Raw genomic sequence first — 72,089 nt, 5'->3', positions numbered from 1 at the left:
AAATATAGTAGTCCGAGCACTTTTGCGATAGTTAGATCGATTGTATGTCTTGTTTGTTTGATTGAAGTGAATTCTGTGCTTTTGCCTCATGTGCATATGGGTAGTGTTTTCTCTTTAGACCCCCTCTATTCTTATATCTCATCTTTTCTAAACCCTCAGATGCCTCCGAGACGTGACCCCGGATTTGCCTTTCCGCCGGAGCTCACCCAGTTGATCCAGCAGCAGAACACCTTGATGCAGTTGCTAGTTCAGAATCAGAATCAGGGGAACAACAACAACCCACCACCACCACCACCACCTGTTGACCACTTAGCCCATTTTCTTAGGCTGAATCCGCCGGTGTTTTCCAGTAGCATCGAGCCGATAGTAGCAGATGATTGGCTCCGCAAGATAACTAGGGAGTTGACCATAGCAGGATGCACAGATGTGGAGAAGGTTAAGTTTGCCGCACATCAGTTAGAAGGACCCACAACATCTTGGTGGGAAAATTTCACAGCCACCTTCCCAGTCGACACTGTCACATGGGACCAGTTTCAGCAGGCTTTTCGTACTGCCCATGTTTCAGCAGGAGCAATGGCCATGAAGAAGCGTGAGTTTTGTAACTTGCGCCAAGGAGGACGGACAGTTGGCCAGTATGTGGAGGAGTTTAGTAAGTTAGCACGTTATGCCCCAGATGACGTTGCTACAGATGCAGCTAAGCAGGAGAAATTCCTGGAAGGACTGAATGATGAGTTGAGTATGCAGTTGATGGTAGCCACCTTCAACAACTACCAGGAGTTGGTAGATCGTGCTCTTATGATTGAAGGGAAGCAGCAGCAAATTGAGAACCGCAAGAGGAAGTATGGACAAGGAAAGTATAATTCAGGAGCTCAGCAGAAGCCTCGTTTTACCCCTAGACCGGGAGGACATTTTCAGCATACCCATGGAGTAGGTAGCTCGCACAATCACAATGGCACCAAGAATGGTAATGGGAATGGAGGAAGCAATGGACAGAACCGTAGCACCCCATCAACCCCAGGCAAGAAGGATTTGAGCCATGTCACTTGCTATAAGTGTTCGAAGCCAGGACATTTTGCAAATGAATGTCCTGAAGGCCAAAACGGCAATGGAAGTTCTGGGAAGAAGCCGAACCCTTTCAACAGGGGACAGGTGAACCACGTTAGCGTGGAGGAGGTTGAAGCTCAGCCCGATGCAGTAATAGGTAAGTTTTTGGTTAAGTCATTTACTTCACTCGTTCTTTTTGATACTGGTGCATCGCATTCATACATCTCAAGGGGATTTGTGGATAAGTATAACCTACCAACCCAATCCCTTAGGTCACCGATGTTAGTAACCTCGCCAGGAGCAGAGTATGTGGCAAGTCTATGGTGTGATCGGTTACCATTAAGGATTGGTAACTATGTCTTTCCCTCAGACCTAATAGTATTGGAATCTCAAGGATTGGATGTGATATTAGGCATGAATTGGTTATCAAAGTATGAAGGGAATATTGAGTGTGCCAGTAAGTCAATTTTGCTTACCACACCAGAAGGGAGAAGGATCAAGTATGTATCCCGGCATGTGCCAAAGAGGACACAAGTGAATTGCCTAACAGGAGTTGTGCAGGAGGAAGTACCAGTGGTAAAGGATTTTCCTGATGTATTTCCCGAAGAGTTGCCAGGCATGCCACCGGATAGAGACATTGAGTTTTTGATTGAGCTATTGCCAGGCACTGGGCCAATATCAAAGAGACCATATAGGATGCCAGCAAAAGATTTGGTGGAAATTAAGAAGCAGATTAAGGAGTTACTGGATAAGGGATATATTCGCCCAAGTTCTTCGCCTTGGGGATCACCAGTACTTTTAGTGGAGAAGAAGGATGGATCGTTAAGGATGGTTGTTGATTATCGAGGATTGAACGAAGTAACGATCAAGAACAAGTACCCACTACCAATGATCAATGATCTGTTTGATCGGTTGCAAGGAGCTAAGTTATTTTCCAAGATCGATTTGCGATCAGGATACCACCAGTTGAAGATTCGAGAACAGGATATTCCTAAGACAGCTTTTACCACCAGGTATGGGCTGTATGAGTACACCGTTATGTCATTTGGACTGACTAACACACCTGCCTATTTTATGAACATGATGAACAAAGTGTTTATGGAGTTTTTGGATAAGTTCGTCATAGTGTTCATTGATGATATCCTGGTATATTCGAAGAATGAAGAGGAGCATAAGGAGCATTTGCGTTTGGTACTTGGAAAGCTCAGAGAACACCAGTTATATGCCAAATTCAGCAAATGTGAGTTTTGGTTGAAGGAAGTAGGATTCCTCGGACATGTTATATCTGAAGAAGGTATAGTAGTAGATCCCGCTAAAGTTGAAACCGTGACCAAGTGGGAAGCACCAACAACAGTTGGAAAGATCCGGAGTTTTCTTGGACTAGCAGGATACTACCGGAGATTTATTGAGAATTTCTCAAAGATTGCGAAACCTATGACGGAGTTGTTGAAGAAGGATACTAAGTTCAAATGGACCGAGGAGTGTGAGGCAAGTTTCCAGGAGTTGAAGAAACGTTTGGTTACCTCACCAGTGTTGATTTTGCCAGATCAAACCAAGGATTATGAGGTGTATTGCGATGCTTCACGTCGAGGACTTGGAGCAGTGCTTATGCAGGAAGGGAGAGTTGTTTCATATGCTTCACGACAACTGAAGCCCCACGAATTGAATTACGCTACACATGATTCGGAGTTAGCAGCCGTAGTGCATGCATTGAAGACATGGAGACATTTCCTCATTGGAAATCATTGTGAGGTGTACACGGATCACAAGAGTTTGAAGTACATTTTCACGCAAAAGGAGTTGAATCTCAGACAAAGGAGATGGTTGGAGCTTATCAAGGATTATGACATGAAATTGCATTATCATCCCGGGAAAGCTAATGTAGTAGCTGATGCATTAAGCCGCAAGAGCCATGTCAATACACTAATGACGGGAGAAATACCCAAGGAGTTAGCAGAAAATCTTCGTGAACTATGTGTGGAAATAGTTCCGAGAGGCTATGTAGCAGCACTAGAGATTCAGTCAACTTTGATGGATAGAATCAGAGAAGCTCAGAAATCGGACAAAGAGATTGCCGCTATAAAGGATAAACTGAGCAAAGGAAAAGCTAAAGGATTTCGGGAGGATGAGCACGACACCCTATGGTTTGAAGATCGTGTTTATGTGCCCAATAACCCGGAGATCAGAAAGTTGATTCTGCAAGAGGCACATGATTCACCGTATCCGATTCACCCAGGAAATACCAAGATGTATTTGGATTTGAAGGATATTTTCAGGTGGACCGGAATGAAAAAGGATATTGCGGAGTATGTAGAAGTTTGTGACGTATGTCAGAGAGTAAAGGCAGAGCATCAGAAGCCAGCAGGATTGTTGCAACCATTGCTGATACCCGAATGGAAGTGGGATAAGTTAGGCATGGATTTTATCACGGGATTACCAAGGACTCGTTCAGGCTATGACTCGATTTGGGTTGTAGTTGATCGATTCACGAAGGTAGCTCATTTCGTCCCAGTAAAGACCACTTACACCAGTGCTAAGTTGGCAAAGATATATATGACCAGGATCGTATGTTTGCATGGAGTTCCGAGGAGCATCGTATCAGATAGAGGAACCCAGTTTACCTCAAAGTTCTGGAAGCAGTTGCATGAGACTTTGGGTACTAGGCTGGAATTTAGTACAGTTTTTCATCCGCAGATAGATGGACAGACTGAGAGAGTCAATCAGATTTTGGAAGATATGCTAAGAGCTTGTGTGCTAGATTATGGATCTAGTTGGGACGATAATTTGCCATATGCAGAGTTCTCTTACAATAATAGCTATCAGACCAGTTTGAAGATGGCACCTTTCGAAGCTTTGTAGGTGCAGGACACCGTTGTCATGGGACGAAGTTGGAGACCGCCAGTTGTTTGGACCAGATTTGATTAAGGAGTCTGAACAGAAAGTGAAGTTGATTCGCGATAGGCTCAAGGTAGCCCAGTCCAGGCAGAAGAGCTATGCAGATTCTAAACGCAAGGAGCTAGTTTACGAAGTTGGAGACAGAGTTTATCTTCGAGTATCCCCACTTCGAGGGCTTAAGCGATTTGGAGTTAAGGGGAAGTTAGCGCCACGATTTATAGGGCCATATCGAGTTTTGGAGCGTATGGGAGAAGTGGCCTACAAGTTGGAATTGCTAGAAGGATTGGACGGAATGCATGATGTGTTTCACGTTTCTCAGTTGAAGAAGTGTCACGCGGAGATGACTGACATACCTTTGAGAGACACAGTGCCATTAGAAGCAATTCAGTTGGATAATAATTTGACCTATGAGGAGAAACCAGCCAAGATCCTCGAGTTTGCCAGTCGAGTTACTCGCAGTAAGGTTAGCAAGTTTTGCAAAGTTCAGTGGAGCCACCACACGGAGGATGAAGCCACCTGGGAGCGAGAGGAAGATTTGCTCAAAGACCACCCTCACCTATTTTCTAGCCAACCCGAATCTCGAGGGCGAGATACATCTTAAGGGGGGTAGGTTTGTAACATCCCAAATTTTCAATTTGGAATGTTATACATTAGGTCATCATGCATATCATATTTTATTTTGCTTTTGGTTTTGATCCTTAGAAAATCCTAAGCAACTCAAGGACCCACGGAGAGAGTTGGGGATTTCGTTATTTACATATTTGAGTTTTCTCAAATTATGTAAACAGGATCATTTGATTTTATTTATTTTATCATCAATTATTTCTATTACAAAAATATGAGAGAGGGAACAAAATGACTTTCCCAAAATATAGAAATATTGAGGATTTAATAAAAAAATCAAATAAGATTTAATTTGGAATTTTTCGGTATTTTTATTTGAATTTAGGAAAAATGCACATTTTTTTAAAGTTGTAGTTTGGGCCCAAATAAATGTTCACTTTATCGGGCTTGATTTTAGGAACCCGACAAAATTTATTTCGTGATTTTTGGGAGTCCGTTTAGTATTTCTTTTTATTTTTCTTCCGAGCGGATTAAAAAAAACGCGAACCGACTACGGGCCGTATTCGGCCTGGACTCCGCCGGCTAAGGCTATAAAAGCCGCCGCCCCGGGGCCCGAAAGCCCAGCCGCCGCCGCCACCTAAACCCTAACCCTAGCCCCTGTCCCGCCGCCGCCCGCCGCCGGAGCGCGCGACTTTCGAGGTTCGCCGCCGCCTCGTTTTCCATGCAGTTTTTTTTAAAAAAATTCTGTTCGTCGTTTTTCTTTTTCGTCGGATTTTCCGCGGTTATTTTCTGATCGCGATTTCTGATCCGATTTTCGTTTTAGTATAACTTTTCGCTCGTTTATCGGAATCAGGCGATTCAAGCGCCTGGAGTTTCGTCTCGAAACCCTCTTTCCGAATAATCAACTTAAACAAGTTTTGCTACTGTAAAATTTGCCCTAGATCCAGATTACTAGAACGAAGTTGTTTTCTTTCGCCGTTTGATTTCTTTTGCTTCGTTCGATTTGATTCTTTTTGCCAACCAGGGTTCTTAAGTTGAACTTTCTGTAGATCTTCTATTTGAGTTTTACCTGTGCATTAGATGAGTACTTATTGTATGCTTGTTGTTTGTCTACGATAGAATACCCGGAGTGCGCCGCCTGTTACTGAATCTCTAGGTTACGCGGATCATCAGCAAGGCAAGTAACACTTTGATCATACCTTTTCTACAACCCAGTTTTATTGCATTAGATCAATCCTCACACATTGCATGATTAGGATCTAATTAAATTGTGGGATGGGAAGTAGATGAGGTAGTACCTATTACCTGTTATTATCAAACCTTTGGGAGTTACTTCTACGTTTGCTTATTATGCCATGCTATGCTAGTAGACGTGGATTGGGTGAGTGATATCCATGACAGATGTGAGATTGTTTAATGGTTTATCTAAGGTGGCAACTTAAACACACATCTGGGTGGATTGAGGCACCTGGGGTATTCCAGGACTTGCCTGTTTCTTGGACCACCACCCAGGCTCAAAGGGATCATGAGATTATTCATACTAGAAACTTCCGTGTGCAGCCACAAGCCATTATGGGCTCTGGCATAGTTGACTAATTGTGCGAACTCTTACAGTGGTAGACTAGCAGATGTAGGGGATGTAGGTGGTACGGTCTACCCGATCGTAAGGTGCTAGCGCTTCTGAAAGACTATGTCTCGGTCATCCGTCTTCTCAAACACCATGTAGTGCGAGAAACCAAACGGAGGCGATCGAGTCTTGTGGGGAAAAGTGCGCAAACCTCTGCAGAGTGTAACAAACTAATCATGGTTAGCCGTGTCCCCGGTTATGGACAATCTTGAGTATCTAGTACCTGGATTATCATGTGAATCTCAACATGTTACTCTAAATTAATTTTGATGGGTTTTAATGATGTTACTTAATTGGGATTGAGAATGCTGTCAACCATTCTCAATGTTTCACAACCACCATGATAGTAATATTCTATTCCTTTGAAGTAGGGAAAAATTGGCTTTACGCAAAAACTGTAACCATAGAGCTTTCCACCAGCCAAATATGCATATAGTATAGCTGTTGCATTCCATTACTCTCTATGTGTTACCTTGCCAGCATATTCCATGTGCTGACCTGTTTTCGGGCTGCAACGTTAATGTTGCAGACTTTCCAGACGACGATTAAGGAGTTTTTAGGTCGTGGTTCTATACTCAGTGATGCCGTTGGAGTTGATGGACTCACTTATCTTCCAAGCCTTCCGCTGTTATCGTTATTAGATGGCCTTAAGCCATACTTATTGTAATAAGTTCTCTTTTGAGACACTCGATGTAATAAGTGTGTGATTGCTACTCTGCTATAAATCCTCCGAGTACTGTGTGGTGTCAGCATTACTGATCCAGGGATGACACCGGAGCACAGAGATCAGACTGTTTGAGGTCTGGTCGCTACAAGTCGCTTGAACTAAGATGTAGGTGATGAGGCCTTCAAGGTTGGCAAAAGGACCAATGACATTGGGATCAGCATCTCGTGTGCCATCTGCCCTTGGTGCTGAGGGACCAGGGTTGAAGTCTAACCCAAAAGTCTTCTTGTTGTGCTTCACTGAGTTCTGAGCAAACTGGAAGTTGCGCTTGAACAGATTGTCGTCACGACACCATAGCAGTGACGACGAGTGTGCATCAGCAGGCTGTGGTCCACGGACCATGCATGGATAGAAGCCTTGAGCAATGGCTTCATCTCTGGACCTGGGTAGAAGATTCTTGAATAGGATGTCTCCCCATGGTCTCTTGATGGCGTTTTTCTCAGCATACTCCTGGGTCACAAATCTGTATTTGAACCATTGTTCTGCCCAATATCTTCGAATCCATTGGATTCGGGTCTTGCGCTGACTGTAATCCTCTTCAGGATCTGTCTTGCACATTTCTGAGAGTTCATCTGGCAGATCTCTGGAGGTCTCACCACGACGCTTTCTGCCACCCTTCCTTGCTGCTTTCTCTGAAGCCATAAACTTTAACCTGAAAGGCTTCAAGACGTTCAAAGGCTTCAAAGGTTTTCGTTTGCTGGACCAACAGGAACTGGCTTCGGGAGAATTTATGTGATGCTGTAAGAATTCTGCAAATGAATGCATACTATGAGAACCAAAGGATTCTCCCACGGACATGTACCTGTGACAGCATTAAGGTGCGAGGGAAGGGGAAGAGGTCATATGCATTCTCAGAAGATTTTGAAGATAAATCTATTTAGAAGACATTGACCTCATCGTGCGAAGACATTCACTCATAGATAAGAAGTTGGTTCCAGATTTGTACGAATCCACAGATCAGTACAAGTGAGGAATCTAACTACTTTGTGAAGCACAAGTGAATATACTAGGCATGTTATGAGATGCAGTACGAGAGAGATCTAGCTTGTGTGAACAGAAACTGCTTGTGGTAGAAAGTGACAGATCAATAGGATCAACGGTGCTGTAAAAAGGGAGTTTTATTTACCACACTAAGAACTGCTAGACGGAGTGGGAGATGAGGCCGAGCAGTTCACTCTTCCATGCCCCAACTTGGCGACGGAGGACACCTACAGCAACGGCGGAGAGGACGATGTCCGCGGTCGGCGTGAAGACGGCGTCGGAGAGGTTGCGGCAGCGAAGCGCTTCGTCGCCGGCATCGTCGAGGGCTAGCGGTGGCACTAGGGTTCGTGCGAGGGTAGAGGAATAGATAATGACCGCTGTGAGTGTGTATTTATAGGCACAGGGGCGGCTCTGTGCTATTACATAGGTGCCCCTGGCGATTCGCATCTGAGGAACACGTGGCCATTATGCGGAATTTTGGGGTTTGTTCCACGTCCCATGCACGCCTGGATTGTCGGGTGGTCATTCCTACTTCTCCGGATTTCATGTGGAGGAATGAGCATTGAAAACGGACTTAATGGTTGTCTCTGTATCTTCTGCTGACAAGGACGCAGAGAAGACATTCGACAGTTTCAATAGAATGCATATGACTTGGAGAGATAGAGTTTGAGATAGAAAGCATAGAGAGGCTAGGGTCCGATCACATTCACTTACTTCAAAAGATTCAACACCAAGCCATAGCTATAAGTGAATGTTGTAGAGGACAGAACACTAGTATATATATATAATCAACATAGTGAAGATGATCATGAAAATATGTTGAGATCGAAGCCAAACCAAATGTGAAGACATTGCAAGGTAACGCCATGAGTGAAACACTTCAAAATAGAACGTTTGGTGGTGGCGTTACCCACCGTATAGGAAGTATTAGACCCAGACACGGCGCACAATTATCGTGGCGCTCCGAAGTCAAATTCCACATTAATATATTCACACTTAGAATGTATGTCTTCATTGATTGAAGATATACTTTACTTCGTGTGTTGCACATCAAGTCATCAATATGCATAAGGGTTAGGATGTGTGCCTGATCACAGGACATTTGAGGATTCCAGGATATTTAGCTCACACCGTAACTTGCAAAACCTCTTCTCATCCAAGGGCTTGGTGAAGATATCTGCCAATTGCTCTTTAGTGTTGATGTGTATGATATCAATGTCATCCTTCACAACATGATCTCTGAGAAAGTGATGATGAATTTGAATGTGCTTTGTCTTCGAGTGCTGAACTGGGTTGTTGGCAATCTTGATGGCGCTTTCGTTGTCGCAGTAAAGTGGCACTTGCTTCAGATGAATGCCATAGTCCTTGAGTGTTTGCTTCATCCATAGAAGCTGAGCGCAGCAAGATCCAGCAGCAATGTATTCAGATTCAGCAGTGGAGAGAGATACACAGTTCTGCTTCTTTGAAGACCAACATACAAGTGATCGTCCCAGAAAGTGACATGTGCCTGATGTAGACTTGCGATCAACTTTGTCACCAGCATAATCAGCATCCGAGAATCCAACCAGATCAAACTTTGAGCCCTTTGGATACCATAATCCTAGAGTTGGGGTGTGAGCCAAATATCGAAGAATTCGCTTCACAGCTAAGTGATGCGACTCCTTTGGTGCCACTTGAAATCGAGCACACATGCAAACACTAAGCATAATATCTGGCCTAGATGCACATAGATAAAGTAAAGAACCAATCATGGAGCGGTATACCTTTTGATCGAACTCTTTACCATTGTCGTCAGGACCCAGATGATGTTTGGCTGGCATTGGTGTTGTGAAGCCTTTGCAGTCTTGCATACCGAACTTCTTCAGGCAATCTTTGAGAGACTTCTCTTGAGATATGAAGATGCCATTGCGTTGTTGTCGTATTTGAAGACCGAGGAAGAACTTCAGCTCCCCCATCATGGACGTCTGATATTGCTCTTGCATCATATATCCAAACTCTTCACTGTACTTCTGATTGGTGCAGCCGAAGATAATGTCATCCACATATATTTGGCACACAAACAGTTCACCATCATATGTCTTTGTGAAAAGAGTGGGATCTAGGGAACCAGGTATGAAGCCTTTGCTCTTCAGGAAGTATTTGAGTGTGTCATACTAGGACCGAGGGGCTTGTTTGAGGCCATACAGTGCCTTGTTGAGCTTGTATACCATGTCAGGATGTTTTGGATTTTCAAAGCCAGGCGGTTGTGCAACATGCACTTCTTCTTCAATCTTGCCATTGAGAAAGGCACTATTCACATCCATTTGATATAGAAGTATGTTATGATGATTTGCATAGGCCAGCAGTATGCGTATGGCTTCAAGTCTAGCCACAGGAGCAAATGTTTCATCGAAGTCAATGCCTTCCACTTGAGTATATCCTTGAGCAACGAGACGAGCTTTGTTTCTGACAACTTGACCAAGCTCATCTTGCTTGTTGCGGTATATCCATTTGGTGCCTATTATATTGTGCTTCCGTGGATCAGGATTCTTAACCAGTTCCCATACATTATTCAGCTCAAACTGTTGAAGCTCTTCTTGCATAGCTTGAATCCATTTAGGTTCCATGAAGGCTTCTTCAACTTTCTTGGGTTCTGCTATTGAGACGAATGCGAAGTGCCCACAGAAATTTGATGCTATCAATTATTCTTTCAATCTACACTTCATTGGCAACGCGAGGATGTACAAGGCGAAGACTTTGCTCTTGCTGTTCATTGTCGTTGTTGGAAGGAATGTCTTTAGGCTGAGCATTGTCTTCATGTTGATCAGGTGCTGAAATGATAAGTTATTCTTCAGGATGAGCTTTAGAAGGTACAATTTCTCCAGTTCCCATTAGCTTGATTGATTCACTGGATGGAACTTCATCTAGCACATTTGGCAGCTGCTCTCTTTGTGAACCGTTGGTCTCATTGAACCGCACATCCACTGTTTCAACCACTTTGTAATGAAAGAGATTGAAGACTCTGTAGGAGTGCGAATCCTTTCCATATCCAAGCATAAAACCCTCATGTGCTTTTGGTGCAAATTTTGAGGTGTGATGTGGGTCCTTGATCCAACACCTTGCGCCAAATACTCTGAAGTAACTGACATTTGGCTTCTTGCCAGTAAGGAGCTCATAAGATGTCTTGTTTAGTAGCTTGTGAAGATAAACACGATTGATTGTATGGCATGCAGTATCAATGGCTTCGGGCCAGAATTTTCTTGGGGTCTTGTATTCATCTAGCATCGTTCTGGCCATCTCAATTAGTGTTCTGTTCTTGCGTTCGACGACGCCATTCTGCTGCGGCGTGTATGGGGCTGAGAATTCATGTGTGATGCCCAAGGTATCAAGATATGTATCAAGGCCAGTGTTCTTGAATTCAGTGCCATTGTCACTTCTGATGTGCTTTATCTTGGCGCCAAAATTGTTCATAGCTCGATTGGCGAAGCATCCAAAGACATCCTGCACTTCAGTCTTATAAAGGATTATATGCACCCAAGTATATCTAGAATAATCATCAACAATAACGAAGCCATAGAGGCAAACAGTAGTAGTTAGAGTTGAGTAATGAGTGGGACCGAAAAGATCCATGTGAAGCAGTTCGAAGGGTCGAGTAGTGGTCATGATTGTCTTCGAGGGATGTTTGGCCCTCGTCATCTTCCTTGCTTCACAGGCACCGCATAAGTGGTCTTTCTTGAACTTGACGCCCTCGATGCCTATGACATGCTTCTTCTTCGCAAGGGTGTGGAGGTTCCTCATGCCAGCATGTTCAAGCCTCCGATGCCAGAGCCAGCATTCTGAAGCCTTTGCTAGAAGACATACTGCAAGCTGTGGCCCTGCTGAGAAATCTACCACGTACAAATCATCTTTTCGATACCCTTCAAACACTAGAGACTTGTCAGATTCCATTAGTACAAGGCAACGATATTTTCCAAACATTACGATCATGTTCAAATCGCAAAGCATTGAGACAGACATTAAGTTGAAGCCAAGGGATTCAACAAGCATGACTTTATCCATGTATTGATCCCTTGAGATTGCAACTCTACCTAGACCCAATACCTTACTTTTACCAGTGTCAGCAAATGTGATGTGGCTCTTGTCAGATGGACGTAAGGTTGAGTCCATAAGAAGACTTCTTTTGCCAGTCATGTGATTTGTGCACCCACTGTCAATAATCCATTCTGAAGACGCTGGTGTCGTACCCTACAGTGCAGTTAGGGGGATAGGCTTCACCAAGAGCATTGTGAAGCAAAAACATTTGACGAACCAGTGGGTTATGAAAGCTTAGATCCAGGTTAGGACTAATAGGGAGAGTAGCAAGCGATTCAGGTACGAAGTACATAGTAAGACCATTTGGGCATTTGATCTTGCGCCCTACAAGATGTTTAAGGTCCCCAACAATAGCGTCAGATGATTTTGGTTTTTTGCTAGAGACCTTTCCCTGCAAAAGAGAGTTAAGCTTTCTTAGCCACCCACATCTTCACGGGTGGCTTAGAAGCAATAAGTCTAAGTGCAGCATCTGAGAATTTTGGCTTTGAAGCCCTAGCAAACAGTCTTGCAGGCGGACAATAGTACTCATAAGAATAAGCAGAATAGTTCTTGGTCTTATGAACATGGCGGTTTGATGAACCGCTCTCATATTCATATGCCTGAGTGTGGTTTCCCTGCAAAACGTTTGCGTTAGTGCGACTCAGGTGAGTCCTCTGTCTGTATGAAGCCTTTGGACCGTATGAAGCCTTTGGTTTGAGGTTTGTCTTCTTCACGTGAGGTGTCATGATGACATTCACAGGAAGACTCTCCAGACACCTTTTCGGAACCCAGATCTTCTTCATAGGCGGTCCATTCCTGTAGTTAGTACCAATGTACCTGGCAAATACTTCACCATTCTGATTCTTAAACAGTATATAGTTTGCATCAAAGGATTCATCAATGATAATGGGGTTAGCACAAGTGAAGCCAGTTAGATTGGATGGATCTGCTGAAGGTTCCTTTGCAGCAACCCACATGGTTTTGGGGTACTGCTCAGGTTTCCAGTAAGAGCCATCTGCATTCATTTTCCTTACGAACCCAACACCCTCTTTCCTAGGGTTTCGGTTCAGAATCTGCTTTTGAGGACATCACATAGTGTCTGATGCCCTTGAAGACTTTTGTACATCCCTGTTTCAAGCAATGTCTTCAACCTAGCATTCTCATCAGCAATAGCGGTGGTATCCTCAGCACAGGGGTTAGTTACCACATCAACAGTTGAAGATATTGCAATAGCAGTAGCAGTAGAACATTCAGCAACAGAAGTAGCATTATCACGCTCAATGCATTTAAGACATGGTGGTTCAAATCCTTCCTGAGCGGGACTGATCTGTTTGGTGCGAAGTGACTCGTTTTCCGTTTGAAGATCTTCATGAACCACTCTCAATTTCTCAAGATCCTGCTTCCTTTGAAGATAATCATAGGAAAGCTTTTCATGAGTTGTTGAGAGAGTTTCATGACGACTTTCAAGTTCCTGATACTTAACGTGAAGATTTTTTATGTCTTCAATTAAGGATTCAGATCGAGTCATTTCAGCACCTAACAGATCATTGCTTCTGTCTAACAGTTTTTGAATATGTTCCATAGCTTTCTGCTGTTCAGTTGTAATTTTAGCAAGTGTTTTGTAGCTAGGTTTTGAACCACAATCAGAGTCATCGTCACTAGATGTTTGATAGTGAGTAGTGCGTGTGTTTACCTTGGCACCGCGTGCCATGAAGCAGTAGGTAGAAGCGGAGTAGTCCTTGTCATTTGCATTGGTGTTGGTGATGAAGTCATTGTCTTCAGTGTTGAAGATGGACTTGGCAACGTATGCTGTAGCCAGACTTGCGACGCCTGAGTCGGATTCCTCCTCAGACTCCACCTCCGCCTCCTCAGAAGCAGACTCCTCCTCTGAATCCATTTCCTTGCCAACAAACGCACGTGCCTTGCTAGATGAGCTCTTCTTGTGTGATGAAGACTTTGAGGAAGACTTGGAAGAAGACTTTGAGTATTTCTTCTTCTTCTTCTTCTTCTTCTTGTCGTCAGAGTCATATTCCTTGCTCTTCTTCTTCTTTTTGTTCTCATTATCCTACTGTGGACACTCAGAGATGAAGTGGCCAAGTTTCTTGCACTTGTGACATGTTTTCTTCTTGTAGTCATGAGCAGGAGCTTCATCATTCCTTGAACTTGATCGGGAAGACTTTCTGAAGCCTTTCTTCTTGGTGAATTTTTGGAACTTCTTGACAAGCATAGCAAGTTCCCTTCCAATGTCTTCAGGATCATCAGAACTGCTGTCAGATTCTTCTTCAGATGAGGAGACAGCTTTTGCCTTCAAGGCACGAGTTCGCCCATAGTTTGGACCGTAGATATCTCTTTTCTCCGAAAGCTGAAACTCATGTGTGTTGAGCCTCTCAAGTATGTCAGACAGATCAAGTGTCTTGAAATTAGGACATTCTTGAATCATCAGGGCCAGGATGTCAAACGAACTATCAAGTGATCTCAGCAGCGTCTTGACGACTTTGTGTTTGGTAATCTCAGTGGCGCCGAGGGCTTGAAGCTCATTTGTGATGTCAGTGAGTTGGTGAAATGTGTGCTGGACATTCTCATTGTCATTTCGCTTGAAGCGGTTGAGGAGGTTGCGAAGGACACTGATTCTCTGATCTCTCTGGGTTGAGATGCCTTCATTGACCTTTGAGAGCCAGTCCCAGACCATCTTGGATGTCTTCAAAGCACTCACACGGCCATACTGTCCTTTGGTCAGATGACCACAGATGATATTCTTGGCAGTAGAGTCCAGTTGAACGAATTTCTTGACATCAGCAACAGTGACACCTTCTCCAGCCTTGGGAACGCCGTTCTCGACGACATACCATAGGTCGACGTCAATGGCTTCAAGATGCATGCGCATCTTATTCTTCCAGTAGGGATAGTCAGTTCTATCAAAGACGGGGCACGTAGCGGAGACTTTAATTATCCCTGCAGTCGACATAGCTAAAACTCCAGGTGGTTAAACCGAATCACACAGAACAAGGGAGCACCTTGCTCTGATACCAATTGAAAGTGCGTTATATCGACTAGAGGGGGGTGAATAGGCGATTTTTATGAAAGTCTTCAGAACATGGGAGTTTTGAAGACAAACGATAAAATTAAACCTATTACCATGCAGCGGAAGGTAGACTACACTAGTCAAACCATAGTCAAGTATTCAATGAAGTGAAAGCACAAAGACTAATAGCAGCTAGGTAGTAAGGATCAGGTAGGAAGATATTGTGAAGCCAAACAGAACACGCAGTCACTCAGTGAAGACAAATGATAGAGCAAACATACAATGACTTCACAAGGAGTAACAGTAAGTAAAGTGAAGTGAAGATGAAACCAGTGACTCGTTGAAGACAATGATTTGTTGGACCAATTCCAGTTGCTGTGACAACTGTACGTCTGGTTGGAGCGGCTAGGTATTTAAACCTTAGGACACACAGTCCCGGACACCCAGTCCTGAACACGCAGCTCAGGACACCCAGTACTCACCATATTCTCCTTGAGCTAAGGTCACATAGACCTCGCCCAATCACTCTAGTAAGTCTTCAAGGTAGACTCCCAAACCTTCACAGACTTCGTTCACCGACAATCCACAATGTCTCTTGGATGCTCATAACGCGACGCCTAACCGGCTGGAGGATGCACAGTCCTCAAGTGTAATAAGTCTTCAGATCACACAGACAAGAAGACTTAAGTGATGCCCAATTCTCTCTGGCTCTGGTGGTTAGGGCTTTTATCCTCGCAAGGAATTCTCTCTCAAAGGCTTCGAGGTGGGTTGCTCTCAAACAACAAAAGCCGTACTTTCAATCTGAGCAGCCAACCGTTTATGGTTGTAGGGGGTGGGCTATTTATAGCCACTTGGCAACCCGACCTGATTTGTCCGAAATGACCCTGGGTCACTAAGGAACTGACACATGTTCCAACGGTCAGATTTCAAACTCACACGGCAACTTTACTTGGGCTACAAGCAAAGCTGACTTGTCCGACCTTGGACAAGATTCGCTCTCATAGTCTTCACTCGAAGACATAGGTTTTTGGTTTAGGCATCACTTCAGTCATTCTGACTGGTTCTCTTGGACCCCACTTAACAGTACGGTGGTTCCTATGACTCAACACAAAAAGAAAGAGAACTACGAAAGATCTAAGTCTTCGAGCTCCATAGGCTTCATATAGTGTCTTCTCTTGTCATAGTCTTCAATGTGAATATCTTCATATACCACCTTTGACTTCAATGTCTTCATACATTTTTAGGGGTCATCTCTGTTAGTAAAACCGAATCAATGAGGGACTTCTACCTGTGTTATCCTGCAATTCTCACAAACACATTAGTCCCTCAACTAGGTTTGTCATCAATACTCCAAAACCAACTAGGGGTGGCACTAGATGCACTTACAGTAACTTAAAAAGAAACGCCCATATAGAAAGACCCGCTTGAAGACTAACTCAAAATTCTCCCCCTTTGTCATCAAATGACCAAAAGGATCAAATATGAGGAGTAACGCCCCTGAAGAATATCAAGTTGATGAAGGAGCGCCAGCGTTGTTGGGGTCGTTTGTCGTAGTAGGGCCTGCCGCAGTGTCGTCCAAGTCTTCGTTCTCATCAGTGTCGCGTGATGAAGAATATGAGCTGGCCACCAAGGAAGGAACCTTGACCTTCTTGAATTTCTTCGGTGGAGGTGCAGACCAGTTAAAATCTTCCTTGAGACCCATTTCTTCAGATCTTCTTCACCATACAGATGTGATAGTATTGCCCAGGTGCGACCGAAGACTTCATGGAGGTAGTAATGATTTTTCTTCACTGCATTGCGTGTAGCAGTCATGTTGTGAAGAAATGAACCAAACTGACGCTTAACCCATTTATGATTTCGATCCACCTTCTGGTGAAGACTAAGCAGAAGCTCACGGTCAGTCATCACACGAGGAGCAGTGGCTTGAGGAGTAGACTTGGGTGCATTGGCAGAGTCATGTGTGGCAGACTCATCATTGGTGGAATAAGAGGCAGTTTTGTGAAACTGTCCATCCAATGGACGAATGCCTTCATCTATAACAGCTGGTGCCTTGTCCTTTTCATCAACTGAGGAATAGCTCACTTGAGGACTTCAATTGGGGGCAAGTAGCTGAGGTGATTCTAAAAATCAGCTTTGTAGTTGAGTGAAGATCTTGTCCCGAGGAATCTCATAATCCAAGGTGCATAAGGCTTCAGCTCAAACGGAGACAGTGCAACATTTTCCAGAGTCCTCATGAAGAAATCGTGATAATTGACAGGAATGCCATGAACGATATTGAATACAAGATTCTTCATGATGCCAACAATTTCCTCATCAGATGAGTCGTGGCCTTTGATAGGACTCATTGTCCTCGTAAGAATACGATAGACAGTTCTGGGCACATAAAGTAATTCCTTCACGAGGAATTTGGTTCGTGGGGCCTGACCTGGCTTCAAAGGTTTCATCAGAACTTGCATGTAGTGATTTGTAAGCTCAGGTTCACTATAGATGCAACAAGCTTCTTCAAGGGGAGGACTGAGTGATAAGGAATGAAGCAATTCAGTAGCTGGTGCTGTGTAGTGAGTGTTCTCAGACATCCAGTCTAGCACCCATGAATTCACATCTTCAGAATCTCCTGTGATGTGCAGTGTCACATAAAATTGAAGAATCAGTTCTTCATTCCAATCACAAATGTCAGAGCAAAAGTTTAACAGTTCAGCGTCATGAAGAACACTGAGGACCAGCACGAAGCACGGCAGAGATTCCATATACACGTGAGGAATGTGCTCGTGGTAGTAGATTTTCTCTTTGTTGAACAACACTTAGGAATAGAAATTTGCTTGACTAGCAGTCCAGAAACGCCTCTTCCTTATACGAGCAGAATCATATGGGTTGTAGTCTTCGAAGAATACGTGCTTGGCAAAGAAATCATCAGCCTTGAACTTTTTCTTGTGTGAGAATGGATCCTTTGGCTTGGGCAGAGGAGTGTCAGTGAGTTGCATCACGACCTCAGGAATCGCAATCTTAGGTTCTTCAGGTTGAGGAATTTCTGGTTCCTCTTCAGTGGCAGTCTGTGTCTTCAGATGTTCAGCAGCAGCAGTTTCTTCAGCGCTAGTGGCTGGAATTTCCTCATGTACAGATGAAGTGGGGTGAGTTTCTTCAGAGCCCATTTAAACAGTTTGTGCAGGGGTCTGAGGTATTTGCTGCAACGGTGTGAACATTGGAGAGTTTGGATGCTGACTTTCCCAGAATTCATCACTCATCACTGGTGTGGAGCAGCCAACGTCCACATCTTCATCTTCCATTTCTTCAACACCAGCCTCTTCAGCTGTGAACTGAGGCATAGGCGAGGAGATAACAGGTGTTGAAGGGATCGTATCCACTTCAATTTCTTCATCAATCTACTCTGATGAAGCAGCAGAATGATTTTCTTCATCAGATCCGCTAGGGATATCATATTCTTCACCAAAAGGAACAAGGTCCTTTGATGGCATGGTTGAGATTGGAACAACATCAATGGGATTAGCAAATGAACTGGTCAAAGGCTTCATCTTCTTCGGAGCTGAAGAATCTGAAGTAGCTGATGCTTTCCTTTTCTTCACTGCTGCACGCTCTGCAGCCTTGGTCTTCTTCACATCTGATGCAGATGGAAGGATCGGAGTTGGTGTTGGCACAGGAGGAGCAGAGGAATCTGGTTGATTTTCTTCAGGCACAACTAATGCAGTTGCCCTGATTTCTTCAGTTTCTTCAGGCGCACCACTAGAGGATGCCCTGGCAATTTCTTCAGCGGCTGGAATGCAGTCATCAGCCCTGGAACTCACATTTTCTTCAGTAGCCTGATTTTCATCAGCGGTGCTGGCAGGTTCTTTAGTCAGCTGAGTAGATGCTTCAGCCTGAGGAATTTCCTGTTGCGTTGGGGCAGCAACATTGGAAGTGAAGTTATCAGCAAGTCTTACAAAACGAACCTTGGCTCCAAGCCAATCAGCGCGGTATGCGTCGAATTCATCACCGAGTTTCTTGATCTCAGTTTGAATAGCGACAAGTTCTTCAGTTGTCATAGAGACAATGTTTTTCTTCAGATAATGCACCTTCTTGTACTGTGCTTTCTTGATCTGCCTAGCCTTCTCAAATTTCCATTTTCTTCTTGAATGAAGTGGGTCAACATGTGACTTTGGCCAGGAGTCAGCTTGAAATCAGGCATGGGAGTGTTGGGGTTCTTGTGCCAAACATCAATGTATTCGAGGATCAACTTGGGATCCAAAAGAAGTGGCACATTTGTTCCCTTGGCTCTAGCGGCCCTGACTTGCTTATCTTTGATGATTTCAGCAAGTTCATCATCATCAGCTTCGTCTTCTTCAGACGGCACTTGGAAGGCGACCTGCTTCTTCTGAGGACTAGGGCAAGGACCTCGTCCAGCAGTGGCCTTTGTCTTCAGTAGAGAGGGTCCCGTTAAAGAATTTCATTCAGCTGAGGAACTAGATGAAGCTCCTGAGGCAATGGAGATGCCTGTAGTCCTTTGGCACGAGGCAAGATGCACAGGTGCAGAGGACTTTGTCGGAGCGGCCGAAGACTTTGGCGGAGGAGCTGAGGACTTTTGAGGAGCAGGATCAGCATGAGGAATTGGTCGTGAGGGCTTTGAGGATTCTGGCCGTGAGGCAATTGCTGAGGAACTTGGCCTTAAGAGCACTGTTGGTGAAGCACTTGGCTTGCACGCAGGCTTCTTTGACATAGCCTTCTTCTTCGGCTTGACAGTAGAGGCCTCAGCAGAGGCAGCAACTGCAGCAGAGTCTTCATTGAATTTCCTCACTGCTTCTCTGGCTTGCTTAGCCAACTTGGCTTGGCGCTTGGCCCATTCATCAGGATAGTCCTCACCGCGCTTGAGGCTGGTGGGATCAGCTATTTGGCCAGGTGCCAATGGAGGTCTTGGGCATGGAGGATTGAGTGCGAATTTCTTCATGTATTTGGGAGTGACATACCTATACTCCCTCCACTCTCTTGCCCATCTCCTCTCTATCTGCTGAATGCGCACCTTGCGCTGATTTTTGTCTTCCTCAAGAGGTGTGCAGTACCCAACATATATATCATCAGGGATCTCAAACGCTCTATTGGCCTCAGCCCGCTTTCCTTCTTTCCGTGGCTTCTTACCATCAGCCATTTTCTTCAGTTGAGGAATTTGAACAATTGAATTCTCTGAAGAAGTATGCAACTTTTCTTCGAGGAATGTTGCAAATGAGTTAAGTTGATGAGAACCTAGTGATTCAGCTGCTGACATGAGTACCTGTGAACAGAGTATAGTTGCGAGGAATTTGGAGAGGTCATATGCATTCTCAGAAGGTTTTTTAGAAAGAACAAGTTTGAGGAATTTGACTAGATGAGTCTTGAAGAATTTCACTAAGCGTTCTTTGTCTTAGGTTCCAGGGATGTGTAGATAAAAAATCCACATATTTGAGGAATCTTGAAGAAAAACATAGCTTAGAGAAACGAATCAAGAACAGATGATATTTGATGTTATTTAGTGTGTGAAGATATGAAGAAAAACCCCTTTGATGATTTTGTAGATAATCATTCGAATCAACGATGGCAGTAAAAGTAACTTTTAATTACCCTGAACGAAGAACACGATGAACAGTGAGGTGGAGAAGTGATGTTCAAATGTGTAGATCTTCCACGCCCTAACTCGGCAGAGGAAGACGGCTACGGCGGTGGCGGAGTGAAGATTTCCACGGCCGGCGCGAGTACGGCGGCGACGAGGTCGAGGTAGTGAAGCTCTTCCTCACCGGCGACAATGAAGTAGCGGCGGCGCTAGGGTTTGAGAAGCTCGAGCTGGAGAGAGGTCGAGCGGAGTAAAAGAAGTGAGGAAGGGGAAGAGGGGTATTTATAGCCATGGTGAAAACCTGTTCGCCCGAAGAAATTGGACGAACGTGCCCCTGACCCTTCTCATTCGCTTGACATGTGTCATCCATGTACTGAGAGGTGGAGATCGTGTGCGATCGTGGGTGAAAGGATAAGTGTATCATGGGATGCGGAATGGTTTGAGAGGCAAAGCCAAAAATTTAGATAAGATTGGTTTTAAAGTTCCATTCACAATTTCTTCAGCTGACAAGGACACCGTGAAGATTTTGAACGAGTTTCAAATAGAACACACATGAAGAATTTGTGAACAGATTTGGTTGAGTATAGCATAGAGGGGGAAAGGGTCCGATCACATTCACTTAGCAGAAAAAAAACCAACTTCAAGAATTAGCAATAAGTGAATGTTGTAGAGGACATAAACTCATATATGAATAACGAAGGAAACGACAGAAAAACTCTCAAGGACTACGGCGTCAACATGAATGATGATTTCAGACACCGCATACAATTATCGTAGGGTTCTGAGAATCAATTCTTCGTTAATTTCTTCAAACTTAGAGTGTTATTCTTCATTGATTGAAGAAAAACGTTTCTTCATGTGTTGCACATCTAAGTCATCAATTTTTCATAAGTGTTAGGATGAGTGTCATTTTCAAAGAACATTCGAAGATTCTAAGATATTTATCTCACACCGCAACTTGCTAAATCTCTTCTCATCCAAGGGCTTTGTGAATATATCGGCTAGCTGTTCTTCAGTCTTCACATGCTCAATAGAAATGTCGCCCTTCAACACATGATCACGAAGAAAATGATGAAGAATCTGAATGTGCTTAGTCTTCGAGTGCTGGACTGGGTTGTGAGCAATCTTGATGGCACTCTCATTGTCACAGAAGAGAGGCACATTCTTCATGTTGACGCCGTAGTCCTTGAGAGTTTGCTTCATCCATAGCAATTGAGCACAGCAAGAACCAGCGGCAATGTACTCAGCTTCAGCAGTAGATAGTGATACGCAGTTCTGTTTCTTCGAGGACCAACAGACCAAAGATCGTCCAAGGAAATGACATGTACCAGATGTTGACTTGCGGTCCACACGATCACCAGCATAGTCAGAGTTAGAATATCCAATGAGATCAAAAGCCGAGCCCTTGGGGTACCATAATCCAAGTGTTGGTGTATGAGCTAGATATCGAAGAATATGCTTCACAGCCTTATGGTGTGATTCCTTCGGTGTAGCTTGAAATCGGGCACACATCCAAACACTAAGAATTATGTCTGGCCTAGATGCACATAAGTACAATAAAGAGCCAATCATGGAGTGGTATACCTTATGATCGAAGTCGATACCACTTTCATCATTGCACAGATGGCCATTTGTGGGCATTGGAATTTTGACGCCTTTGCAATCTTGCATGCCGAATTTCCTCAGTACATCCTTGAGGTATTTCTCCTGAGATATGAATATGCCATTGCATTGTTGACGAATTTGAAGACCTAAGAAGAATTTCAACTCTCCCATCATAGACATTTTATATTCTTCACTCATCATATAGGCAAATTCATCAATATAACGTTGGTCAGTACAGCCAAAGATAATATCATCAACATATACTTGGCACACAAACAATTCACCATCATAAGATTTAGTGAAAAGAGTAGGGTCGAGTGAACCGGGTTTGAAGCCTTTCTTCATGAAGAATTCCTTCAAGGTATCATACCACGCCCGTGGGGCCTACTTGAGGCCATAGAGGGCCTTGTTGAGTTTGAAGACTTTTTCAGGATTCTTCGGATCTTCAAAACCTGGGGGTTGAGCAACATATACTTCTTCCTCAAGCTTAACATTGAGGAATGCACTTTTCACATCCATTTGATATAAAGTTATATCATGATGGTTAGCATAAGCAAGTAACATGCGAATAGCCTCAAGTCTAGCAACAGGTGCAAAAGTTTCATCGAAGTCAATTCCTTCAACCGGTGTGTAGCCTTGAGCTACGAGCCGTGCCTTATTCCTCACCACAAGGCCATTTTCATCTTGCTTGTTGTGGTAGATCCACTTTCTGCCAATGATATTGTGCTTGCGAGGATCTGGACGTTTGACCAGTTCCCAGACATTGTTGAGCTCGAACTGATGTAATTCTTCTTGCATAGCCTGAATCCACTCAGGCTCCAGAAATGCTTCATCTACCTTAGTGGGCTCTGTTATAGAGACAAAGGCATAGTGCCCACAAAATTTAGATAAATGTGAAGCTTTTGAGCATGTGAGAGGACCTGGCGCTTTGATGTCATTGATGATCTTTTCAACTTGCACTTCTTTTGCAATGCGAGGATGAGCTAGTTGTCGTTGAGGAATTTGATCAGCATTCTCTTCAGCACCATTTTCTTTAGTATTTTCTTCAGGTGCATTAGCTCGATGTTCTTCTTGTTCTGGAATGAATTCTTCAGCAGATTCTTAAGTAGGAATGACATCCTCAGTAGCCTTGAACTTGATAGTTTCCTCAGGTGCTGCTTCATCTATCACAGTAGGTAGGTGCTCTCTTTGTGAGCCATTAGTTTCATCGAACCGCACATCTACAGTTTCAACAACCTTGTGAAGAACGTTGTTGAAGACTCTGTAGGTGTGCGAGTCCTTTCCGTAACCAAGCATAAAACCTTCATGTGCTTTCGGTGCAAATTTTGAGTTGTGATGAGGATCTGTAATCCAACATTTAGCACCGAAGACTTTGAAATAACTCACATTGGGTTTCTTATCAGTGATGAGTTCATAGGCAGTCTTCTTGAAGAATTTGTGAAGATACACTCTGTTGATGATGTGGCACGCAGTATCAATAGCCTCAATCCAGAACCGACGAGGCGTTTTGTATTCATCAAGCATAGTGCGAGCCATCTCAGCAAGAGTCCTGTTCTTGCGCTCCACGACGCCGTTCTGCTGAGGAGTGTAAGGAGCAGATAACTCATGAGTAATACCAAGTTCATCAAGATAGTCATCTAGACCAGAATTCTTGAACTCAGTTCCATTGTCACTTCTGATGTGCTTGATCTTCACACCAAAGTTAGTTGAAGCCCTCGAGGAAAATCGTTTGAAAACTTCCTGCACTTCATGTTTGTAAGTAACAATGTGTGCCCATGTGTATCGAGAGTAATCATCAACAATAACAAAGCCATATTGAGATGCATCATTTGAAAGCAGAATAATGGTTAGGACCAAAGAGATCCACGTGAAGCAATTCAAATGGACGAGTAGTGGTCATGATAGTCTTTGCTGGATGCTTGGCCTTTGTCATCTTCCCAGCTTCACAGGCTCTGCATAGGTGATCCTTGAGGAAGTTGACATTCTCGATGCCAATGACATGCTTCTTCTTCGCAAGCGTGTGCAGATTCCTCATGCCTGCATGACCAAGTCGTCGATGCCAGAGCCAGCCTTCTGAAGCTTTTGCAAGTAGGCACACGGCTGGTTGTGGTCCTGTAGAGAAATCAACAATATGCAAGTCTCCTATCCTAAAGCCTTCGAAGAGTTTGGAATTGTCAGCTTCCATAACCACAACACAACGGTACTTGCCAAGACAACAAGCATATCAAGATCACAAACCTAGACCCAATACCTGACTTTTGCCTTTGTCGGCAAAGATGATATGCTTCAGATGCGACGGAGATAATGGAGCATCCATCAATAGAATCTTGTCACTAGTCATGTGATTTGTACATCCACTATCGAGGACCCACTTAGTGGCTTTGGGTTGATCATCCTGCAGATGAATTAGTGCAGCTTACAAAATCATATACTTCATCAGTGAAGAATATGACATCAATTCATCAGATCAATTTCATCAAGTAAAAGAATAGATAAAGCAGTATGAGGACGTGAGAAATGAAAGTTCATTTCTTCATGATTAGCCTGTGTCCTTTCAGGCATGCTCAGGTCTCCAGCAAATTCTTCAGACGATTATGTACGTCTAGAGACCTGACCCTGCAGAAGAGATTAGTTCTGCTTCTTCACCACCCACATCTGAAGGGGTGGCAAAGAGTTCATCATTCTGCGAGCTCCATATGAGAAAGGTGGCATAGATGCCAATCCATTTCGTTTCACATAAGAGGGGTTAGAGTAAGCATCAGAGTAAGCAGAGAAATTCTTCGAGGACTTATGGACATAATGATTTGAAGAATAATGCACATATCCATGATCCTTAGATCTTCCCTGCAAAACAAACATGTTAGCTTGATGATGTTCATATGAGGACTTTGATCCTTTTGAGGAATATGATCCATGTGAGGAGTTTGGTCTGTATGAGGACTTGGATCCATATGAAGAATTTGGTCCATATGACGAATTTGATATGGGTTCCTATTCTTCACAGGTGGCGTCATGATGACATTCACCTGAAGATTTTCAAGGCATCTTTTGGGAACCCAGATTTTCTTCATAGGAGGACCGTTCCTGCAGTTAGTGCCAACATATCTAGCAAATACTTTACCATTCTGATTTTTGAACAGTTTATAGTTGGAGTCAAAAGATTCATCATCAGAATGAGGAGATTCACATGCAAATCCAGATAAGTTAGATGGATCAACTGGAGGTCCCTTTGCAGCAACCCATGTAGTTTTGGGGTACTGCTCAGGCTTCCAATATGTACCATCAGCATTGAGTTTCCTCTCAAAGGCAATACCCTCTTTCCTAGGGTTCCTGTTGAGGATCTGCTTTTTAAGCACATCACAAAGAGTCTGATGCCCTTTGAGGCTTTTGTACATGCCTGTCATGTACAATTCCTCCAGCCCTGCATCATTAGTGATACTAGCAGTGTCCTCAGATGAGGAATTAATGATAGCAGAGGCATGTGAAGAATTTGAATCATTAGCAGCATTTGAACATTCAGGTGAAGAATTAGCAGATTCACGTTCAATGCATTTCAAACAAGGAGGAACAAATTCTTCCCGAGAAGCGCTGATTTGTTGAGCAAGTAATGAATCGCGCTCCTTCTGAAGATCTTCATAACTCACTCTTAGCTTCTCAAGGTCTTGCTTTCTTTGAAGAAATTCATAAGAAAGCTTCTCATGATTAGATAAGAGAGTGTTATCATGACCTTGAAGATTGTCAAACCTAGTCTGAAGTCTCTGAAGATTTTCAGTGAAGGCTTCAGTGCGATCCATTTCTTCACCCAACATATCATCACTTTTGTCTAGCATGTTTTGAACCTTTTCAAAAGCCCTTTGTTGTTTTACAGCAATCTTAGCAAGTTTAGAATAGCTGGGCTTAAGGTTCTCATCAGATTCATTCTAACTTCATTCAGAGGAGCTATATTTGAATACCTTGGCACCCTTTGCCATGAAGCAATAGGTGGGAGCGTAGTCATCATCGCCTTCATCAGCCTTGTTGGTGAGGTCATTTTCTTCAGTGTTGAAGATAGACTTGCTGACGAATGCAGTAGCGAGAGCTAGGCTCGCCACTTCGGATTCGGACTCCTCAGATGTCTCCTCTTCCTCATTTTCTTCAGATTCAGCCTTAGAGTCCATTTCTTGCCAATGAATGACCTAGCCTTCTTGGAGCTGCTCTTCTTGTGATATGAAGACTTTGAGGATTTTGATGATGAAGATTTTGTGGATTTCTTCTTTTTCTTCGCATCATCAGAACTGTAATCCTTGTATTTCTTCTTCTTTGATTCCTTTTCCCACTGAGGACAATCTTGAATGTAATGTATAGGTTTCTTGCAATTGTGATAGAGCCTCCTCTTGTAGTCACTGGATGAGGAATCATTGCTCCTTGAGGGTCTTCCAAGGCGACCACGTCTTGAGAACTTTTGGAACTTCTTCACGAGCAGAGCTAGATCATGGCTTAGTTCTTCAGGATCACCAAGGCTGCTACCAGAGTCTTCATCTTCGGACTCATATACTGCCTTGGCCTTCAGTGCACGTGATCTGCCATAGCTCGAACCATAGAGATCTCTTTTTTCAGCAAGTTGGAACTCATGAGTATTTAGCCTCTCGAGAATATCAGCGGGATCAAGTGACTTGTAATCAGCACGTTCTTGTATCATCAATGCCAGAGTGTCAAATGAGGAATCAAGCGATCTCAGCAATTTCTTCACCACCTCATGGTCGGTGATGTCAGTGGCACCAAGTGCTTGAAGCTCATTTGAGATGTCAGTGAGGCGATCGAAGGTTTGTTGGACATTTTCATTGTCGAGTCTTTTGAAGCGGTTGAAGAGATTGCGAAGAACATCAACTCGAGAGTCACACTGAGTTGAGACTCCTTCATTCACCTTGGACAGTCTATCCCAGATAAGCTTAGCAGTTTCCAAAGCACTCACTCTTCCATACCGTCCTTTGCTCAGATGGCCACATATGATATTCTTCGCTTGAGAATCGAGTTGCTTGAATCTCTTCACATCAGCAACATTCAGAGAAGGTGTGACTGAGGGAACACTATTTTCCACAACATACCAGAGATTGTTATCAATTGCCTCAAGATGCATTCGCATCTTATTCTTCCAGTAGGGGTAGTCCATCCCATCGAAGGTAGGACACCCAGCAGAGACCTTGATCATACCTGCGGTTGACATATCTAAACTCCAGGCGTTTAAACCAAAATCACACAGAACAAGGGAGTACCTTGCTCTGATACCAATTGAAAGTGCATTATATCGACTAGAGGGGGGGTGAATAGGCGATTTTTATGAAATTCTTCACTGAGGAATTTGCCGGTGAGGAAATTACTTAGCGAAGAACTAGTAGCAGCGGAATAAGTACTCAAAAGTAAACATAACAGAATACAAGCGTAGTCATCATGATGAAATGAAGACAGGCACAGAGTACAGGAAGCGTAAGCACAGGATAACACATGATGAAGACAAATAGACTGAAGAAATTGAACTGAGGAAATTGAGAAAGTCTTCAGTGAAAGTCTTCAAACACAGATATGAACAAACACACAACACAGTTATGAGGAAATGAAAGAGTTGAGGGAATAGAACCAGTAAGCTTGGTGAAGACAATGATTTGGTAGACCAGTTCCAACTGCTATCTCAGTTGTACGTATGGTTGGAGCGGCTGAGTATTTAAACATGAGGACACACAGTCCCGGACACCCAGTCCTGAACACGCAGCTCAGGACACCAAGTCCTCACCATATTCTCCTTGAACTAAGGTCACACAGACCTCATCCAATCACTCGTGGTAAGTCTTCAGGTGACTTTCGAACCTTCACAAACTTGGTCACTCGGTGATCCAGAATTCCTCTTGGATGCTCTAGACCATGACGCCCGACCGTCCGGAAGAAGCACAGTCTTCAAAGGTAACAAGCGTCGGATCCACGCAGGATCAATCTCTTCAGTGATGCTCAATCACTTGCGGTTTGTAGGTGTTTGGGTTTGGGTTTTTCCTCACTTGATGATTTTTGCTCAAAGTCCTCGGAGGATGGGTTGCTCTCAAATGACAAGTGTCAGTTTCTCTCGGAGCAGCCAACAAGCTAGTGGTTGTAGGGGCGGCTATTTATAGCCTAGGGAGCCGCCCGGCATGATAAGACATAAATGCCCTTCAATGATATGACCGTTAGGTGGATAGATACTTTGGGATAGCTGGCGCATAGCACAATAACGGTCGGAATTTTGAGTAGCAAAATCCTCAGGGCTATCATGTTCCTCACTGTGTAGGCAATCCGCACTGGCAAATTCCTAACTCCTCAGTCAGAACAAATTCCTTAGAGACCAAAAGAACTTCGTCTCTGTCACTGAAGAATATGACTGGACTGAATGAGATTTCCAAAGGCTTCACTCGAAGGGATTGGTAGGTGTAGGATTTTGACTTGAGCACCACACGGAAATTTTTCTTTAGTATTTCCTCGACCCCCTTTAACAGTATGGTGTTTCCTATGACTCAAGAAAGATAAAATGAAACTACGAAATCAAAAGTCTTCACGCTTCATGTTCCACGAATGAATACCAAGTCTTCAAGGTCACACCAATTTCTTCACTTTCAAAGTCTTCAGAAAGTCTTCAGAAATCCAAAGTCTTCAGTCGAAGAACTTCATTTTTAGGGGTCGACTTTCTTTGTAAATATCAAACTCCTCATAGACTTATAGACCTGTGTACACTCACAAACGCATTAGTCCCTTAACCTATAAGTCTTCAATACACCAAAATCACTAAGGGGCACTATATGCACTTACAGAAGACGGCGCCCTGTCGGCGCTGAATCGAGATGCCTCCAAGTTCCAAGCTAGGGCCATTGGTACACTCGTTCTGGCAGTTCAGATAAAAATATTCTCTAAAGAGTTCCACAGTCGGTTCTTCTTGAAGATACACTTCACAGAGAACTTGGAAATTGCAGATATTGGATATGGAATTAGGCCCAAGATCTTGAGGGTGAAGTTTGAAAAAATGAAGGACGTCTCTGAAGAATTTTGAGCCGGGGGGGGGGGGTGAAAAACCACGATTCATGTGGTCAGAGAAGACAATGACTCCACCATCTTTGGGATTGGGCCGTTCCTCGTCCGGGTTAGGTGCACGGTAAGACATAACATTCTTCCCTCGCAAAAATCCTATGGTGAAGAATTCCTTCAAGTTATCCTCAGTTACTGTGGAAGGGACCCAGTTGCAGACAGTCGGTGCTTTTGACGGCATGATGATCAAAACACGAACTGAAAAGTAAGTAACATGTTGATTCAATTCAATGGTGATGGTGAAGTTAAATGATGATGGTACAAATAAGTAATGGCGGCTTACGTAAGGGCTAATGTCATATAAAGGAAAAGGTAAGCCAGCGCCATAAGCCGCCATGACTACAGATATTTGAGGAATACCAGCAACAGAATTGGCTAAGTGCTGAGACAAACAAGTTTCATAATTTCTTGATATTATTCTGGATCAAATGGCCATTCAAAATGGAAAATATTCTATACCTAAAAATATAGCACAGATGAGTTCGTGAGTTCTAATGAGGATTTTTGTACCAAGCGAAGGAATCTACTGGTATCAAGGATGGGCACAAAACAACTACCGCACGAGTATATGTTCTTTTTGGATCAAGAAGAAGCGGCAGTGGAAGAACTACGAAGAAACTGAGATGAACTGAGAAGAACACGCAAAAAACCTAGGAACCCTAATGCGGATCTGAAGAAAAGGAAGGCAAACACTTACAGCCAGAAATCTTCCGCGGAGAGTCGCCGTCGTTCTCTGGACTGATTCCGGTTGATGCAGCGGCCAAGGTCAATGGAGACGAGGTGCTCTGCGATGGAGGCGGAGCTCGAGCAGCGGTGGAGTTTCAAGAGGAAGAAGAAGAAGAGAGGGAAGAATGAGAAGGACTGGGGCATGCCTATTTATAAGGGGATATGCAAACAGGCGGGAGCAAAAATCGAGGAAGACCCAAATAATGACTATCTAACTAAACGGACGCCTCGATTCTCAGAATACATTAAAAGAAAAAGATCCATTGAGGATGACATCATAACAGTTTTTTGTGTTTTCAGAAGATGACGTCACGGTGAGTTACAGAATTTTACAAAGAGAGGAAGATGGATTTGATCTAAGTATTGAAGATTGACAAAGAACAAAGTTCAAAGTCAACCTGGGGCCTAATGTTGTGAATATAGCTACCAGGTAAGACCCGCCCAGGAGGGGCCGGGTCAGCCCCAATGGCGGGTTACAAAAGTAGCCCAGTAACATTCATGGTGATAGTTTATTAAGACTTATAGAAGGCCTAAGCCCAGAGGCGGCTTAAGGCCTAATATTGTAAACTGCAGTATGTAAGGAAAGACTTGTAAAGAAAGGCATGTAAAAGAAGTCACCGAGCCGGACACGTTTTATGAGCCGACCAGGACTCTGTAGGCCGCCAGGCATCAACCCGTGTATATAAGGGGATGACCCGGTGGCGGCTTAGGGAGAGAGACAACAACTCGAAGCTAGGAGATGCATATTCGCTCCCTGGTCTTCGAAACCCCGGCAATTCCAAACACAACTAGACGTAGGCTTTTACCTTCATCGTAAGGGGCCGAACTAGTATAAAACCTCTCGTGTCCTTTGTCCCGATTAACCCTTTTAAGCTTCCTAGTTGCAATGGCCCTACGACTAAGTCCTTTCGCTAGGACATCTGCCGTGACAATTCCACAACACAAGGTGTCATGGGTTGAAAGCTATCCGAGTAACTTGCATGTCAGGGGATACATTCTCCCCGTATATGTGGAAAGGTACGTAGCTGAACACTTGATTTCTGAAGAAGGTCTATGCCTTGACTGATTTATGCTTCTGACAAAAATGTTGTGGATCTGATTCTTGAACTACCCTGCCATATACTGCCAACTCATAGTATAATCTCTGAAGATGGTGCATAGTGTGGTACTGACGTAGGCTGAGTGACATACGAGAGAAGCCATCCGAGTAGCTTGCTGAGGAAGACTCGTTAGCTTCTACTCGAAGCTTTGGTCTGGGTAGCATGCAGAAGAATTCTCGGTAGCTTACTCACAAAGCTTGAACTGAGTATTGTGCTGGAGAAGCCTGGGTTCCGTACTTGAGAAGCTTCTCCTCTGATTGCTTACTGATAAAGATTCATTTCTTTATGGTAGAATTTTTTTCCCGAGATGTTTTGCTGGGGAAGACTGAGTATCTGGGACCGGAATCTGTCCATATATTGTAATGAGGAAAAATTGAGGAGTCTTGCACCCCAAGATTATTTCGATAATGGGTGGAAGAAGACAGAGTTTCTCATATCCAAGGCTTCATACTTGTGATATGCAGACTGAATACCATACACACACCCATAATATTTGCGGCTGGTTACTTGCATGAGAAAAATTGTTTGACTGTCTTCCTTGATCATATCACATTCTGGCCTTATTTTGGATGATAACATATTTCAAGCATCATTCATTGCTGAATCAAACTTTGTATATGACCCATACCTTTGACTGAAAATATATTCCGTTGGTCTTGAAACTGACTTGTCTTTCTGCTGGCTGGATCATGACTGCTGTGAGGATTAAGTACTGATGTAGACTTGAGGTGTTTAGCTGAGCTTCTTTCAAATATTATAAATCCTTATGCTTCTTCGAGTCCGGTGTCATATGATGAGAAACTTCCATAAGGGGAAATAAGGTAACACCGAGGGCCCAAAAAGCAAGAAGCAAAAGAAAACTCAACTAAATAAAAGCAAACACAACAATCAATCACTTCACATACAAACAAAGTCACATATTACTGCTAGTCACATAATATGAATGCCTACTTAAGCACACAAATCTCGTAGGATCTCTGGTACTACGATCTAGCATGCTGTGACGGTGTGCACGAGGACGAATCAATGTGTGGAAGAGTTGGTGTAAAAAAGGCTACATCAAGTGCTAGCTAGCAAGGTAACATCCTTGACTAATTGGGAGGTGAGGACGTACTTGGTAACCATGTAGCGGGACACAAATGTCGCAACCACATTATTATCAGGCGGACGGAAGGGATCCGTACTCGTCCAAGGAATCGGATAGCGGGGAAAAACTGAGGCTGCTGGCATTGCCCTTTTTTGATGACTAAGATCATTAAGGGTTGTCAACACGACAAGATAAAAGGACGATCCAGGATAGAAGCATATCTACCATCGAAACGATAGGTGAGACTGGAAGAAAGATGTCAATGTGATACCTGAGCACCATTCCCGAAAATAGTGTCGGTATCACTTCGGCATCGCTCTGCTGGGACAGAAATGATGCCAAACACCGAAGGACGAGCAAGAAAATAAACTGGTAAAATGCAGGGGCTGAGCTATAGTGGATCTGTACCGATGCCAGCTACACTCACATGATAAACCGTTAGCAACAAATAATAAGGCTATATGCATGCTATGCATCAAACAAATGCAGCAACCAAATGCAACAAACAAGCGAGACTCTATACTACCAATTTCTACCGCTCGCGCTGACTAGGGCGTCCTACAGCCAGACCTGCTCTGATACCAAGCTTGTGGCACCTCGGCTCAGAGAGACCGAAACGTCCCGTATTCCAGCTCAAAGATCGAGGAGAAGTCTCTTGAATACGACACCACTTGACATAGAACAAATCAGCTCTCATTCCAAAGGATAATAAATACACGGGTCTGATGTTACAATGAATCACATCAGCACGACGACACCACGCCTGCGGTACTACACTTGCTCTATGCTAGCAGCGGAACAACTCGTAGCAGCGGAACAACGATGAAGGTAGTGAACTCCACTCCGCAGGGACTCTGACTGGGACATGATCTTGCTCGCAGGAACGGAAACCTCGACAAGCAATCAATCAAACATGGCATCATCTGCAATCTGGCATGACACGCTAGGTAAGTACATTGAATGTACTTGCAAGCTCACAACAACCAAAAGCATCAAGGCAAGACGACAACATAACATTAAATAGGTTTATTAATTAACAACTACTATGATACGAAAGCAACTACTAAGCATGATATGAAACTACTACAATACTGATGAACCAACATCCTAGATCTCACTAACCATCTCACTTGTGGCTATCCGGCCAACTAATATACCATCTCGATCATCTCGTGATCCACCTGATCACCATGTGATCAAAACATCCACATGATCACCTCATGATCAAACATCCACATGATCACCTCGTGACCACATCCACATGATCACCTCGTGACCACAACATCCACATGATCACCTTGTGACCACATCACAAACTTAATGATCATCCCTGAGATCATCCCAATATCATCATCAACATCCTGCCAACTGTTACTTCACAATACATCAACATATAAATCACCCATGAGTCATTATGTCATGTGAGTGTTGATTGAGCAGTGTGACCTAGTACGAAATTGTGCCCGTGACCGAGGACGCGGCTATCGATAGATTAAACACACACACACACACTATAGAGGTTAGCGCACTTCACCCACACCACGGAACCCATGGCCTCACACTCCCATTCAGGTGGACCAACGGCGTTCCAATAAAACCAACCCATTGCCATGACACTCTCATGGCCACTCTTCCCAACTCCCCTCTGGGCTAAGTCATGGGTGGCCCTGATGTCTACCAAATACATCCAACGGCCACCGTCATGGCAAAACCAAAAACGGTCCCAAACAGGGACAAGAGCTCTCAATACCAACCATGAGCACACAAGGTTATGTCTGCTTACCGGGCCAGGGTACCGCACACCCATAACCTTCCCTCGTTGGAGGCACCAGCGAGTGGCATGTTAATAGATCGCATTAGGGCCTTCCCATAAAAGGAAAATGTGGTTGCACTGGAAAAGCCCGGTTCGGTGGCACTTGACCAACCTAATTACGAAATCTATCCCCAAAATATAGCAGTGATAACTGATACTCCGATATCATCTATCAACCTGTAATTCAAGTCATAGCAATATCCAACAACTAATCCAAAGCATAATATCATCACACCAAAATACTCCGAGGATAGCATAACACTACTATCATGATGAATCCAATAACGATAATACTAATACTCCAATAGCAAGAACAAACTATCCATCTTAGATCCACATGCAAGCATCATCTTCGAAATCATACTCGAAAACATAATATCAACTATCATCATGAAAATAATACTAGACACTAATAATCCAAAGGCAACATGACATCCAAAGTAATACTCCAAAATAAAATATCAGATACCAAGATGAAAATAATCATAATTAAATCCACTAATAATCCAAAGGCAACATGTCATCCTCATAAACTGCAAAATATTAATCCTAGAACTTCAAACAATATCATGGAAATACCAAGATCAAAATAATACTCTGAGAAATGCCATGAACAAAATCACATGTAACTAAAGCAAATTTTAAACAAGTTCAAATAATTAAAACCATATCACTGCATTGCAATCATGCAAATGGAGAGTGTGTCTTACCTGGGAGGGATGGATTCATCGGGAAGAAGTGCGAGAAGCTCGCGGAAAGAATCGCGGGAAAATGTTGTCTCTCGGAGGGGGCTGATTATAAGCAAGGACAAAATGGTCATTTTCACAATGGGGCCACCGAGTGAAAATGTTACCAACAGAAAGATCTCGACGAGACAAAGAAGTGAGCGTTGGTTTCACCTCAATCGGAGTTATGGTTGCAGAGCTATGAGGTGCTGAAGATCAGCGACTAATCTGTGAAACATTTATCACCAACGGGCCCCTGGGAGGAAAAACAGAACGCGCACTTAGAGGAATACGCTTTCAGAAAAGACAAAACATACTTTTAGTTGTAGTAGAACCATGGTACACTTACGGACAAGGGAAGACGTATTCCCTGAAAACCGTCTCCACTTATCCATGTGGACACTAGGAAGAGAGGCTTATAGGGGGGTCCCACACGGCAGGGGGCGGGGGCGACTGGATTGTCTTCTTCCTCCCCGTGATGTTCCTCGCGTGAGGTAGAGGAGGGGAGCAGGGGAGCGAAGCGGCAAGGGGCCGGCCGGCTCCGGCGATCCCCGGCTAGGCCGAGGACACCGGTGGGACCATGGGGCCATGCCGCACCCATTCAGGGGCGAAGGAAGCTCCAAGGAGGAGGGGAGGATGCGGGGGCAGAGGGGGACCGAGAGGCGGCTGAGGCGGCCAGTGATGGTGGTTGCCGGTGATGCAGGGCTCTCTGGCACGGCAAGCGGGGTGGGGTGGCTCAGTAGGTGTCAGGACCCCGATTCTAAGTCACACCGATCTAGCCTGTAACACCTCATATCACTTTGTGGCCTCACGCACGGTATCCCCATGGGTGTCGCCTTACCATGGCCTGGGACCATTTGCGCCTTTTGGCTCACGTATATGACAGTGTTGCTAGCATCCATATGACAGAGAACCCGGGCCGACATGACTAGTCGTGAACCCAAAGTGGCACTAACTTACGGGGACGGGCATACATGAATCAACATCGAGCATGTCGGTCAGCAGCGTGTGAATCCGGGCTGTAGCAACTGGGCTAACAGGACTCCGGGAACCCGGGCTATAGCAGGCTAGCAGGACTCAGGATTTCACCGCGTGATATTTCCCCGAAGGGACAGACATAGGAACGAAGTGAATCACATGTCGACCAGTCTAAGTGGTCCGGAGCAGTAGTGCTGGGCTAGCAGGACTCCGGTGAACCGGGCTGTAACGGACTACTATGGCTCATGGAAGCACAAGACTACATTTCCCCATAAGAGAGGCTACCAAGGATGAACAACTAGTTTGTCGAATCCCACACATACTAAGCATTTCAATCATACACACAATATGCTCGATATGTGTAAATACAACATGGCATCACAACATAACTCTACGACTCAAGTATTTATTCATTAGGCTCCAAAGAGCCAGATAATACAAACATGGGTCTCATGACCCAACATTCAGAGCATACAAGTCAAAGCACATGCGGAAGCTTAACATGTCTGAGTACAAACAACTACAATTGAAAAAGGCTAAGAAGCCTGACTATCTACAAGACCCTCCCAAGAATACAAGATCGTAGCTGAGGTATCAAGCTAAACATCGAAGTCCACGTGGAACTACTAGCGAGACTGAAGTCTCTCTGCAAAACATAAATTAAGCAAACGTGAGTACAAATGTACCCAGCAAGACTTAAATCAGAACTAACTACATATGCATTGGTAGCAACAAAGGGGGTGGTGGAGTTTAACTGCAGCAAGCCAGCTTTGACTCAGTGGCTAACCTGAACTACTACTGCAAATAACTCTTTGAGGTGGCGCACATGAGCCCACATATTCACCATATCAATACACCACTATGGATCCTCTCCCATCTCCCTATGAGAACGCCATCCATAGCACTCACGCTTTTCTTGCGCATTTTAGAGTATCCACTTTCACTTGTCTATGAACGATGCAAGGGGTCCAAGTTTGCATATCCGAGCAATCCAGCTATTTGAATAGATAATGATAACCCTGCAGGGGTGTACTTCTTCACACACGCTCTCGCCACTTACCACCATGTACATGTCGTGTATCTCGGCAACCTTCAAATGGAAACCTGGTGAGGGAGTCGGCCACGACCTGACTAATCACACAAGTCTCTCGTCCAGGTTTATCGCCTATTCGGGTTCCATCCGCAAGGAGATCCGGCCGGGGTGTCGCTCACGACCCCAAACGATGTGAGCAGGGTTCCCAAGCCCACAATCCGGGCGCCACTTGGTACACCGGGCCACTGTGCCTAGTTTGTCCCAAGCCCACCTGTACCGGGTGCCACCTGGTAGACTACTAACACTACCTACAAACACCAAAAACTAGTTGCAACTCCTGGACAGAGATCAGGTTGATTAATAAGTCGAGAGAGCTTGGAGCGCCCGGAGCCCAATGTGTGGTAGTAACTGTTCATGGACCACAAACACATAACTCAGTTCCTGAGGACAGCTGCAAGGAGACAACCCACCATGTACTCCCACATGGCCTCTCACCACTACCTTGACCAAATCGTGTTCACACACTTAGCTCTCAACAGTAGGACATGTTCACCACATTCCAATTCATCCCCGATGAATCGGACCTGACTCAACTCTAAGCAGTAGCAGGCATGACAAACAAGCATGAATGAGTAGGCACATCAGGGCTCAAACAACTCCTACTCATGCTAGTGGGTTTCATCTATTTACTGTGGCAATGACAGGTCATGCAGAGGAAAGGGGTTCAGCTACCACAGTATGTAACAGTTGAAACATTGTTGTCCTAATGCAGTAAAAGAGAGCAGGAGCGAGAGAGTGGGATTGTATCGGAATGAACAAGGGGGTTTTGCTTGCCTGGCACTTCTGAAGATAGCATTGAGTCTTCATCAGTGTCAACGATCACAACGTCGGAACAACGTCTACCGAGGGGGAACAACACCGGCAAACAGAGTAGAAACACGATCAATGAAATGCACAATATGATGCATGATCATTACATGGCAATATGATGTGATTTGGACTAATGCAACAGGAAGTCATTTTGGTTGAAGTGGAATTCAAAGCAAGATCAAATTCCAACTCCAAATCTATTATCAAATTTGTCCTAATCATGTTTCATCCTAAACAGTGGGGTTAACTTGCTCATACATGCATAAAAAGAGTGCAGACGGATAGATTGGATTTTTCTGATCATTTTTCATATATAGTTTATCTTATTTGGAGTTATAGATAATTTTCTATGATTTTTAGAAGTTTTGGGCATTTTCTGGAATTTCCTGGATTATTTTTAATCCAGCAAATGATTAACTGCGTCAGCATGATCTCAGTGTGACGTAAGCAAGTCAGCAGGGGCCGGTCCAGGTCGAACCTAACATCGTAGCCCACATGTCAGTGAGATAGAGAGTTAATAGGGGGTTATTTAACTTAACCCGTGTTTTAAACAGCAGTGGTCCCACATGTCATAAACTAGGGGTTAATTAACCAAGTGATTAGCACCTAACCTAATGCTCCACGTCAGCTCTAATCGGTGTTTAGCCACCGGCGTAAACAGGGCATGGCGAGGTCGCTCGTCCGGCCAACTCCGGCGACGGGAGGTCGCGCGGCCGGGTGCGTTGGAGCACCCGCAGCAGGGCGCGTGCGATGGTGGTGGTGGCTGGAGCTGATGCGGGCTGTAGCGGCGCCGGCGATGAGCTTTGCGGCAGAGATGCTCGGGCTTGGCCGGGGCGCGGGGCTGCAGCTTGCTAGCGAGCAGGTTGAGCCGCGCAGGAGCACCACGGGAGCTCCTGGAGCACTACCGCGTGCTCGGATGTGAGCAGATCGAGCTCAGGCCACGGTGGCGATGAGACACGACGGCGGAAGGTCTCGGCGATGGCGGGAATCGAGCTAGCGGAACAAATCCACCACGGGGTATGATGGGAAAGGGAGAGGGGCTCACACGGAGTCGTATGGAGGTCTCGTCAGGCTCGGGGACGAACTACAGACAACGAATCGGGCGGTGGCATCCGGGGGAGCAGAGCTCGAAGACGGCGATGGTGGTGTCGATGTGGGGCCTTCGGGCTCGCGTCCTTCGGTGGAGAGGTTAATCGGGGCTTGGCGAAGCTTTTGGAAAGCTGGCGGAGGCGAGACGACGACAGTGGCCAGCGCTGATATTTGGACGGCGATGACGGGCGCGTTCGGTCCGGGCGAGAGAGAGGGAGCAGAGGAGAGGAGGGCCATGGGGGAGAGTGAGAGGGGTCGGAGGGGTGTGTTTCGCGATGTTACAGGAGGCCAGGGGAAGCAGGCAACCAGGAGGTGGCGCGGCGCGTACGCGCGGGTGGTGGCACACGCCCTCGGGCCCTCTGACACGAGGTTGAGGACGACTGGCATATCCAGGTAGGCTGGGCCGGCTAGAGGAGTTGGGCTAGGTAAGTGGGATGCCAGGTATACTCTCTCTCTCTCTATTCTGTTTGTTTCTGTTTTCTATTTTGTTTGAAGTTTGTTTTGAGTTTGGTTTTCAAACCAAACTGATTTTTATGCTTCTGAAAATTATTATGTGGACTTAGGAAACTAGTTCAGAGCAACATGCAAACTTCCAAAATTATTGGGCTTATATCTATTTTATAGTAAATATAAACCCAATTCAAATAGCTAGTGAATTAATTCAAAGGCCCAAGAATAATTATTTCTGTGATTCCAAAAATATTGGTTTGAGTTTTAGCTCTTGCCAATATTTTCAGAGATTACCAGGAACATTTTGTTGGGCTCATTTGAAAATATTTTAATGTTGATCATTTTTAAAAGATTTCTATGGCTTGAGAATTCCCTCAATTCAATTTCCTTGAATTTAAGATGATGCATGGATGCATATTCAAAGACAAGCAAAGGCCAAAGCTTGGGCTGTGACAACTCAGCCCCACTAAACAAGAGTCTCGTCCCGAGATTCAAGACGTGAGGTAAGATGATAGAGGGGACACAAAGCTAATAACACGATCTTCATGATCCAACTGCCCTTCTCGGAGATGTTGATCCGCTACATCATATTGATTATGACATCCTTTCCTTCGAGAACTTCATCCAACATGGCGACAAGAGATCAAGACAACCTCACAAGAATGGATCATCGATCTTAATGAACACAAGATCAACTCACGGAATGAGACGTAGAAACATCCCTTGAGCTGAGACGCAAAACACACATCAGAGATGATGGATGTGAAACATATGACAAAGGTTCAAATTGGTAGGCAACAATTCGGCGCTTAAATAGATGGTGAGGGGGGTTTCAAAGTAGCGAGGAGTTAAATTGCCCATGATACCATAACGGGACACCTCGGGGAAGGTGACTCGTAGAATTATTCCCTTAAGTGGCAAAAAGAACTACTTTTGATACAGAGATTATTGAAACTCTCTATACCAGCCTAAGGAAAATCACAATTGATCATTCGGATGAATTCGAAAGAATGGCATACTCAGTTTGGAGAGGAAACTAGAGTTATAGGACAACTCGGCAACGGAAGGCACATTCCAATTGATATCGAGGATATAACCCAATGACCGAGTGTGCTCTCAAGAACTTGAGCATTTTCGTATTCATCAAGGTTTTACCAACATCCGTGCCAAGGATCCTGGCAACACATCGTACTACCATGTTAACGGTGATGGAGGATGCAGATGCAAAGGAGGACATCACTTTCTCAGATTTTTCCTTAGCAATGCCAAAGAAGCAAATCTGGATGATCGACCGAGAGACATTTAGCACTCCGCTTCTAATGTTCTCCTTGATGTACTAGGTACCACGGTCATGCTTTAAAGCATCAACATAGCCATCAAGTAATGGTCGGAATTCGGAATACAAAGGATCCATAAGGAACAACTTCTGGAGTAAATCCTACGAAATCCTTATGGGGAGGTGGCCAACTTCCTCAATCAATATACTACAATAATAGGTCTTCCGGCTGGGTGTGTTGGCCACGACATCCACTTTACCGGTTACAGAGAGACCAATATTATAGTTCTTGGAGTGTGTTCCAACCATCATATCTGCCTGAGATTTAGATCTGGTTGGTAACAGAATATTTTAGACAACATGTCTGAAAAGGAAAGGTTGCAACACAAATTGACGAGACGACGTTGCAAGATTCTCGGGAAATGAACTACGATAGTAAGCTCCAAAACATGAGCTGTTTCTGCTACACAAATGTGAATACATTGTCCCATACAAGCTTGACCACATAGTAGTCTTATAATAAAACACCACCGAGTTCTAACTGGGAACCATCATTGAGGGTAACGAAGTCTTGTGCATGGCCTAGGATTAGCAGTTAACTTCTTTTCCTAGAACAAATCAATCAGTGGCTTGGTGTGCTAGGGAATACATATGGAGTGGAGGTAATTAATCTACCAAACCATAGAATACTTCCCACGTATGCATGACTGATTTGGGATGATTCCAAAGGAAACAAAACAAACTTTTCTCAAATTCATGGCGGCAACTTACAACTAATGCACGTGAACTTAGAGAAAGTCACTTCTTTCACCAAAACATATACCTCATGAGCGGAACACGAAGGCAATGCTTACAAAGTTTCCAACACTAGCTCAATGTTCAACATGAATCATGGAGTAGACAAGATGATGCTGATGGGCTCAACAACAACTCATCAGAATTTCCATATCACTAGAATTCCACCATTATGTGATCAATGTGATAGTATTGGTCAGACCAAAGGATGTAATGGTGTATGCCTGAGGGATCAACCACGAGTAAGACAACATTACGAACGTCGTTGGTTCTGATTTGATTTGATGATAGCCCATACCCAAATCAAAGACTGGATAAGATAATGGATCCAACAATTGATCCTGAGGACCAGTCGATGAAGATATCATCTTTCTTCAACACACACACACACACAAAAGGATATCCCTTTGAAAATGAACTAGGTGGGACAAGCTTTCATCTTCCAACTCCCCAAGTTATTGTTTAGCTTAACCAACTAGCTCAGGGGTATCCAACACAGATTCTTGGAGAAGGGGTGGTTTACAAGAAACCAACTTGATCACGAACTCAACATAGCGGTCAGGTGACAACCTGGGGATACCTCCGAGAAGATATTCAGAAAATCACGAACCACCGATATGTTACTAAGCTCGAGAAAAATCTTGCTTTTCAGGGCAAGACGATTTGACCAAGAGAGTGATGGATTGACACAATCCTAACTCATTGATCGAAGAGTGCACAAGGAAATATGGACTAGGTAGCAAGATCAATCTTAGAATGGTAGTTCAATAACCATCACGCTAAGAATGAGAATATTGTCCATTTACTACCACGCAACGAGTTGCTCGGAGTATTGATTTCACACATCACAATTCACTTGTCGGCATTCCGGTTACAACAACACGAATGGATAATGATGGCGAGAAGTATCACTTCGTCAAGAATTCATAAGAGGTGGTGCAATTCTCATGGCAATCCTGACATAAAGGGGGTAATACTACAAGGTAGAGTAGAACAAAAGCTGGATTGGCATTTTGATCTGCGAATACAACTACTTTGACCAATCCAAGAAATGGATGAGGTGCTGGAGTTTGTTTCTCCTAGTCATTCCAGAATAGAATGGCTTGACGGACCACAAGAATAATAGGCATCGATGAACACGAATGCACAACTATTCCTGACTATCAATTGATAGACTAGGGTCGGAATACAGCTGAGGAGGGTCAACTCAAGGAACATATAACTTTCTGAGTTGTGGATGCATAGATTAGTATGTCGAACCAAGTTCAACATGTTTCTTCCAGATAACCCATGTAGAGAGGTGGGACCGGAAGAGTCAAAATTATGAATGGAGAACTCCTCAAGAGTACTCTGATTGTGATCTTTCGGTTCAAATAACTTCTGCCATATTGGCTCATGGTATTGCAAGAACAATATACCATAGACCTCGAGGACTATCACAAGGTTACTAATATCTTAAGGGAACCAGCAAATACTAACAACATGAAGTAAGGTGTATCTCGGGTTCAAAACCCAGGAGTAGAATACCTACTAACTAAATAACATCACAAGATGCTTTTGAGAATGATGGCCAGAATCATCACACTGGGAACACCAAACATGGCTAGATTACTAACTGTAAGATCCCCTAGTGTCATAATAACAACTCCAACATATATGTCAAGGCAATAGAGTACCTGAACTCACCGATTAGTGTGCTTAATCTGGCCCAAAAGGACATCAGGAGCGGGAGGAAGGGATTTGCAGATGCATCAGACTGTTTAGAAACCTGCGATGACTCGGACAGCATAACGGCTGTAAATGCTCAAAATGATTTGAGACATCCTGCAAAATGGTGGCATAACCACTCAACATCACAATATCAAGGTTCTGATGCCAGCTATGAACATATGGAAGTAGTAGGAACTGAACTGAGGCTTGAACTCAACAATCCTAGGAAACTACGGTTTAGTAACACGTCATCCTGAGAGATAGAAGAGAAGCCTAGTTCTTAACCCCGTAGAAAAGATAAGATGACTCAGATCAAAAGGTCATGAGGATAAGGAGTAAAAAGAGCCTTATGTTCCCATCCACAATCAATTCCCTTATATAACTAAAGCATTTCTAGACACGACTTCGACCAGCTTGGCTTGGTAATCCTACAGGCAGTCAGGCTCTGATACCAAAGCTGTCGGGACCCCTATTCTAAGTCACACCGATATAGCCTGTAACACCTCATATCACTTTGTGGCCTCATGCATGGTATCCCCACGGGTGTCGCCTTACCATGGCCCGGGACTGTTTGCGCCTTTTGGCTCACGTATATGACAGTGACGCTAGCATCCATATGACAGAGAACCCGGGCCGACATGACTAGTCGTGAACCCAAAGTGGCACTAACTTACGGGGACAGGCATACATGAATCAACATCAAGCATGTCGGTCAGCAGCGTGTGAATCTGGGCTGTAGCAACTGGGCTAACAGGACTCTGAGAACCCGGGCTGTAGCAGGCTAGCAGGACTCCGGATGTCACCGCGTGACATTTCCCTGAAGGGCAGACATAGGAACGAAGTGAATCACATGCCGCCAGTCTAAGTGTTCCGTAACAGTACTGCTGGGCTAGCAGGACTCCGGTGAACCGGGCTGTAACGGACTACTATGGCTCATGGAAGCACAAGACTACATTTCCCCATAAGAGAGGCTACAAAGGATGAACAACTAGGTTGTCGGATCCCACACATACCAAGCATTTCCATCGTACACACAATATGCTCGATATGTGTAAATACAACATGGCATCACAACATAACTCTACGACTGAAGTATTTATTCATTAGGCTCCGAAGAGCCAGATAATACAAACATGGGTCTCATGACCCAACATTCAGAGCATACAAGTCAAAGCACATGCAGAAGCTTAACATGTCTGAGTACAAACAACTACAAATGAAAAAGGCTAAGAAGCCTGACTATCTACAAGAACCTCCCAAGGATACAAGATCGTAGCTGAGGTATCAAGCTAAACGTCGAAGTCCACGTGGAACTAATAGTGAGACTGAAGTCTCTCTGCAAAACATAAATTAAGCAAACGTGAGTACAAATGTACCCAGCAAGACTTACATCAGAACTAACTACATATGCATTGGTAGCAACAAAGGGGGTGGTGGAGTTTAACTGCAGCAAGCCAGCTTTGACTCAGTGGCTAACCTGAACTACTACTGCAAATAACTCTTTGAGGTGGCGCACACGAGTCCACATATTCACCATATCAATACACCACTATGGATCCACTCCCATCTCCCTACGAGAACGCCATCCATAGCACTCACGCTTATCTTGCGCATTTTAGAGTATCCACTTTCACTTGTCTATGAATGATGCAAGGGGTCCAAGTTTCCATATCCGAGGAATCCGTCTATTCGAATAGATAATGATAACCCTGCAGGAGTGTACTTCTTCACACACGCTCTCGCCACTTACCACCATGTACACATCGTGTATCTCGGCAACCTTCAAACAGAAACCTGGTGAGGGAGTCGGCCACGACCTGACTAATCACACAAGTCTCTCGTCCAGGTTTATCGCCTATTCGGGTTCCATCCGCAAGGAGATCCGGCCGGGGTGTCGCTCACGGCCCCAAACGATGTGAGCAGGGTTCCCAAGCCCACAATCCGGGCGCCACTTGGTACACCGGGCCACTGTGCCTAGTTTGTCCCAAGCCCACCTGTACCGGGTGCCACCTGGTAGACTACTAACACTACCTACAAACACCAAAAACTAGTTGCAACTCCTGGACAGAGATCAGGTTGATTAATAAGTCGAGAGAGCTTGGAGCGCCCGGAGCCCAATGTGTGGTAGTAACTGTTCATGGATCACAAACACATAACTCAGTTCCTGAGGACGGCTGCAAGGAGACAACCCACCATGTACTCCCACATGGCCTCTCACCAATACCTTGACCAAATCGTGTTCACACACTTAGCTCTCAACAGTAGGACATGTTCACCACATTCCAATTCATCCCCGATGAATCGGACCTGACTCAACTCTAAGCAGTAGCAGGCATGACAAACAAGCATGAATGAGTAGGCACATCAGGGCTCAAACAACTCCTACTCATGCTAGTGGGTTTCATCTATTTACTGTGGCAATGACAGGTCATGCAGAGGAAAGGGTTCAGCTACCGCAGTATGTAACAGTTGAAACGTTGTTGTCCTAATGCAGTAAAAGAGAGCAGGGGTGAGAGAGTGGGATTGTATTGGAATGAACAAGGGGGTTCTGCTTGCCTGGCACTTCTGAAGATAGCATTGAGTCTTCATTAGTGTCAACGATCACAACATCGGAACAACGTCTACCGAGGGGGAACAACACCGGCAAACAGAGAAGAAACACGATCAATGCAATGCACAATATGATGCATGATCATTACATGGCAGTATGATGTGATTTGGACTAATGCAACAGGAAGTCATTTTGGTTGAAGTGGAATTCAAAGCAAGATCAAATTCGAACTTCAAATCTATTAGCAAATTTGTCCTAATCATGTTTCATCCTAAACAGTGAGGTTAACTTGCTTAAATATGCATGAAAACAGTATAGATGGATAGATTTGATTTTTCTGATCATTTTTCATATATAGTTTATCTTATTTGGAGTTATAGATAATTTTCTATGATTTTTAGAAGTTTTGGGCATTTTCTGGAATTTCCTGGATTATTTTTAATCCAGCAAATGATTAACTGCGTCAACATGACCTCAGTGTGACGTAAGCAAGTCAACATGGGCCGATCTAGGTCAAACCTGACACCGTGGCCCACATGTCAGTGAGATAGAGAGTTAAGAGGGGGTCATTTAACTTAACCCGTGTTTTAAACAGCAGTGGTCCCACATGTCATACACTAGGGGTAATTAACCGAGTGATTTGCACCTAACCTAATGCTCCATGTCAGCTCTAATCGGCGTTTAGCCACCGGCATAAACAGAGCACGACGAGGTCGCTCGTCCGGCCAACTCCGGCGACGGGAGGTCGCGCGGCCTGGTGCGTTGGAACACCCGCAGCAGGGCGCATACGATGGTGGTGGTGGCTCGAGCTAATGCGGGCTGTAGCGGTGCTGGCGATGAGCTTTGCGACGGAGATGCTCGGGCTTGGCCGGGGCGCGGGCCTGTAGATTGCTAGCTAGTAGGTTGAGCGGTGTAGGAGCACCAAGGGAGCTCCTAGAGCACTACCGCGTGCTCGAACATGAGCAGATCGAGCTCAGGCCACGACAGCGATGAGACACGACGGCGGAAGCTCTCGGCGATGGCGGGAATCGATCTAGTGGACCAAATCCACCACGGGGTATGAGGGGAATGGGAGAGGGGCTCACGGGGAGTCGTATGGAGGTCTCGTCAGGCTCGGGGACGAACTACAGACGACGAATCGGGCGGTGGCATCCGGCAGAGCAGAGCTCGGAGACGGTGATGGTGGCATCGATGCGGGGCCTTCGGGCTCACGTCCTTCGGTGGAGAGGTTAATCGGGGCTTGGCGAAGCTTTTGGAAAGCTGATGGAGGCGAGACGACGACGGTGGCCAGCGCTGATATTTGGACGGCGGCGACGGGCGCGTTCGGTCCGGGGGAGAGAGAGGGAGCAGAGGAGAGGAGGGCCATGGGGGAGAGTGAGAGGGGTCGGAGGGGTGTGTGTGGCGACGTTACAGGAGGCCAGGGAAGCAGGAAACCAGGAGGTGGCGCGGCGCGTACGCGCGGGCGGTGGCACACGCCCTCGTGCCCTCTGGCACGAGGTTGAGGACGACTGGCATATCCAGGTAGGCTGGGCCGGCTAGAGGAGGTGGGCCAGGTAAGTGGGCTGCCAGGTAAACTCTCTCTCTCTCTATTCTGTTTGTTTCTGTTCTATTTTGTTTGAAGTTTGTTTTGAGTTTGGTTTTCAAACCAAACTGATTTTTATGCTTCTAAAATAGGTAAATATATTTTATAGTAAAATTATTGGGCTGCCAGGTAAGTGGACTTAGGAAACTAGTTCAGAGCCACATGCAAACTTTCAAAATTATTGGGCTTATATCTATTTTATAGTAAATATAAACCCAATTCAAATAGCTAGTGAATTAATTCAAAGGCCTAAGAATAATTATTTCTTTGATTCCAAAAATATTGGTCTGAGTTTTATCTCTTGCCAATATTTTCAGAGATTAGCAGGAACATTTTGTTGGGCTCATTTGAAAATATTTTAATGTTGATCATTTTTAAAAGATTTATGAGGCTTGAGAATTCCCTCAATTCAATTTCCTTGAATTTAAGATGATGCATCGATGCATATGCAAAGACAAGCAAAGGCCAAAGCTAGGGCTGTGACAGTAGGACAATTGGAACACGGTGGAGGTGGTAGGAGGAGGAGAGGAGGCCCGAGGTGGTCGGAACCATGCCGAGGCCGAGGCGGCCATGGAGGACAGAGGTGATGCGAGGCGAGGTGTGGTGACTCCGGTGGTCGAGGAGGAACTAGGAGAGGCTTGGGAGCTGAGGGGGAGGTCGGGGCACTCTTATATTGGCCAGGGCAGGGCTCTAGTGCATCTCGGGCGAGCTCGTGCCAAGCTTTAATGGAGGAAAGTAGCTGGGCGCGGCACGGGCATAGAGTTTGCGACGCATTTATAGCGAAACAGGAGGTGGACCAAGCATGGAGTGCGGAAGCCTAGCACGGGGAAGCTCCTGGACAAGGTTTGAGGTTGAGACGAGGAGGGAGCGGACGAGAACATCGCCGAGGTCTTGCCAAAGCGCAAGTTTTGGCCTGTCTGACCCGTGGTCACCGCGTGAGCTGGCGCAAGAAGTGCACCCTGGCCAGGCCGACCATGCCTAGTAGATAGATCGTAGTGCCCTCAGTATATATGAAGAAAGAATTCGTTCCATGGGCAAAGAAGAGATTGCCAGGAGGCTCCAAACCATTGCAACAACAAGGTGTTTGTGCTGAGGTGAGGAATATACAAGAGGGGATAGATTTGGGGCTTTGGCATGGTGTGATCACACACTAAGGTGATCACCTCTGCGAATTTTCAGCTCATTAGGATGAAGATATATGGTACTTGCTGTAGAAACCACCATGATGGCCAGAATTAGAGATTTGGATGATGCACTCACATGAAGATGCAAGTTGAGTTGAAATTGGGCATGGCCCAATTATTTGAACATATGGATATTGAGGCAGTCCCGGATTAGGGGGTCTCCGGACAGCCGGACTATATCCTTTGGCCGGACTATTGGACTATGAAGATACAAGATTGAAGACTTCGTCCCGTGTCCGGATGGGACTCTCCTAGGCGTGGAAGGCAAGCTAGGCAATACGGATATGTAGATCTCCTCCCTTGTAACCGACCTTATGTAACCCTAGCCCCCTCAGGTGTCTATATAAACCAGATGGTTTAGTCCGTAGGACAACATACAATCATACCATAGGCTAGCTTCTAGGGTTTAGCCTCTACGATCTCGTGGTATATCAACTCTTGTAATACTCACATCATCAAGAACAATCAAGTAGGACGTAGGGTATTACCTCCATCAAGAGGGCCCGAACCTGGGTAAACATCATGTCCCCTGCCTCCTGTTACCATCCGCCTTAGACACACAGTTCGGGACCCCCTACCCGAGATCCGCCTGTTTTGACACCGACATTGGTGCTTTCATTGAGAGTTCCACTGTGTCGTCACCGTAAGGCTTGATGGCTCCTTCAATCATCAATAGCGATGCGGTCCAGGGGGAGGGTTTCCTCCCTGGACAGATCTTTGTATTCGGCGGCTTCGCACTGCGGGCCAATTCGCTTGGCCATCTGGAGCAGATCGAGAGCTATGCCCCTGGCCATCAGGTCCGATTCGGAAACATTAACTACATGGCCGACATCCGCGGAGACTTGATCTTCGACGGATTTGAGCCCATGTCAGGTGTGCCGCACAGTTGCAACGAGCATGACGTAACTCTGCCGTCGGACAATGTTCGGGAGATCGCATCTACAACTACTCCGGCCATCAATCCGGAGCAAAACGCGCCATCCGAGAGCGGAGGGATAGACCCCGCCACGGAGGCCACGCTCTCAGCGGCGATAGAGCCGGATGCTGACTTTACCCCTTACGAGAGCCGTGTCGCCGAACCACTGGATTCATCTCCGGCCACGGACTCCGAGCCGCCTACATTCGTGCCCGTCGAACCCGACTGGGCGCCGATCATGGAGTTCACCTCCGCGGATATCTTTCAGCACTCGCCTTTTGGCGATGTGCTAAATTCATTAAGGTCTCTCTCCCTATCAGGAGAACCTTGGCCGAACTATGTTCGGCTAGAATGGGATGCGGACGATGAAGAAATTCGCTTCCCACCCACCACCCACTTGGTAGACACTGTCGACGACTTAACTGACATGCTTAACTTCAACTCCAAACACATCGACGGCATGAACGAAGATGCAGGAGACGAACAGGAACCAGCGGCCACAGGGCACCGGACAACCACTTCATCACATGACATATACATGGTGGATACACCCAAAGAGGGAAATTGTGAAGAGACAGCGGAGGATGCCCCGTCCAAACAACCCAAGCGCCGACGTCAGCGGCGCCGCTCTAAGTCCCGCCATAGAAAAAACAGCAATAACAGTGCAAGAGGAAATACTAGTCCAGTCGACTCTAGGAGAAACGATGACTGCACCGCCCCGGTGGCAAAGCACGATCAAGATGCAAACGGTGAACATAGTGCGGATCCGGCGTCCAAACACGGCGATGCCAAGGATAAACTGCTACCTCTTGAGCACTGCGCTAGATTTCCCTGAAGAGGAAGGGATGATGGAGCAAAGTAGCGTAAGTATTTCCCTCAGTTTTTGTGAACCAAGGTATCAATCCTAGTAGGAGGCTACGCTCGAGTCCCTCATACCTATACAAAAACAATAGCTCAACGCAACCAACGCGCTTAGGGGTTGTCAATCCCTTCACGGTCACTTACGAAAGTGAGATCTAATAGAGATGATAAATAATATTTTTTTGGTATTTTTGGTATAGAGATGCCAAAGTAAATAAAGTAAAAGCAAAGTAAAAACAAAGCAACAGTAAAGTGATGGAGATTGATATGATGAGAAAGAGACCCGGGGGGCATAGGTTTCCTAGTGGCTTCTCTCAAGAGCATAAGTATTCTACGATGGGTGAACAAATTACTGTTGAGCAATTGACAGAATTGAGCATACTTATGAGAATATCTAGGTATGATCATGTATATAGGCATCACGTCCGAGACAAGTAGACCGAAAGCGATTCTGCATCTACTACTATTACTCCACTCATCGACCGCTATCCAGCATGCATCTAGAGTATTAAGTTAAAAACAGAGTAACGCCTTAAGCAAAATGACATGATGTAGAGGGATAGTTTCATGCAATATGATAAAAACCCCATCTTGTTATCCTCGATGGCAACAATACAATATGTGCCTTGCTGCCCCTTCTGTCACTGGGAAAGGACACCGCAGGATTGAACCCAAAGCTAAAGCACTTCTCCCATAGCAAGAACAACCAATCTAGTAGGCCAAACCAAACTGATAATTCGAAGAGACTTGCAAAGATAACCAATTATACATAAAATAATTCAGAGAAGATTCAAATATTATTCATAGATAGACTTGATCATAAACCCACAATTCATCGGTCTCAACAAACACACCACAAAAAGAAGATTACATCGAATAGATCTCCACGAGAGAGGGGGAGAACATTGTATTGAGATCCAAAAAGAGAGAAGAAGCCATCTAGCTACTAGCTATGGACCCGTAGGTCTGAAGTAAACTACTCACACTTCATCGAAGGGGCTAGGATGATGATGTAGAAGCCCTCCGTGATTGATGCCTCCTCCGGCGGAGCTCCGAAACAGGCCCCAAGATGGGATCTCGTGGATACAGAAAGTTGTGGCGGTGGAATTAGGTTTTTGGCTCCGTCCCCGATCGTTTGGGGGTACGTGGATATATATAGGAGGGAGAAGTATGTCGGTGGAGCTTCGAGGGGCCCACGAGGCAGGGGGCGCGCCCTAGGGGGGCGCCCCCTACCCTCGTGAGCACCTTGTGGCTTTCTTGACGGAGGGTCCAAGTCTCCTGGATCTTATGTGATGAGAAAATCACGTTTCCGAAGGTTTCATTTCGTTTGGACTCTGTTTGATATTCCTTTTCCTCGAAACCCTAAAACAGGCAAAAAAACAGCAATTCTGGGCTGGGCCTCCGGTTAATAGGTTAGTCCCAAAAATGATATAAAAGTGGAAAATAAAGCCCAATAATGTCTAAAACAGTAGATAATATAGCATGGAGCAATCAAAAATTATAGAAACGTTGGAGACGTATCATAAACCTCATCAAACCCCGTCTGGGAGGAAAACAGTCCGAACGAAGATGCACACATCATCCTGGAAATGCACTTGGAGCAAGAGAACCTCCGCAGAAGGCTTATTGCCACCGCGAGGAGCCTGAAGAAGTAGAAGCAAAGGCTTAAGACCACACAAGATACGCTCAACAGTAGGTGGAACAAAGTGCTCGACAACGAAACAAAGTATGGCGGAAGTTACCACACAAATAGCTATCCAAAGCGCAAGCTATTACCTGAATTCGACGATGAGGCCTTAGAGCCCACACAGTCGAAAAATGATACGGCCAACCGGCAGGGTCCAACACCTGGTGACCGCGATAGAGCGGCTAACAAAGTCGCACATTAGTTAACACATGATCTACATGAGAACTTGCGCCAAAAATCCGGCGCGAGCAGATCCATCTATGGATCTAGGAAGCACACTCCGTCACAAAATCAAAACCGAATACTACAACCATCCGAACACCATGGCATATCCCAATATAGGGGTGCCGCACACCCCCTATGTTTCACCAATGAGGTGCTGGATCACGAATTCCCAGAAGGATTCAAACCAGTGAATATAGAGGCGTACGACGAGACAACAGACCCTGGAGTCTGGATCGAGGACTTTATCCTCCATATTCATATGGCTCGTGGAGACGATCTCCATGCCATTAAATATTTGCCCCTCAAGCTTAAAGGGCCAGCTCAGCACTGGCTGAAAAGCCTCCCCGAAAACTCAATTAGAAGTTGGGAGGAGTTCGAGGACGCTTTTCGGGCTAATTTTCAAGGGACTTATGTCCGATCTCCGGATGCAGACGATTTAAGTCATATAATCCAACAGTCCGGAGAGTCCACCCGAAAGCTTTGGAACAGGTTCCTCACCAAGAACTAAATCATCGACTGTCCGGACGCCGAAGCCTTAGCAGCTTTTAAACACAGTGTCCGAGACGAATGGCTCGCCAGACACCTCGGCCAAGAAAAACTGAGAACAATGGCAGCCCTAACAAGCCTCATGACCCGCTTTTGCGCGGGCGAAGATAACTGGTTGGCCCATAGAAGCACCAGCGACCCAAGCACATCCGAAGTCAGGGGTGGCAATGGAAAACCACCACGCAACAAAAACAAGCATCGAAATAAAGAAGGCAGCCCAGATAATACGGCGGTAAACACCGGATTCAGGGGCTCTCGACCAGGTCAGCGGAAAAAGCCCTTCAAAGGCAGCAGAGAAGGACCATTTGTCCTAAACAAGATTCTTGACAAGCTCTGTCAGATTCACGGCACCCCTGACAAACCTGCAAATCACTCCCACATAGAATGTTGGGTCTTCAAGTAGGCCGGTAAGCTAAACGCCGAACACAATGGGGAAGAGACACCAAGCGAAGACGAGGATGAACCTCGCCAGGAAAGCACAGGAGGACAGAAAAAGTTCCCACTAGAGGTTAAAACCGTAAACGTGATCCATGTGACGAAGAGGAGAAGCAAGCATGCACTCCGAGACACGTGCTCCATAGAGCCCGTCATCCCCAGGTTCAACCCCTGGTTGGCCTGCCCGATCACTTTTGATCGTAGGGATCACATGACAAGTATCCGGCACGAAGGATTGGCGGCCTTGGTGTTAGACCCAATAATAAACGGGTACCATTTCACACAAGTCCTCATGGGCGGCGGCAGTGATCTAAATCTGATATATCAGGACACAGTCCGGAAAATGGGGATGGACCCGACACAAATAAGCCACATTAATACTACCTTCAAGGGAGTAATACTAGGCCAAGAGGCCCGCTGTACAGGCTCTCTACTGCTAGAGGTTGTATTCGGTTCTCCTGATAACTTCCGAAGCGAAATGTTAACTATCCACGTCGCTCCATTCTGAAGTGGTTTTCAAGCACTACTCAGAAGAATGGCTTTCGCTCGTTTTAATGCAATACTGCATTATGCTTTTCTCAAGCTTAAGATGTCTGGTCCACGTGCATCATCACAGTTAGCGGAAACACCGAACTTTTTTTACATGCGGAAGAGGATGCGGCGGCTTCAACAGCCGCGAACTAGTCGGCCTCACCAACCAGGAAAAAATGACAGGTCGTCAAGACCACGGACACAGTTAGACGAGTCCGGCACTCCACCACATATACATGAGATTGGTTTGATGATCAAACCCCCATAAACGATACCAGGGGCTTCCCGCGCGTAATCAGGGCCACCCCGGCTGAACTTGACTTCTCTTGAATTTTGATAGTTCATTGGTAATAACCAATTCTTTTTTTTCGGCACGGCAACTTTCACCTAAGTTCTTTCCTTTTACAGATGACAATCGTGCTGCACCCGTCCAGGACACGGCACAACAAAGACACAGGCGCAGACATGCAGCAGGGACCCGCCCAAAGTTTTCTGTTTAGATTAAGACCATGTGTAAACCTTTGTTACTGTCTCTTGTTGCTCACATCCTCCATATACTCCACATAACCGAGAAGGATGCTGACGTTATTGGCATGTCGCCACGTCAGGATATTGAACGTACCTGGACACATGGGGTTTATTATTAAGGGCATTGTTTTGCCTGGTATATGTTATAAAGACCGAACACCTTAGGGAGTGTTCTGCGTCGCGAGTTTGGCTCTATATGCATCAGCTCCGAATCATGTCTTTGGTCAAATGTTGGGTTTGCCCGGCTACCACCCTTTGGTACCTTACGTTCCATTATATCGGCTAAGGTAGCACTGGGAGAACTACTGCATTGTGCCCTGGTTCATCCAGATGAGCACCTCAGTAGAGAAAGCGGAAAACTGACTGTCATGATATAGCGAGAGATTGGTCAACCACTCGATGACTCAGCGGAATCTTCGGGTTTCCATCGCATTAACGAAGGGCCGTTTCCCGGTCATGTATGTACGCGCCCCGTATTCGGACGAGCGCAGAAGTACCAGGGGCTTTATAGTAGCCCCACCGTCAAACTCCTATGGCTAAGTGAAAGTGTTAAAGCAATATAGTCTGATTGCCTCGTTCGCCGCGCTACCACCTCCTTAATGGACCAAGACGTTGGATCAAGTATGGATACACGTTTTCTGCGAACACCCCCGCATTATATGCATGGGGGCAGAAGCCGACGACTGCAAACTTTCAGGTTATATACATATATACATAAACGGCCGCACAGAAGGCATCATAGTACTTTCAGGCAAAAGTATAAATACAGCCTTGATAACTCAATAAAACATTGTTTTTACAATGGAAGTACATGTCACTAGAACATAATATTCTTCGAGCACTGAGCCTCTATCAAACGAGCGCCTTCAAGATCTTCTTCAAAGTAGTGCTCGGCAGCCACTCGGCCTACGGCCGAACCCTGTGTCGCAATAGTGGTGGCCTCCATCTCCGCCCAGTATGTCTTGACACAGACAAAGGCCATCCGCGCACCCTCTATGCACGCCGATCTCTTCATAGCATCGATACGCGACATAGCACCAAGGAATTATTGCACTGAACTAAAATAGCTATTCGGCCTTGGCCCTCCCGGCCACAGATGATCCACAACGGACCTCATGGCAAGTTCGGAAAACCTATGGAGCTTGGCCCACTCGGCCATTCGCTCATTCAACAGCAGCGGAGGACTGGAGCATGAAAATGTGACCAGAACAGCTTTTCCACTATGTGATCTTTCTAATCCTTGAAGTACTCGGCCGCATATGCAGCACTTGCAGCCAAATCCACGTAGGCGTCCGCAGAACTCCACAGTCGGTCAAGCGGAGCATACATTGGATCTCCGAATTTAGTCTGCAACAAGAAGGGCTTCCCAGATTGTCATGGAATTGTCACGTCAGATGTCCTAGCGCCTAGCGGAAGGACTTAGTCGTGAGGCCAACGCATCTATGTGGTAGCTTGAGAGGGGTTGAGCGGAATCGAGAAATGCAACACAAGACGAGGATTTAGACAACTTCGGGCCCCGGGAAACATCATCCGGTAATAACCCTACATGCTGTTTGAGGCTAGATCTCATTATCATCACGAGGGAGTCGCCGTAAACCGGCTCTCCTCTAATTGTGTCTAGCCCTAGAGATTGTTATTTTCTTGTCCCTCTTTGGGGAGCCCTACCCCTCCTTATATAAATTAAAGGGGTGGGTTACATGTAGAGTCCATCTTGGACTAAAACTTAAACTATTTTGACTTCCCTTCCTGGGCTTCTTAACGTCTGCCGGTTTAACATTGTCTGCTGGTTTAACATTGTCTGCCGGTTTAACATTGTCTGCCGGGTTATGATTGACTTAACACCTGCCGGTGCTACCATCTGTTTTAACTCTACTGGTTTAACACTCGTCGGTTTACCGTCTTTCTTAGCAATCTGTCTTAATTGTCTGCCGGTTTACCACCAACTGGTTTACCGTCTGTCTTAGCCATCTGTCTTGACTCTGTCGACGTTATGGGAACGGTGGTCCCCAGACTTGCCTGCATGCGGCCTGCGGCGTGGCTTAGGTGGGAGCCCAGCGTGGCCCATCTTCATCAGCCCAAGCTCAAGACCCTCGCGAGGGGCCAAGCCTCGCGGGGTGGACGACAGGAAGCTTCCTCAAGAGCAGCCTCATCAGGCAGGCTCGCGAGGAGGCGGAGAGATCAATGCAAGGGTACCTCGCGAGGATCCCATGACGATCAAGGCCAGGCAGGCGCTGACCTACGCGGGGTCCTTGTTTCCCCTTTGGTGCAAAGGGGGCAAGCACGGGCCAAGGTATCAGGCAAAGGTTACCATTCCGGTGCAACGAGACCAAGACCAGCCGGACGGCCAGACGGAGGTCACCGTGGAGCCCAAGACGGCGTCATCACCAGTGCTTTTGGCAGCCGAAGACCACCTTTGGTCAGGATAACTTGTACTAGATGTTCCCCTTCGAAATGGCCAATTGTTGGCGCCCTTCCCGCTCAACTATTTGGGGAGAGGCCCAGGGCCTCTATAAATAGAGCTAGCCTCCACAGAGGGGAAAAGGAGGAGAGAAAGAGGAGAAAAGGAGGGTGAAAGGGAGAGAGAGGAGAAACCCAGTAGAGACTAAGTAGAACACACCGCACCAGCTCAAGAACACCCCTCGCGAGGCTGTTCTTCCCTTGTATTGTCCATCATCAGCCCAGTGGCAGTCCACCAGACCACACACTGGAGTAGGGTATTACACCACAGCGGTGGCCCAAACTAGTATAAACCTCGTGTCTCTTGTGTTGTTCATCATTTTTCATCTTAGTTCACATGAGAGGATCGGACGTAGATCGGTAGGGGAGAGATCTCCGCGTGCACCCCAGTGTTCGAACCTCAAGGGTCTGCCGGAACCCGAAATCCGATATTTGGCACGCCAGGTAGGGGTGCACCGGAATCTTTCTTCCGCTGTTCGCGTGTGATCTTCCGTCGTGTCCATGGCTGATGCTCGTCAGGCTCGCGCCGAGCGCCGGGCTACTCGCGCCACTCGCGTCGCCCAGACGGCGCCCGACGGCGGCCACCCTCGTCGTTCCCCGTCGCCCGCCGCCAACGCCTCCACCGGCCCGGCAGGGAACGAGCAGCAGGCCTCGTCCCAGCATCCTTCGATGCGGCGGGATGGCCGCACTGCCACCCCGTCGCTGACTCCAGCTGGCTCGTCGTCCCACGCCCGTCGCGCACTCATGGATGCGCACGCCTCACTGCTCTTGGCGCGGGAGCTCCAGCACTATCGCCACGTCGACGACCTCTACGACGACTGGCTCGCCCGCATCACCGAGCTCGTCAGTGCCGCAGGGGGCTCCCCCTTGCGGTCCCTCTCGCTGCCTCGCCCTCCGTCCTGTGCAGGGGGCGAGGACCACAAGGCGCCTCCAGCGCCTCCTCCCCAAGAAGGTGCCTTGGCTCCAAGGCGCGCAGCCCCAGGGCGGAGCCCTCCACGTCCGGCACGTGCGCAGCAAGAAGGAAGCTGCCAAGAGATCCCGCATCCCCGGGAAGGTGCTCGCGCGCTCCCAGCGCCGGCGCGCCAAGATCGCGCCCCAGCGCCTCCATGACAAGACCCCGCGCTGCTCCCAGTAGTGGCGCATGGTGACCCGAAAGAACAAGTCCGGCACCAGCAAAGGGCGCCGGTGGCCACCTCGGGCTGCCTGGCCTTCACCCCCGAGCTGCGCGGCGTCACATGGCCAGGCAAGTTCAAGCCTGACCTCCCTCCCCGCTACGATGGCACAATGGACCCCGCGGAGTTCCTGCAGCTCTACGAGCTGGGCATCGTAGCCGCCAACGGAGACGAGAAGGTCATGGCGAATTGGTTCCCCATGGCGCTCAAGGATGGTGCCCGCACCTGTCTCCTGAACCTGGCTCCCGGCACGATCTCCTCCTGGAGCGAGATGCGCACCCGCTTCATCGCCAACTTCCAGGGCACTCGCGACCGGCCCCCGGTCGTGAGCGACCTGTGCCACATCAAGCAACAGCCAGGAGAAACCCTGCAGAAGTACATCCAGTGCTTCAACTACGCTCGCCTCAAGATCCCCAAGGTGACTGAAGAAGCTAACATCTCACCCTTCTCCAATGGCGTGCGCGACGTCAAGATGAAGGAAGAGCTAGCAATCCATGAAGACATGTGCACATCCCTGGAGCTGTTCAACTTGGCGACCAAGTGCGCCAGGGCTGAGGAAGGGCGTCTCTCCCTCCTCGAGCTCCCGGCAGTCGACCCAAAAGAAAAAAAGCTCAAGGCCAAAGACGTGAAGCGCAAGGGGGCTGCCATGCTAGCAGCGGAACCAGACACCAAGCGAGGCAGGGATCAGCCTGAGTCATCCAAGGGCGGACGGTACTGCGTGTACCACGACCTCCACACCCACAACACCAACGAATGTCAAGAGCTCAGAGCCATGCGAGATGGGCGAATCGGCCGACGCCCAGAGCGCAACGACAGGGGCTATGGCCGAGGAGGAGGAAGAGGTGGCAGACGATGGGAAGACCGTGGCCTTCGCCAAGGATGGCATGACTGCCCTCGCGAGGACCGCTGGCAGGACCAGCCTCGCGAGGGAGGCTGGAGGGACCAGCCTCGTGAGGGCCAACCGCACGGCAACGCAGGCCTCCCTCCTCTGCCGCCTCCACCAAGGAGGAACGAAGACCAACACCAAGACGATGGGCCTAGGGGCTTCCAAGAGCCGCGTGCAATTGCTTGTATCTTGGGTGGCGCCCAGGCCCCAGCCTCACAGTGCATCTTCAAGCAGTTTGCTGGCGAGGTGAATGCAGTCCTTCCCAAGCTTGAGGCAACGCGCCCTCTCAGGTGGTCTGCGTGCGCGATCATGTTCAGTTCCGCAGACCAGCTCAAGTGTGCGGCAACGGCCGGAATCCTCCCGATGCTTTGCTCCCCAGTCATCAGCAACGTGCAGGTCACCAGGAGCCTCATCGATGGCGGGGCAGGACTAAATGTCTTGTCCGTCGAGACGTTCGATAATCTACAACTGTTGTACGACCAGCTTCATCCAACCAAGCCTTTCTCAGGAGTCACCGATGGTTCCACTGTTCCAATTGGGCAGGTTCGCCTTCCGGTCACCTTCGGGCAACGCAACAACTATCGCACCAAGCTCATCAACTTCGACGTCACTCACATCCGCCTACTTTACAATGCCATCCTCGGGTACCCAGCCCTAGCCAAGTTTATGGCAGTGACTCACCATGGTTACAATGTCCTCAAGATGCCAGGAAGCGGCAGAGTCATCACCGTACCCTGTGAAGAAAGGGACGCAGTGTGCTCGCTCGAGCGTGCATTCCAAGCCACAGCAATCGAAGACCCAGATCGCAGGAGCGGGAGGCCTCCCGAGGCGACCCTCAAGAAGAAGAAGACCTCACCTGGCCCGAGCCACAGGGAGGTAGGCACCTCCGGTGGTATTGCGTCAGGATTCGTGCCCGATCAGGGAGCGCCACCCTCTGATGCATAAGAAGGCGCGCCCGGCGCCCTCCTCAGGCAGGGCTCGGGGGCTCTCTCTTGGAGAGCCTCCGACCTTGCCAAGGTCGCAGGGGAGGCGCTCGGGCACCACTTGGAGGGGTGCTTTCAAGCACGCTTCCCTCAGGAAGGTACAAGTCAAAGGAGACCAAACCCTCAGGAGTTCATCGCAAGGAACACCCATGAGCTACAAGAGTCCAGAGTCATGCGCGGAAGCCGCCACTTACCTGCCGTGGCCCCACATCCAGGCGAGGATGGAGGACTGCGTGTCTGCATCGACGTACCAGGGCTCAACCGAGCTGCGTCCCAGGAGCGCCTATGGCCTTCGGCCGTAGGGCGCTGCGAGGGACCACCTCACAGCTACGTTCGCATGCCCTTCGGCCTGCCGAGCACGGTCGCTGCACATCAGCGCCTGTTGAGGAGCATTCTGGAGGCTCAGGAGGTCAGCCATCCCGCGGTCCTGGCGGAGGTGGCGATGGTCCCCAAAGACCTGCACGTGCCACCGGAGCCTCCCGAGGCCCCAGGGCCTAGGGGCTCGTGAGGGCCGACGTCTTCACCGTGCATCGCTCACTTCCTCAGCATCACTTCATCTTCAACAGCACCAGGTGACATGTTTTAGAGTTCTACTTTCAGCTGGGAGCGCTCACAGGGTTGCACCATTCCCAGGCCGCGTGGGTCCGTCCCGGTGGCATGTATCCATTTTGGTTATGCTCTTTACGTACCTTGTTGGGGACGCCCCTCGGGCTCCATCATCCCCACGCTGCTCGGGCCCGACCCAGCGGCGGTTGCTTTTACCTGCGCTTGCTTGAAATTGGATTTCCTCCTATGTGCTTAACATACCTGACCTAATCACCTGCTCGATCGACGCCTATCTGAAGAGCCGCTCGCTCTGGCACGGCGCGTGTGCACGGGTCCATCCCTGCAGTGTTGATAAACCTGAGTGGTCGAGCTCTGGCCGCGGCAGCCCCGCACGGCACCACCTCACCAGGCCCTCAGTTCCCTGACCGCTCCCTCGGAGTTACCATAGGTTGGTCGGCGACCGTAACGACAGGCCTTGTTTCTCCTCATGATTGGTGTGCAGGGCCTACTCCAGGAGCAATGTTGGGGGCATGTGAGCTCTCTCTCCCCCTCTTCGGCACGGACCGCTTGCACGTTAAAAGGGGGTTATCTGAGCATCGCCACTCATGGTCTCCTACTGGCTCTCCAGCCCTCACCCCCTGGCCTTGACCCACGGCATCGTGACCTGTCATACCAGCGGCGGCTGAGCTCGCTCCAGGGCCAGGACCTGAGGACGTAGAGCGTTAAGGAAAGTGCGGGGGAGTGGGAAGAAGCTCGCGAGGGCCTAACCCGGCAGTACCTTGGCCACCGCCTCTCGGGCCAGGCGCCTCTCCGAGGAACTACATCAGACGCACAAGATAAGTCGCGCCCCCGCAAGAGCTAGACCAATGCAGCGCTAAATCCCCGCCCTGTGCAACTCTGTCACGGCGACGCTACCTTCCTTTCTCCCCCAGCAAGGATTTCTTGAGCGCTAAAGGGGACCTCCCGAGCATCGCGACTCGGGGGCTCTTACCGGACCTCGGGCCGCTCACCTCCTGGCCTTGACCACGGCATTGCGACCTGGCATACCAGCGACGACTGAAGCTTGCCTGGGGACTGGGACCTGTCATCGTAGAGCGCCAAGTCCTCGTGAGGATAGAAAGGGGGAGCTTAGCCGGAACAGAACGGACACCTCACGCCAATTCATATAAAGGATATAGTATTTACAAAAGGCACGGCAGACGCCTTACATACCCCCGCGGGGTGTTGCTTTAATTCCTCACAGGGAACAAAAGGTGCTAACCCTAAGGGACGCTACTTGCTAGCACCTCCACAAGCGACGCCATCATCAACAGTGGGCTGCCCAGTGACGGCGCCAATCCCATCCAGATCAGCGGCGTCGGTGGCCCGATGCAGCTGCCCCACTCCGAGCGCGGCGCGAGCTTGGAGGCTCGTAGCTATCGTCGCTCGTCTTCGGGGTCGCGAGGAGTTCGGGGGAGCTGCTGAAGCCCTCACTCCCTCCGCTGCTGCCTGAGGAGCTGCAGGAGGACCAACGGGCGGGGCTGGTCCTCACTAGTTCGTCACCCCTGCCCCTTCCCTTAGGGCAGCATTCCAGCCGGCGTCCTTCTGCATCAAAGACCTTGAAGAACATCAAGGAGGCGCCGTCATATTCAAGATGGATCACCAAGACGCCGTCCGCGCGATAGACCCGAGCAATCTCACCCCAGCCCCGGGTCATGAAGACCTTGCCCGGAGCGACGACCGCGACCTCCGCTCCGGTTGCAGGGGTGCCACAGTCGGCGTGCTGCAGCCAGAGCTCCAGGGCTCCGCTCGGCGGCATCTCGAAGGCGAAGGAGGGAGGAAGGCGGATCCACGGAATTGGAGGCATGGCGGCGTGGAGCACAAGCTCGCGAGAGGAGCGCTCCACGTGGACTCCAGGGGGGACGAGGCGCACCACTGTGACTCGCCGGCATCGGCACTGACGTTGTCAGTGTTGCTCGGCGCCCTCCCCCTGGGGCCTACGATGCGGGCGTACAAGGGCAGTGGAAACCCAGGCGGCGGCCGCTCGTACCATGGCCTCGACACCTCCTACCAGGCGCCTTCGTCCCAGTGACAGAGGATTGGCCACTTCTTCGGTGGGAGGGGGTCAGGACCCTCTCTGGGGGCCTTTCAGCTGAGAACCGGCGGATCGGTGCCATTGGTGCAAGAGGAAGCAAGGATGAGGAAGAAGAAGAGGAGGAGTAACGGAAAGGGGTGAACTAGCGGAGCTCACGCAGCCCCGTACTTATAGCCGGGGAAGGCCAACCGCCGGACACCATGACCTCAGGTAATCATGACCCATATCTCTGCATGCAGGGACTTGTCAAGACGTGCAGTTGCCGAGGCGTCATGGGAAGTGCAAACGCCCATGTCGAATCAACCGCCACGCGGCGCCCAAGGCCGCAGGCTGTTAGGGCCCACGACGCTTCGTGCTTGTCCCTTCGCTTCTCTGCTAAGCCAAGCCCGCGCGCACCTTGGGCCCGGGGGCTACTGTCGGCATTATGGGAACGGGGGTCCCCAGACTTGCCTGCCTACGGCCTGTGGTGTGGCTCGGGTGGGGGCCCATCGCGGCCCATCTTCATCAGCCCAAGTTCAAGACCCTCGCGAGGGGCCAAGCCTCGCGGGGAAGACGACATGAAGCTTCCTCAAGAGCGGCCTCATCAGGCAGGCTCACGAGGAGGCGGAGAGATCAATGCAAGGGTACCTCGCGAGGATCCCATGACGCAAGCCATGACGATCAAGGCCAGGCGGGCGCCGGCCTGCGCAGGGTCTTTGTTTCCCCTTTGGTGCAAAGGGGGCAAGCACAGGCCAAGGTATCAGGCAAAGGTTACCATTCCGGTGCAACGAGACCAAGACCAGCCGCATGGCCGGACGGAGGTCACCGTGGAGCCCAAGACGGCGTCATCACCAGTGCTTTTGGCAGCCGAAGACCACCTTTGGTCAGGATAACTTGTACTAGATGTTCCCCTTCGAAATGGCCAATTGTTGGCGCCCTTCCCGCTCAATTATCCGGGGAGAGGCCCAGGACCTCTATAAATAGAGCTAGCCTCCATAGTGGGGAAAAGGAGGAGAGAAAGAGGAGAAAAGGAGGGTGAAAGGGAGAGAGAGGAGAAACCCAGTAGAGACTAAGTAGAACACACCACACCAGCTCAAGAACACCCCTCGCGAGGCTGTTCTTCCCTTGTATTGTCCATGATCAGCCCCAGTGGCAATCCACCACACCACACACTGGAGTAGGGTATTACACCACAGCGGTGGCCCGAACCAGTATAAACCTCGTGTCTCTTGTGTTGTTCATCATTTTTCATGTTAGTTCGCACGAGAGGATTGGACGTAGATCGGTAGGGGAGAGATCTCCGCGTGCACCCCAGTGTTCGAACCTCAAGGGTCTGCCGGAACCTGAAATCCGACAGACTCTCTGTCTTAACTCTCCGCCGGTTTACCAAGTCCCAGCCAGTTTACAACTCCAGCCGGGTCATACCGCGGGGTATATCCCCGACATTAGCCCCCAGTTTCATTTGGATTTATCCATGTTAAACTGATCCTGAGCATCTTTAAATCCTTATCATTTCCTTCTAGAAAATCCGAGTCAATAGACCAGCTTCATAATCAATTTGCTGACATTGGTTTGTCATAGAAAAATATTCTGAAGAATAACTCCTTTGACTTCAGGTCCCAATGCTTAGCAAAAATATTGGCCTTTGAAATACTCATTTGATCTTCAGCCAGTTTAAGAATGTAGAACTTACCGGTTTATCATTGCCAAGATCACCTGTTTATAAATATTGATAGCACCGGTAAAAGCACAAGTGCTCCCTAGGTGGTTTTGATAATTGATGACAACATATCTCTTGTTGGACTAACGTTTCGATCTAGCATGTTTCAGATAAGTTCAACAATGGAGTGGCATGGACTAAAGGTTGTGGGAACTCCTTCAAGATGCTGAGGACAAAGGATTGGCTAAAGCTTCAAGCTCAAGACTCTTCATTTTATATTTTAGTGATCGAAGATCACATTGAGTCTTTAGGAAAAGCCAATACTATCAAGGAGGGATGAGGCGGGATGAGGTGTTGCTTCATGTGCTTAGTGATATGCTCCAAAACCCTCAACTACTTTCCCACTTCCACATATGACCTAAACCCTAAGCCAAACTCGGTCCTACCGATTCTTCCTATCCGACACCACCGAGTTTCACTTGTCATAAGCCACTGCCAAACCCTAGCAATTCGGTTCTACCGATAGGGATCTCGGTCTCACCGAGATGGGATTGCAAACTCTCTGTTACCTATTGCAATATTCTCGGTCCCACCGAGATATGTAATCGGTCCCACCGAGATTGCAATGTAAACTCAGTGTTTCCCCTTTGTAACTTTTCGGTCTCACCGAGTTCACTCGGTCTCACCGAAAGAGCAAATCGGTCCCACCGAGTTTGCCTGACCAACTCTCTGGTTAGCTAATTACCAAATTCGGTCTCACCGAGTTTGTGTAATCGGTCTCACCGAGATTACGTTATGCCCAAACCCTAACCATATCGGTCCTACCGAGTTGCATGTCAGTCCCACCGAAAATCTCTAACGGTCACTAGGTTTACATTTTCGGTCCGACCGAGTTTATTGATTCGGTCCCACCGAGATTGGAAAACTGTGTAACGGTTGGATTTTGTGTGGAGGCTATATATACCCCTCCACCTCTTTCTCATTCGATGAGAGAGCCATCAGAACACATACACCATTCCAGCTCATATGTTCTGAGAGAGAACCACCTACTCATGTGTTGAGACCAAGATATTCCATTCCTACCATATGAATCTTGATCTCTAGCCTTCCCAAGTTGCTTTCCACTCAAATCTTCTTTCCACCAAATCCAAATCCTATGAGAGAGAGTTGAGTGTTGGGGAGACTATCATTTGAAGCACAAGAGCAAGGAGTTCATTACCTACACACCATTTGTTACTTCTTGGAGAGTGGTGTCTCCTAGATTGGCTAGGTGTCACTTGGGAGCCTCCGACAAGATTGTGGAGTTGAACCAAGGAGTTTGTAAGGGCAAGGAGATCGCCTACTTCGTGAAGATCTACCGCTAGTGAGGCAAGTCCTGTGTGGGCGATGGCCATGGTGGGATAGACAAGGTTGCTTCTTCGTGGACCCTTTGTGGGTGGTTGCTTCTTCGTGGACCCTTCGTGGGTGGAGCCCTGTGTGGACTCGGCAACGTTACCCTTGGGTGGAGCCCTGTGTGGACTCGCGCAACCGTTACCCTTGGGTGGAGCCCTGTGTGGACTCGCGCAACCGTTACCCTTCGTGGGTTGAAGTCTCCATCAACGTGGATGTAGGATAGCACCACCTATCCGAACCATGGGAAAAACATCCGTGTCTCCAATTGCGTTTGAATTCTCCAAACCCTTCTCTTTACATTCTTGCAAGTTGCATGCTTTACATTCCGCTGCTCATATACTCTTTGCATGCTTGCTTGATATGTATTGTGTGTGTTGAAATTGTGCCTAAACTCCACTTAAACCGAAAAAGCTTAAAAATTGCAACTCTAGCATTAAGTGTCTAATCACCCCCCTCTAGACACATCCACTTCTAGATCCTACAACCGGGCCATACTTGTAGTTAACATCCAGCTTGAAAATATACCTCTTATATGCCTATCACTTGTAGCCCCCAAGTCTTAAGAAGGTAGCACTGCCACAGCTTAAGACTTGCTTCAATATGAATGTCACAAGCTTGAAGAAATCCAGGTTGTTCATCCCAATCACTAGTCAGAACTGAGTATTCCACATATGTAGCCCCCAAATGCCAGGTTGTCATGCTTGCAGCAACCTGGGACTTGTAATTGCTTAATGCTCATAAAAACTTCAACCAGTGTAGCCCCCAAGGGTCGGGTCATTATGCAATAATGAGCAGGGACTTTGTAAATATAATCTTGTAAACTTTGAACAGCAACGTGTAACCCCCATCATGGGGCTTGAATTCACGTCCACAAGGTTAAGAGCCTTGTGCTTTACCAACTGAGCAGTGGACCCTTCAATGTAATGGATAAAAATCTTTGTACCTTAAATTGTTGACAGAGGCAATTGGTAGCCCCCAAGGGCTGACTCATTACAATGTGATGAGTTGGGTCTTCAATAAGGTGAGCAAAAAAATGACTTTGCATTAGCCCCCAAGTGTCATGGTGCATGCTTGCAGCAACATGAGACTTGTGTATTTGTTGTAATTTCAACTTAAATAATGTAGCCCCCAAGTGTCGGGTCATAAGCCTGCAACGACTCGGGACTATTCTTTTAATTGTAGAATAAATCATATCCATTGATAATATGATAGTCATTGCGCTAAAGCGACTTTGAAAACCTTAATCATAATACTCGTTATTGATAACCATAATAAAATCTAGCCGTGTTGGCTATTAAAGATTTGAATAAGTATAACCTGATTTGAAAACGGATTCCTGCCATATAAGCTGGTATATCCATTCACATATGATACATGCTATGATGATGTAATGATGATGTATGATGTAATAGATCATGATGTATATGGATGATCAAGAGGGTTTAAGCTATGGTTCGGATACGACCAGAGCCCCCATGTAGTCATAACTATGGCATTGCCCCGATGAAGAGGTGTAGCTATGGTTCGAATACGACCAAGCCCCCAAGTGATTTCCCTGGTGCCCTTATGCTGATCAAGAGGTGTAACTATGGTTTGAACCCATAGCCCCCAAGTGATTTCCCTGGTGGCCTTATGCCTATCAAGAGGTGTAGCTATGGTTCGGATACGACCAAGCCCCCAAGTGATTTCCCTGGTGGCCTTAAGCCTATCAAGAGGTGTGACTATGGTTCGAACATAGCCCCCATGTGATATTGTGAGCTGTGCTCAAGGGGTACCCATGTTTGAGCTGTGCTATGCAACAGACTCTCTTTGTCCCCATATGATATATTGGCTTGATAGCCGGATTACCTAAATAACCAGAGCTTTGCTCTTATGATAACATTGGCTTGATAGTCGGATCAAGGGGTGTAGCTATGGTTCGAATATGACCAAGCCCCCAAATGATACTGTGAGCTGCGCTCAAGGGGTACCTATGTTTGAGCTGTGCGGTGCAGCAGACTCTCTTTGGTGCCTTTAATTTTTCCTGAAAACTCAAACTTGCGAGAGATTTACTCTTTGTTGAACCGGAAATTGTTAAACCAGATACTGAGAGCTTCAAAGCTTTGTGGTAGACAGCTTTGCCTTGAGCCGGATTTTAAACCGGAGTCCTTTTTAAGCCGGAAATTTTTCTGAAGGCCTTTAAATTTGCACCGATATGGAGGTGTAGGGTCCTGCATTAAATAACCTTGCAAGCCGGAGTAATTACTCTTTTAAAGAAATCAATGTATAATATAAAAATACACTGAATGGATTTCACCTGCCATGTTAGGCCAGTAGTTATCCACCACGGAGTTAATGATCACCATGGTGAAGCAAAAATCAATCATGGGTGAGCCCTTCGTGGGAGCAGATAGATGAGTCGGCCGCAATATTATAAGCTGGTACAAACGGGTGAGTTACTTCGCAGAGACGGTCCCGGTGAGTTGGAGTAGTCCGGGCCGCAAGGGCGGCGGCTTGCGCACATCCCTTTACCGGGTAATGAGGTACAGACGAATATCGGGTGCTGATTTAGTCCCGTCGGCGAGGGGTCCCGGGCGGCTCAAAAGAAATACGACGGCGCAGAAGATGGCGTGGGCGGCGGCGGCTCAGGGCGTGGCTGGAGGCGGGTCGCGCGGAGGAGCGACATGCCAGGCAGCAAGGCGGAGTCGGCCCGTGGGTGCTGCGAGCCCGGAGGTGATTGGAGACCGGAGTGACTCAGCAGAGGCGGGCGCCTCAAGGCGTGGATGCGGGCGGAGACGACGGTCGAGTCTGGGTCATGGCCGGCTTCGAAGTAGTGGCTCGGCAGCAGAGGTGATCCGGCGACTTGACGCAACATCGCTCACGGTGGCTCAGCAGTTGAACAAGGCACGGTAGTACAATGTTGTGACCCGACAGGGTGGAACCACGCAGGACGGCGCTGGTCAGGGCCATGGCATCGATGGCGGTTTAGGGGCGAGGCCAGGCTTGCGGCCGGCTTGTCGTAACCCAGCAATGGAAGAGGGGTGACTCGGCGGAGGCGGGCCATGGTGGAGACAAAACGGCGGAAGTGGTGCGGCGGCTCTTGGCAACGGCGTTTTGGTCTGCGCGGGTTGGAGCAGAGATAGACGGAAGTTACGACGGGCGCAGGCTTGGCGTAGGAGAAGAGCTCGGGCATGGGGAAGCCTGCGGTGATGTGGAGACGGCGCAGGAACCGGCCGGAGTGGAGCGGAGCAGGCCAGAGTCATGCCGGCTCAGGCGCAGCCACGGCGACTTAGGCGCGACGCGCGACAGCCTGGAGGCAAGCACGAGGCGGGGCGGCTTCAAGCTCTGGTGGAAAGGATTCGAACTCGCGGCGAGTTGGAGGTGGCAGCTCGGGGGTGCCGGTTTGAAGCAGCGTGACCAGGCCGTGGAGACCACTCCAGATGCGGTTGTACAGGTGGATTAAGGGCGCTCCGGTAGGTCAAAGAGGTGCCTCTGCGTCGACACCGGGTTGAAGAGGCGTGCTGCAGTGGTGCTGGCCGCTCAGGCACGGTGGAGACCCGGCGGCCGTGGCCGGTTCAATGCAGCCGGTACGGAGGAGAACCCGCGAGGCAAACCAACGTACAGCGGCGGTTTAAGAGACTGGTTTGAAGACGATCATGGGGGAGGCGGTTTGAAGTCGGGGTCGAGGCTGGGGTGGCTCGTGGCACGGCCTTTTGGCGTGATGGCGGTGATTGAGGTGAAGCTTGAAGCGAGATCACTTCGTGGATTTGGCAACTCAAGCCGGCGAACGGGTCACTCCCCGATTGTATCCTCTGGGTCGTAGTAGATGGTCCACGGTGGCTTGCGATTTGTCGAGGCCGAACAAGAGGCCGCTTGAAGCCACGGAGGCAGAAATGATGGGTCGGCCTGGAGCAGCACAGAAACAACCCGGAGACGGTTTGGGCCACGGAGACCACAAATCTTGGAAACTCAAGGCGTCTTATAACAGCAGCTCAAAAACAACCAAAACAAGGCCAATTCTTCGAGTAGCGAGCTGAGACCGGGGCAGTCGCTCAGTAACCTTTAATTGCACGTGGCCATGTCCACTCTGGGTCTTCCTTCCGGGCCGTGGTTGGTTTGACCCAGACACAGATTGATTTGACATGCCTGCTACAGTCGACGAGATCGAACTGCTGTTTGCCTCGGCGGATTGCATGCCGCAGCGATTAACCTAAAAACTCCACTTATTGTAAATCTGGATTGATGAATTTTGAAGCTGATGAAAAATTCCTTGCAAACCGGCTCTTCTTCATCCATATTTTGCGAACCTCTTGATCCCTAAGGTAGATCTCTTAAAGGACTCAACACCACCATGCGTGGGCCGCACGGTGGGCGCCAACTGTCGTGGAATTGTCATGTCAGATGTCCTAGCGAAAGGATTTAGTCATGAGGCCAACCCATCTATGTGGTAGCTTGAGAGGGGTTGAGCGGAATCGAGAAATGCAACACAAGACGAGGATTTAGACAACTTTGGCCCCGGGAAACATCATCCGGTAATAACCCTACATGCTGTTTGAGGCTAGATCTCATTATCATCACGAGGGAGTCGCCGTAAACCGGCTCTCCTCTAATTGTGTCTAGCCCTAGAGATTGTTATTTTCTAGTTCCTCTTTGGGGAGCCCTGCCCCTCCTTATATAAGTTAAAGGGGTGGGTTACATGTAGAGTCCATCTTGGACTAAAACTTAAACTATTTTGACTTCCCTTCCTGGGCTTCTTAACGTCTGCTGGTTTAACATTGTCTGCCAGTTTAACATTGCCTGCCGGGTTATGATTGACTTAACACCTGCCGGTGCTACCATCTGTTTTAACTCTGCCGGTTTAACACTCGCCAGTTTACCGTCTTTCTTAGCCATCTGTCTTAACTGTCTGCCGGTTTACCACCAACCGGTCTACCGTCTGTCTTAGCCATCTGTCTTGACTCTCTGTCTTAACTCTCCGCCAATTTACCATCCGCCGGTTTACCAAGTCCCAGCCGGTTTACAACTCCAGTCGGGTCATACCGTGGGGTAGCTTGATGCAGCTCCTTCGTCGCTCTAATTTTGGAGCGACCTTCCTTGGCAGCTACCAGGGCCTTCTCTAGGTCCATCGCCCTCGCTCGACTTTCTTCTTCAAGAAGCTGGTAACGATCAGTGGCATCTTTTAACTCTACAGCCATTTTGGCCATTCTTTCTTTCCTCTCGCAATGTGCGGCCTGTTCGGCCCTCAACTCTTCGGCCGCCTTTAGAGCGGCCGCATTGCTACTCCTTTCTTGTTCCTTGGCTCGGGCAAGCTCCGCCCAAAGGGTCTCCACGGTGGCAGCTCCATCTGCAGTCACAACATATTAAAGATACTGGCATCATGCTCCTCTTATTATGTGACGATCACCAGAGAAATCACTTACCCTGTGCCTCGTCAAGCCGCTGGTTGATAAGCATGATATCGGCATCAGCCGTATCAAATTGCCGCTTTATCTCGGTAAACCCATCAGTTCGGCTAGCCACCGGAGCCTCAGCCACCTGCCCATAAAGGTAGTCAGGTTGTTACCTTGGAATATGATCCTCGGGTTGCCGCTGTTCGCGACGACAACCAGAGTCTCAGGGGCTACTACCTGCATAGGGCAGACCTAACGTGTGCGGCACTATCAAAAACATACATTATTTCACGTACCTCAAAGCCTTTCAGCAGACTCATAAAGGCTTCGTGCAATCCGCTTTTAGTGGATGAAATCCTTTCAATTACCGTACCCATCAGTGTACGATGCGCTTCCGAGACGGCCGCTTGCCCCAGAAGATCCTTCAGTGCGTCCGACCGCACACTGTCGCTCTCCTTAGGAGCCAGATACTGGTGATTCCGGGTAGCCAAAGGGTTATCCTCTGGCCTTGGCGGATCCGGAGATACCCTCCGTGATGACACTTCAGGGTCGCCTGCCTCATGAGGCGGGATGTCAGGGGGAGGCGTTTCGCTCTCCATCATCTCCGGAAGAAGATCCCCTGAAGACGAACTCTGCCGAGAAGGGCTACGATCCGGACTACAATTTATAAGCATCGGTTATTGTCTTCGGAAGTAAGGTAGGATATTTTCACTATTAAGTACTTTTCGATTACTTACAGCTCGGTAGAGGGCTGATCCCCGTGCGGACATTGTGCGGAAAGAATACCCTCCGAGGCAGGACCCTCTAGCGAAGATTTCTTCTCCCGTTTGGAAACCTTGGTTTCCGGATCTTTAAAGGTAGTCCTCTTCCTTCCCCGGGGAGACAGAATGTCAGATTCCCCCCTGGTTATCCTCCCCCGCGGAGGGGCTCATTCCCCTGGTTGGAATGAGTAGCGAGTGAGGCCCGCTTTCGCCCTCTTTAATTCCCCCTTCATCTTCCTTTGAGGGCACTAGATAAGGCGTCCGCTCGAGCATCTTGTCCAGTACCGGATTGTCCAAACCCTCAGGAAGGGGGGCCGAACACCTGATCATCTTCGCCTTTGTTATCCTGTCCTGGTCAAAGAGCGACTCTTTAGAATGATGCCATGATAAATAAAAGGACGGCGGGTTCGGCCATGGGATTACTTACTTGGGTAGCAGGGCGGTTGCAGCTCAAACCCATATCCTCGGAGGTGTCCGGACACTCTATTTGGGGTCCGAATAACGATTTGTACATCTCTTCTAGCGTCATGCCAAGGAAGTGCTGAATAGCTCGTGGTCCTTCCGGGTTGAATTCCCACATACGGAGGGGCCGACGTTTGCAAGGCTAGACTCGACGAACTAGCATAACTTGCATTACCATAACTAGACTGAAATCTCTCTCAAAGAGATCTCAGATACGGCTCTGCAATATTGGCACGTCCTTTGCTGGACCACAGCTCAGCCCCCTGCTGATCCATGACATCACTTGCGATGGGGGGACCGAGAAAAAGGTGGGGGCAGCTACCCACTTGGCACTTCGGGGAGCTGTGATGTAAAACCACTCCCGCTGCCACAATCTGGACACCTCTGGGAAAGAACCCTCTGGCCATGGAGCATCAGCGATTTTTCTTATTACGACACCTCCGCACTCTACGTGCCGCCCCTCGATCATCTTCGGCTTCACATCGA

Source organism: Triticum urartu, chromosome 5 (assembly GCF_003073215.2).
Source record: "Triticum urartu cultivar G1812 chromosome 5, Tu2.1, whole genome shotgun sequence".
Classification (NCBI taxonomy): Eukaryota; Viridiplantae; Streptophyta; class Magnoliopsida; order Poales; family Poaceae; genus Triticum; species Triticum urartu.
Note: the sequence above shows the minus strand (reverse complement) of the source record.